Here is a 72,089-nt window from a genome sequence, read left to right on the forward strand (position 1 = left end):
ATCGTAGTTGGCTAGCCTAGCCACCCACCGCTGTTCCAACGCGCCCAGCTTGGAGGTGTCCAGGTGGGTCAGCGGGTTATTATCCGTGAAAGCGTTGAACTTAGCCGCTGCCAGGTAATGGCGGAACCGCTCGGTGATAGCCCACACCAGTGCTAGGAGTTCAAGCTTGAAAGAGCTGTAGTTCTTGGGGTTCCTCTCAGTCGGTCGAAGCCTTCAGCTAGCATAAGCAATCACTTTTTCCGTCTTGGACCTGGGATAGGACTGCCCCTAAGCCCACATTGCTGGCATCGGTGTAAAGGATGAAGGGGTGGTTGTAATCAGGGTATGCTAGGATTTCTTCTCCGGTCAGGGCCGCTCTCAGGTGACGGAAGGATTCCTCATGCCTTTCTTCCCACACCAATGGGGCTCCTAGGGATCTACCACCTTTGGTCTGTCCCACGAGGAGGTCTTGCATGGGGGCAGCCATCTTCATGTACCCCTTGATGAAGCGACGGTAATACCCCACCAGGCCCAGAAACTGCCTCACCTCCTTCACCGTGGTCGGCCTCGGCCAGTCCTGAATGGCGGTGATTTTGTCAGGGTCAGGGGCGACACCCTCTGCACCGACCACATGCCCTAGGTACTGCACTTTGGGTTTCAGCAGATGACACTTTGAGGGCTTCAACTTCATCCCATATTTGGCAAGGGACGCGAACACCTCGGCTAGGTGCTCCAGGTGGGCCTCATATGTCTGGGAGTACACAATCACATCATCCAGGTACAGCAGGACGGTCTCAAAGTTTAGATGCCCCAGACAGCATTCCATCAGCCGTTGGAAGGTTCCAGGGGCATTGCACAGCCCGAACGGCATGCTGTTAAACTCACAGAGTCCCATGGGGGTAGCAAATGCAGTCTTCTCTCGATCCTCAGGTGCCACAGCCACCTGCCAGTACCCACTGGTGAGGTCAAGGGTGGAAAAGTAATTAGCGGTTCACAGCGCAGCCAGAGACTCCTCAATGCGGGGCAGAGGGTAAGCGTCCTTATGTGTTATCTGGTTAATTGTTCGGTAATCCACACACATCCGCATGGTGCCATCCTTCTTCTTAACCAGTACCAACGGGGCGGCCCAGGGACTACAGCTGTCCCTAATAACCCCTGCCTCCTTCATGTTCCTCAACATGTCCTTGGCACATTGGTAGTGTGCAGGGGGAATAGGCCTGTACCTCTCTTTGATAGGGGGATGTTCACCGGTGGGGATATGGTGTTGGACCCCTTTAATCTGCCCAAAGTCTAGGGGATGTTTGCTAAAAACCCGCTCATACTCCCGTACCACCCGGTATACCCCTTCTTTGTGATGTGTAGGGGTATCGCCAGTGCCTACGTGTAGCTGTTGGCACCACTCGTCTAACTCCCCTTGGGATGGATGAGTGCTGGCAGTAGGTGGTGAGGTTGTGGGAATGGCCTCGTGGATAGTGTGGGGATCCAAGGTGAACAACTTGGCAAGGGTAGTGTACCGGGGAAGCCTGACTTCTTCCTCCCCGCAGTTCAGCACCCTCACGGGCACTCTCCCCTTCTTTACATCTACCACCCCTCGGGCAGCCAATTACTGTGGGCCAGTGTTCAGAGGGCATGGGCTCTATCATGGCGGGGTAGTCACGCCCCTGGGGCCCTACCGCTGCCCTACACCAAATCATCATCTCGCTTCTGGGAGGCACAATCAAAGGGGCAACATCCATCACTTTCACCTCACCAATCTCTCCTCCTGTCGAGTTCACATGTTGGCGGTACATCAAGGCTCGGATCTCACGCTGCACAGCTCTCTGTCAGATCCCCGCTGCCGTGGCGGCTAGCTGCTGCAGTAGGGTCAGCACTTCACTCATACAGTGCTCCATCACGTTGGTCCCTAGCACTACCTTCGGGTTATGATCACTGGGTTTATTCATTATCACAATCATACCCTGGTGTTGCACTTCAGCTCGCCCCACAGTCATGGCCACTTGTTTGTATCCCACTTGGGTCAATGGGAGTCCATCAGCAGCAATCAGTGTTATACTGGCATCTAGGGGAGCCAGCTCGTCTTTTCCCCAATACCGTTGATACAGTGTGTATGGTATGGTGGTTACCTGTGATCCAGTGTCCAGAAGAGCCATCACCGGTATGCCGTCCACAGCCACGGGGATGATGGGCCGGGCCCCGATGTACCGGTCCCACCAGTCTGGGGGGCGGGGCATGGGGTTCTACTCCTGAGGATTGGCCCAAGGCCCCAGGGGTTGCTCGTTTAACGGACACCGTCGGAAGTAGTTTCCGGGTTTGCTGCACCTGTAACAGATTGGGGGTCCATCCCGTGCGTCATTGGCCCTTCTCCGCTGCATCCAGGGGACGTTCTCAGGGCTGTCGGCGAGCTGCATCTTCACCGGGGCCTGGGATCTGGTCGGAGGCTGGAGTGCGGCGAGGATCTTAGCGAGGTCACCATCCATGCGGCGAACTTGAGCAGCGAGCTCTTCCATCGTTCCACTTGGGGCTGCAGACACTAGAGGTGCCGATGGGGTAGGGGCCACCACGACGGGAGCAGTCTCAACCGGCCACGGGGCTGGCTTAGGAGCTTCAAATGTGGGGGGTTGCAGAGCTTTGATGGCCCGTTCCTTTAATACGGCAAAGTCCACATCAGGGTGTTCTAGGGCCCACAGCCGAAGCTGTTTGCGGTCCTCCGAGGACCTCATCCCCTGCACAAACTGCTCACTTAACATTTTGTTACTGTCCACACTGTTGATGGTGTCCACCCGCTTCAGTGTGCGGAGTGCGGTTTGCAGGCGCAGGGCATAGTCCCGAATGCTGTCTGCGGGCCGTTGCAGGCATTGATAAAACTGCATCCACAACTCGGCCTCGGTACGGGTCTCAAATGCAGTCTGCAGCTTTTCAAATATGGTGGCTACAGAGGACTGGTCCCCCTCGGCCCAGGTCTCCGCCTCTTGCTCAGCCGCGCCGGTTAGCTGTCCCAGCACTAGCGCTGCACGCTGCTTATCAGTCAGGGGGTACAGTTCTAGTAGCGGACTAAGCTTCTTCCGGAAAACCTGCAAGGCATCAGGTTTCCCACCGAACTGCGGTAGCCAGGCAGCTCCGGGCACATAGGGCAAAGAGAACGGCATCACCTGAGCGAGAGCTGGGGCCGCGGCGCCCCCCGCCAGCGCGGCCGGGACCTGAGCAGGTCCATTCCCATCTACGGGTGCTCCCGCGGCTGCGTCCGCCGCTCTTCCAGCGGCTCAGTCGGGTGCAGACATCTTGTTTCTGTCCCCCTTAGTCTCTTTCCGGCTCCTCCTCTACAGGGGCGGGTTTTGGCCTTCGCGCCTCCACTACTCGAGGAGACGCTCGAGCGGGAATTCTTCGCGCCCAAGATGGCGGCTTCACAAATTTTCCGGCCGGACACCTCCGGCGGTCACACAAGGCGCACCTCCACCAGTTGGTAGAACGGTAGGATCCTGTTCGTAATGCCAAGTTGTCGCGGGCGGAGGAGGGGACGCTGCGCTCTCCCACTGCTCGGGTCCGGCCGCTGCTGCTGCGGCTTCTGCTGCTCGGTGGTGGCTCGAGCGTTGGGCCGGATCCCGGGGACTCGAGCGGCGCTCCTTGCCCGTGAGTGAAAAGGGTGGGTTTGATTGGATTGTGGGGATTTGGATATTGTCCGTTACGCCACCCACGGTTGTGGTGAAGTTAGTGACACCACCGCTGCTCTGGACGGGGATCCCGGGAGCGGTGACAGGGAGCAGCTTTGTTGTTAGTTCTCCCCTCCATGGGTAGGGGGTTAGTTGTCCCGGGGCCCGGTGATGGGGTAGGGATGGATGAGAGGCGGGTTACAGGGCCTGGTGAGGAGCAGGGTCCCGGGGGCAGCGCTGTGCCGCACGGCACGGTGGCACTCACTCAGCCAATGATGAGGACACAGTTCTCGGTAAAACACACGGCTGGATGGACGGGTCCTACAGACGGCTGCGGTGTTGTTTCTCCTGGCAGGTTGATGGTGACTGCCTTTCCCTGCACCTATGTACGGTAGATGGTTCCAATGGGTTCCCACCGGTAACACGCACCCCAGCTTGGATATGGGCTGGAGGAGCCCCTTTTGCCCGCAGGCTCTGGCCCTGAGAAACGGTTGCCTTGGCGGTGGTGGTGTCTCCCTCTCTTGGTTGGACTGTTGCCTTCTGTCGGGACTTGGCTGTTGGGAAACCCAGGAGGTTCCCTTCACTAACGAATTCGGCAAATTCTCGGCGACTCCTAGCCTTGCCGGGGTCCGTAAGCCCCTGCCAGATGGTGCTGGCCTCTCCTTGCGTACTGGTCCGGTACCGCCGGGCCACCGCCTGTCCACGGTCCTTACGGTAGACTCCGATAGGCCACTCCTGCAGACGGTCACCACCGTCTGCCAACCTTGCTGATCCGTCCGGGCCACACACCCGGACCAACTTCAGGCTGCTCTTCTACCACTTTCCTCCTTCTACTTCCACTTCCAAACCTAATCTCTTCCCTCCTCAACTCCTCTCCAAACTAATCTGTCTACTTTTCCCGCCTCTAGGACTGTGAACTCCTCGGTGGGCGGGACCAACCGCCTGGCCCACCTCCTGGTGTGGACATCAGCCCCTGGAGCAAGGCAACAAGGGTTTTGTGTCTGACTTCGGTGTGCCTGACCGGGAGTGTGGGGTGTGTGGGTGTTGTGCTCTGTGGCCCCTGGCTTGTCCAGGGCGCCACATTTACAACCACATAACTGACAGATTACAGCTAATCTGCCTGTGTGAGCAAAATGGCGATGGGAAGCTGGAGTTGGCTGGGGGAGGGGCCATGTGAGGGTGGGAAACAGGGCATCCACTGCCCACACTGTGATGCCTGGAGGCTGAGCAGTGGGCGGAGTCGGGGGAAGAACGGCCGGCCAGCCAATAGCGCTGCAGCAGGGGGCGTGGCTGGGACGCAGGGAGACTAGGCCGAGACTGGGGCCTAAATTTTCAGCCGCCCGAGGGGGAGAGGGTAGGGGAAGACTGTCCTACCTTACATCTGCGGCGCCGCTCCAGGAATGGCCCGGTGTGCAGGCAGAGGGCTCTGCACTTGCCTGTGTGCAGCGCACACCTGAAGGTAAGGCTGTGGGCTCCAGGGACGCGTCGAGAGGCGTCCGGAGATGCAGAGAGGTGGACGCTGGGTTGGGGTAGAAAAACTCCCCTGCGATTGTAGGCAGCAATGCAGGCCCCATCCGAGATGAAAACGCTGCGGGGGTCCAGCCTCTGTAGTTTGTCCCTGTGCGCCCTTTGGGGTGATACCGCAGGGCGGATCAGGGGTGCCCATGTAGGATCTGCCCCACATGCAAACCCGGGAGTGGTACCACGGGAATGGACGGGGGAGAGGGCCCGACATCTCAAACCTCTGCGACCCTGGGGAGTGGTACCCACAGGGCTGGAGGGAATGAGTGCGAAAATAGGCGACACCTGCAGAAACAGAAAAGCAGGAGAATGAGAGCGATGAGCGTTGCCGAGAAAAAATGAAAAAAATACGCAAGAAAAATGTGGCTGAGGGGGGCTGAGAGAGCCCACATCAGCCTCCTACGACACTAAGCCTCCGGCTCAGGGTGTACACTACTAGGGAGGAGCTAACCTTTTTTGTCTACTTAGTGTCAGCCTCCTAGTCACAGCATCCTGTGTCCCCCAATGAAACGAAAGAGAAAAACAGCTTACAAAAAAAATGGTGATCGCCATTATCCCAGCAGCACTGATCTAAATGTGCCGCCCCTGCACACTATACGGTGAAAAGCCACCTAGTAACTACCTAGGCTTTTTGCTGATCGAACCGTTCTCGAACGTAACTCAAGCTGTCGAGCTTTTAGCAAAAAGCTTGCGTTCAAGTTCGATCTCGAGCAGCCCCAAAATCACTCGAACATGAAATTGGCGAACCTCGAACATCGCTCAACTCTACTCTCCAAACCCAGCCCCAAATCACCCTGCTACTCACACATACCACCTATACTCTCCAAACCAACCCCCAAATAACCCTGCAACTCACCCATACCACCTACACTCTCCAAACCAAACCCAAAATAACCATGCAACCTTCTAGTACCACCTTGGCCCCGTAGCACAATAAGGCCTCCATGCCATGGTGCATCCCACGCATTCTATCCATTAACCCTCATACCTTTCAAGGGCCCCTGTACACTTTTGCAGCACCCGTAACTACCCTGAATGCATAAAGGCCCTAGAAAATAAATATGAATCAAATATTAAAGAAACAGCAGGTGGTAGTGGCTCCATCTGGGCCCCATTCACAGCAGGAAATTGTCTGGGCCCCATACTGGAGTTATGCCTTTACACCCCTGGATAAGCCCATACAATACTCAGCTAGATTTCCCCCCCAACTGCATTTTCAGGATCTTTTTGAGGTACATGTACAGTATTAGAAATATTTATATGCATGCAAAATTAAATTGAATCTCATTGTTTGATAGTGATCCATCCGCAGAAGATGGTGAGAAGAAGGAAGTTGAACAAGTCATCTTGGCACAAGTACCTCCACCCATCGAAGGAGAAATTATAGTGGAAACAAGAAGATGACCCAGAAGAAATTATGGAAACTAAAGAATTTCAATCTGAGCCAAAGTGTGATTGGAACAACCCCTCGAGGAAGAAAATGGCGAAAGCCGATCTGTATAAGAGGCATTTCATTCATTTAGAGCCAATTTCTGGATTCGTCAACTATCTTTCAAAGACCTTGAGACAAGAACTGCGTCAAGTGGGGTCTGGTAACCCGCAAGTGGCCCCAGGCAGGGTGCAAGAATTGCACCAGAAACAGCAAGATGAAAGACAGGTGTATTGATGGTGTTCCCAGACCCCTGGTACTACAGGCCCACCCCTCCGCCCCCACATCCTTAGTCTGTATATAATTATTTTTGCTCCCTCTTTTTGTGCCACACCCACAGTCCACCTGATTAGGCATCGGGCCTACTGGTGCAAGAATTGATCCATTTGAGGTCTGAGAAGCATGAGGGGGTGTCAGGCACCAAGTAGTTCCCATAAGCCTAGATAAAAGAATTGTCCCAAGTGGGGTCTGATCACCATGTGATTTTTTTTTCTCAGTAACTGTCACATTGTGGGTTAGATTTCAGGAGACATATTTTGGGGTGCAGACCTGAAAGTGTTAAACACTGCCTCCACAGCCCCTAAATAATGATTCCTGTTTTTATGTCCCCAAAGTGATTTTTTTCTTGCCTAAAAACACATACTTTATGACCGTCCGTACTAATGTACCGTCCTTTTGTATGGCCTTTTTGTACCATATGTGGTAGAAGAGGTTATTTGGCAGCCTTTGAACCTCTTGGAATCCTGTAATTCAGTGCCTTCTTAGTCTGAAAGGCCTGTAAAGGCCCAGTCACACTAAACAACTTACCAGCGATCCCAACAACGATACAACCAGATAGGGATCGCTGGTAAGTTGCTAGGAGGTCGCTGGTGAGATGTCACACTAAGCGACGCTCCAGCGATCCCACCAGCAACCTGACTTGGCAGGGATCGCTGGAGCGTCGCTGCACGTGGAAGCATGCTGCGCTTGGTAACTAAGGTAAATATCGGGTAACCAACGCGATATTTACCTTGGTTACCAGCGCACATCGCTTAGCGCTGGCTCCCTGCACACCTAGCCACAGTACACATCGGGTTAATTACCCGATGTGTACTCTGTTACGTGTGCAGGCAGCAGGGAGCCGGCTTCTGCGGACGCTGGTAACCACGGTAAACATCGGGTAACCAAGAAACCCTTCCCTTGGTTACCTGATATTTACCTTTCGTTACCAGCGTCCGCCGCTCTCACACTGCCAGTGCCGGCTCCCTGTTCCCTGCACTCCTAGCCACAGTACACATCTGGTTAATTACCCGATGTGTACTCCAGCTACGTGTGCAGGGAGCAGGCACTGACAGCTGAGAGCGGCGGATGCTGGTAACGAAGGTAAATATCGGGTAACCAAGGTAAGGGCTTCTTGGTTACCCGATGTTTACCGTGGTTACCAGCTTCCGCAGAAGCCGGCTCACTGCACATTTAGTTGTTGCTCTGTCGCTGTCACACACAGCGATGTGTGCTTCACAGCGGGAGAGCAACAACTAAAAAATGGTCCATGACATTCAGCAACAACCAACGACTTCACAGCAGGGGCCAGATTGTTGCTGGATGTCACACACAGCAACATCGCTAGCAAGTTGTGCCTCAGCAGCGATGTTGCTAGCGATGTTGCTTAGTGTGACGGTACCTTAAGCTGATCTATGAGAATTGCTCCACCAAGGCATATACCTATTGCGTATACCATGGACCCCATATGCGATAATAATTGCATATCGTGTTTTATAAAAATAGCATATACATTTCCTTATGTGTACTAACAATCATTCATTTTGTCTTTCCACGCTTAAAGAAGTTGTCCAGTTACCAAAACTGATTTTTTTTTTCTGATAAATCTTGCTAATATGTGCCCCTCAACACATCTATTATGTTTTTTCAGCAAAATTACCTTTTATTGTGCACCAGCAGCACATGCTCATTGCTGGCTCCAGCTCTGATGGGGTTAATCTCTCCTCTGACTTCCTGTGTTCAGTTCCTACAAGTCCCAGAATTCTTTGTGGCTCTAGGGCGGTGTCTAGCTTATCTAACACACCCATTGTGTCTAATACACCCACTCTGCTCTCCGACCAAACCCTCCTCCCTGCCTCTTCCCAGTGGATACACTGAGAGCAATCACACAGAGACAGCAGCAGCTCTACACAGCCAGGGGAAGAAAGTGTGTGTGCGCGTATATACAGTGTATGTGTATGTGTGCGCGTATATACAGTGTGTGTGTGTGTGTGTGTATATATACAGTGTGTGTGCGTATATACAGTGTGTGTGTGTGAGTGTGTATGTGTGTGTGTGTATGTCATACTCACCTGTCTGCAGGGTCCCGGTGCCATGCCTGCTTCCAGCCCCTGTCTCGGTACCGCCGCTTCGGCTGTGTGCAGTCTCCCCGGGGCACGTACGAAGCTTGCAAGACCTGGCGGTGGATCACCTGATGCAGTCACCTGACGCATCAGCTGATCAATTCTCACGGTGTCGCCGGCTTTTTCGCGCCCGGCCGGCAATCAGCTGATCCTGCCGTCAGGGGACTTCATCAGCTGATTACCGGCAGCTCCTGCAGTGATGGGCCAGGATCAGACTCCGCTGCAGGAGCTGCCGGTAATCAGCACATAAGTGAGTATGTATTCATTTATTTATTTTTTTTTCTACTGATGCATCAGCTGATTGTATAATCGGCTTTTATACAATCAGCTGCTGTGTCATGTGATTCACATCCTTTAACCTGACACATCATCTGATCGCTTTGCCTTCCAGCAAACCGATCAGATGATATTGGATCCTGATTGGACGGCGCAGGACCCTAACCCAGGATTACTGCGGAGGGGGGTTTATTTCAATAAAGATGGAGTCACTAATTGTGTTGTGTTTTATTTCTAATAAAAATATTTTTCTGTGTGTTGTGTTTTTTTTTATCATTACTAGAAATTCATGGTGGCCATGTCTAATATTGGCGTGACACCATGAATTTCGGGCTTAGGGCTAGCTGATAATATACAGCTAGCCCTAACTCCATTATTACCCAGCTAGCCACCCGGCATCAGGGCAGCTGGAAGAGTTGGATACAGCGCCAGAAGATGGCGCTTCTATGAAAGCGCCATTTTCTGGGGTGGCTGCGGACTGCAATTCACAGTGGGGGTGCCTAGAAAGCTTGGGCACCCTTCACTGTGGATTCCAATCCCCAGCTGCCTAGTTGTACCCGGCTGGACACCAAAATTAGGCAAAGCTCACGTCATTTTTTTTTTAATTATTTCATGAAATTCATGAAATAATTAAAAAAAAAAAAGGGCTTCTCTATATTTTTGGTTCCCAGCCGGGTACAAATAGGCAGCTGGGGGTTGGGGGCAGCCCATACCTGCCTGCTGTTCCCGGCTAGCATACAAAAATATGGCGAAGCCCATGTCATTTTTTTTTCTTTTTGGGTAAAAAACTGCATACAGTCCTGGATGGAGGATGCTGAGCATTGTAGTTCTGCAGCTTCTGTCTGCTCTCCTGCATACACTAGTGAATGGAGGATGCTGAGCCTTGTAGTCCTGCAGCTGCTGTCTGCTCTCCTGCATACACTAGTGAATGGAGGATGCTGAGCCTTGTAGTTCTGCAGCTGCTGTCTGCTCTCCTGCATACACTAGTGAATGGAGGATGCTGAGCCTTGTAGTTCTGCAGCTGCTGTCTGCTCTCCTGCATACACTAGTGAATGGAGGATGCTGAGCCTTGTAGTTCTGCAGCTGCTGTCTGCTCTCCTGCATACAATGAACATTTTGAATAAGGAAATGACATCAGACCTTTTTTTTTTTCATCAACAATCTTTAATGGCATTTTGCACTGATTAAAAATGCAGTGAGCAAAAACGCAGCAAAAAACGCACCAAATCGCGGCAAAAACGTGACATGTAGCTCTGCAGATGACAGAGCAGAGCAAGTTGGTGACATGCTCTGCTCTGACACATAGTGTGCTGCATGTCACTGTCTCCACTTTGGGACTTGTTGTGCAGGTGACCGGATGCTACATGTCACTAACTGTCTCCACTCTGGGACTTGTTGTGCAGGTGACCGGATGATACATGTCACTAACTGCCCCACTCTGTGATTTCTGCTGCATAGTACCAACTGTATACACTCTCAGCTGCACAACAAGTCCCATAGTGGAGACAGTTAGTGACATGTAGCATCCGGTCACCTGCACAACAAGTACCAGAGTGGAGAAAGATAGTGACATGGAGCACACTATGTGTCAGAGCAGAGCATGTCACTGTCTCCACTCTGGGACTTGTTGTGCAGGTGACCAGATGCTACATGTCACTAACTGTCTCCACTCTGGGACTTGTTGTGCAGGTGACAGAGTGGAGCAGATTGGTCCCATGCAGCGTCCGGTCACCTGTGCTGCTGGGGGGAGTATATGATCACACTGCCGACAGCGCCCGCTCTCCTGACAGCTGAGCACAGCGGGCGGGTGGACAGTGTGATCACATACTTGCGTGACAGGGGGGATTTCAGTGGAGGAAACCCCCCCTGTACTCCACACTGGAGCCCGTACCTCCCACAGCTGACGAAGGGTAAGAGCGCGCTCTGCCTTCACCGCTCCACACTGGCGTCCTCCGGCTCCTCCCCTCGATGCTGGGCTGTGACGTGCGGTAGTCACCGCCCACAGCCCAGTCAATCAGTGTGAGTGGCGCCGGCATCCTCTGACGTACCCGTCTAGTTTGAGAGCCCGGAAATGCCGGGACGTCAGAGGATGACGGTGGCCACAGCTCCAGGGGGTCATGTGACAGGCACTGAGCGGGCAGGATAGCGCCGCTCAGTGCCAGAACTGGAAACAGAAGCCAATGGAGAAGATGCATACAATGGTAAGTGACAATCATTGGGGAAAAAAAAAATGGGTGAACCACCCCTTTAAGGAATGATCAAACAAAAACTCTGAAAGTCCAATTTGAAAATAGAGATCCATTGCTTTGTTTTTAAAAAGCCAAGCAACCCAGTGTGTGAGGAGGGGGAATAAGAGTTTGTTTATTGACATTTGTGTGTAACAAAACATTGAATGGTAATGAGATAATGAGATGTTTCCTTCTGGGGAAATTGGCAGGACAGCACAGAGTGAAAAAAAAAAAACTATAGCCAGAAACTGCCCAAATAGGTAAAAGTCATAATGACATTTTCTGCACCTTCTGGCAGAAAAATGCACCAATAAATTCATGTGACTTTGGTGTGTTTTTTTCCCCATGTCTTTTTTTTTTTTTTTTTTTTTTTTTAGTGAAGTCAACGGCTGGGGGGGTCAAAAATGCACCAACAATTGACATGCTGCAGATTTTCTTCAGATTTTCAATAGATAGAGGGATAGATAGATAGATAGAGAGATAGATAGAGGGATAGATAGATAATAGATAGATAATATAGAGGGATAGATAGATGGATGGACAGATAGAGGGATAGATAGATAATAGATAGAGAGATAGATATATGATACATAGATAGATAGATAGATAGATAGAGGGATAGATAGATAGATGGATAGATGATAGATAGATAGTGGGATAGATAGAGGGATAGATAGATAGAGATGGATATATAGATAAATGGATAAATAGATAGATAGGATGAGAATGGGACCGTTTTTTATTACGTTAAGCCTGCTTTACACCAGGCAATCTATCGTGCGATAGATCGTCGGGGTCACGGTTTTTGTGACGCACATCCGGCATCGCTGGCGATGCCGGCCTGTGTGACACCTCCTAGCGACGCAGTATCGCTCACAAATCGTGAGTCGGGTACTGCTCGTTAGGTTCCATAATATTGGTTACTTTAGTTGACCATCGTTTCCGTGGTAGCACACGTCGCTCCGTGTGACACCACGGGAACGATGAGCAGCTCACCTGCCTCCCGCGGCCGCCGCCGTCTCTATGTGGAAGGAAGGAGGTGGGCGGGATGTTTACATCCTGCTCATCTCCGCCCCTCCGCTTCTATTGGCGTGTGACGTCGCTGTGACGCCGAACGTCCCTCCCACTCCAGGAAGTGGACGTTCGCCGCCCACAGCGAGGTCGCACGAGAGGTAAGTATGTGTGACGGGGGGTTACTACCTTTGTGCGACACGGGCAGCGATTTGCCCGTGACGCAAAAAGGACGGGGGCGGGTATGATCGATTGTGAAATCGCACAATCGGTCGTACCGTGTAAAGCAGGCTTTAGTGTGAGTCCAGCTTTAAGTACATAAGCTTGTTTACAACATCAGATTGTTGCTATTATTGTTTGAATTTACTACACCTAAGGCCTGAAACACACATCCGTGAAACACGTGCGTGTTTGGTCCGTTTCCGTGTATACTGGAGACACGGCCAAACGTGCACCAATGTTATTGTATGATAAAAGCTCCACGTGCGTTTTTGATGCATGTCCGTTTGTCTGTGTCCGTGATCCGTACCTGTGTGCGTTTTGCACGGAAGCATGTCCGTTTTCTGCACGCAACACGCAGCACGGACCCAATGAAAGTCAATGGGTCTGTGCGCACGTCCGAGTGACACGGACGCATCTGTTTGCTCCCTGTACGTTTTGTGCTTTTTTCATGTAATGTCGGTCTTTTTTCTTTTTCTGTTTCGCTCTCTCCCTCAGTCCGTCGGTCGGTCTCTATGTCTGTCGGTCGGTCTCTCTGTCTTATCTGTCCCTCTCGCTGTCTGTCGGTCAGTTCCCCCCCCTCTCTCATACTTACCGTTCCCCGATCTCCGGCGCGGCGCTGCACGGCTGTTATAAAAACTCCGGCGGCTTTTACTATTTTGAAAAAGCCGGCCGCCCATTAATCAATCTCGTATTCCCTGCTTTACCCGCCCACCGGCGCCTGTGATTGGTTGCAGTCACACACGCCCACCACGCTGAGTGACAGCTGTGTCACTACACCCAATCACAGCAGCCGGTGGGCGTGTCTATACTGTGCAGTAAAATAAATAAATAAATAAATAATTAAAAAAACCGGTGTGCGGTCCCCCCCATTTTAATACCAGCCAGATAAAGCCATACGGCTGAAGGCTGGTATTCTCAGGATGGGGAGCTCCACGTTATGGGGAGCCCCCCAGCCTAACAATATCAGTCAGCAGCCGCCCAGAATTGCCGCATATATTATATGCTTTTATAAAGAATGGTCTGGCTCACTGATGTGGTGCTCAGGAGAAAAATTAGTCCATATATAGAAAAAACTCCGGCACACAATGATGTATCAATTAATATTTTATTTCCATAAATTGATAATTCAGATATAGATGAATAACGTTTCGGCTGATGCCTTCTTCACAACTGAAATTCATATAACAAGATAAAGTATAACAAGAGAAAATCAGTACCAATATTCTTTCATATTTCATATTAGTAACTATCACGTGAATTATAACTGGTATAATAAATTATCCTTTATTACCTAATTGGTATAATGAGTGATATCTGAGAAGAACGTCAGACGCATGTAATCGTTTATATCTTGAAAAATAATAACAATGCTCACATTTCAGGAATCATAGAAATCATAAGGATACCCTAATGTATACTTAGGAATATATATCATATCCATTATTTGTGTTTATAAAGCGTATCACTACTGTCAGTCTATAGACTTCACCAGGGCATAATCCCAATCAAAAATAAATTAAAAGACATCTTTACCTTCATTTTTAAAAGACAATATATAACCATAATGCCCAAAGGGGAAGTGGTTATGGTGTTGGACCGCTATAAGACTAAAGAGATAAAGAAAAAGGATTGCTATCAGTATATCAGAAGAAACTCCGGTTGTAAACGTATAAACAATATTATTTTAGGTCCAAAGTGACAAAGTGCCGCTCAACAAGGGGTTAACAGAGGAGATAAACGTGACATACCTGTTTAGCCGAGGATCACTGGTGAAGTGAAGTGAAGTGACCGCGCTGGGGTTTAAATGTGCTGGAGGGGCGGGCATAATTAAATAATTTCCTGTGTGTGTGGAACGCATAAGGACGAGTGGCACGCAAGCCGCGCGTGCGCAGTGTACCCGGAAGTGCGCGCATGCGCAGAAGTGAAAATTCGGTGTAAGTGAGCTACGGCTCCCGGAATTTCATTATAAAGCGAGATGTATTAAGTGCGCATCTGAAAAAGAGAAGAAGAGATGAATAGGGCTTTAAAGACCAGAATTAATTCTATATGAACATGATCAATGAAGCGATTAGCATAATCATTAGAAACGAACAGTATTGGTTATATTCACATGGGTGCCTATATACATTAACAAGTACCCATGTGTATGTGATATATGTATATATATATATACCTAATGCAATGCATGACAACACACATCATACATGGTAATATAAAGCAACAATGACACGATTAACTCTATATACTAAAAGAGAGTCACAAGACACTTATCTATGTTGTCATACATTGCATTAGGTATATATATATGTGCATATATCACATACACATGGGTACTTGTTAATGTATATAGGCACCCATGTGAATATAACCAATACTGTTCGTTTCTAATAATTATGCTAATCGCTTCATTGATCATGTTCATATAGAATTAATTCTGGTCTTTAAAGCCCTATTCATCTCTTCTTCTCTTTTTCAGATGCGCACTTAATACATCTCGCTTTATAACGAAATTCCGGGAGCCGTAGCTCACTTACACCGTATTTTCACTTCTGCGCATGCGCGCACTTCCGGGTACACTGCGCACGCGCGGCTTGCGTGCCACTCGTCCTTATGCGTTCCACACACACAGGAAATTATTTAATTATGCCCGCCCCTCCAGCACATTTAAACCCCAGCGCGGTCACTTCACTTCACTTCACCGCTGATCCTCGGCTAAACAGGTATGTCACGTTTATCTCCTCTGTTAACCCCTTGTTGAGCGGCACTTTGTCACTTTGGACCTAAAATAATATTGTTTATACGTTTACAACCGGAGTTTCTTCTGATATACTGATAGCAATCCTTTTTCTTTATCTCTTTAGTCTTATAGCGGTCCAACACCATAACCACTTCCCCTTTGGGCATTATGGTTATATATTGTCTTTTCAAAATGAAGGTAAAGATGTCTTTTAATTTATTATTGATTGGGATTATGCCCTGGTGAAGTCTATAGACTGACAGTAGTGATACGCTTTATAAACACAAATAATGGATATTATATATATTCCTAAGTATACATTAGGGTATCCTTATGATTTCTATGATTCCTGAAATGTGGGCATTGTTATTATTTTTCCAGATATAAACGATTACATGCGTCTGACGTTCTTCTCAGATATCACTCATTATACCAATTAGGTAATAAAGGATAATTTATTATACCAGTTATAATTCACGTGATAGTTACTAATATGAAATATGAAAGAATATTGGTACTGATTTTCTCTTGTTATACTTTATCTTGTTATATGAATTTCAATTGTGAAGAAGGCATCAGCCGAAACGTTATTCATCTATATCTGAATTATCAATTTATGGAAATAAAATATTAATGGATACATCATTGTGTGCCGGAGTTTTTTCTATATATGGACTAATTTTTCACCTGAGCACCACATCAGTGAGCCAGACCATTCTTTATAAAATTATACTGATATTTTTGGGATCTGAGCTCCTACAGTACCAATTTTTCAAGTGAAGAATGTCTTCCATCACTTTCTCATATAATGATGAACAAACTTCATCTATACATTCACGGGTGACGACTACAGGTCAATTTCTTTTTACTCCGAGTGAAGAAACTAGGACCAAAGATTATGAACGCGAATTGAAACGGCAAACGGCCCTGGAACTACATCTTATTACTTTGGCAGAATACTATAAGGTGAAGCGTATCCCACGAGGTTTGCGTGTTTCATTACGTCCAACTCTTTTTTCAGATAATGTTGATTTTTGTACCACTTTCGAGCAAATATTGAACAAATGTTCTTATGATCTTATGACTTTAACCATCGATTATTTGCATAAAGAATTGGATACCATTTCAAAACAAATTTCTACCATTGAAGGACAACTTGCTAATACTTTTTCTCCCGCTGATCTGAATAATATGAAATCCAAAATGGATTCGACCATTTTGGAATACAAAAAAACCCTGCGAGAACGGAAACGGAACAAATTCACCAGAGACGAAGAGGACTATAAACGTGGTCAAGTCTACAGGTGGCGCTGTGGCGAAACAGCTCCACGAAGACGTTTTCCAATGAGGACGGATTATTCATCCTCAGCCAGCTCAGGCAGTGAGATGGAATCACAAAGTACGTCTTTTTTAGGACCACGACGTACCTTCCAAAAAAGACGAGGAGGGGGAAGAGGAGATACACATCCCGGAGAGAGGATGTCCACAAGATCCCAGGTAGGACGGACATCATTCTCAATATCTCCTCCTATACCTTATCCCCCCTCGAATCCTCTGTATTACAAAAAGGATTAAGTTTTTGTCCCACACCAAATTTTGACACTTTTCGGTTAGAACAAGAATTGAACAAATTCTATAGATCTGTTAGATTGAAAGTACACTTCAATCAACCATCCCATGATTGTAGTCCTACTATCTCAAGTACACAAGAATCACAGTTCTCTTTCCGAGATTTGAATATTACAATTCCCAGCAGTTTTATGCCACCACGGACTTACCATCCGGCTGAGACCTTTATTTCGTTGGTCAAATCTGATATTGATAGATTTACTGATAGAGTTAAAAATGGAGACTTTCACATTAAAAATAATTTAACTCCAGGTGAATCACAGGCTTTACAGTCTCTTAAAAATAACACCTCTATAGTTATCAAACCAGCCGATAAAGGCGGAGCCTTAGTTGTGATGAATAAAAGTTATTATACCTCCGAGATATTGACTCAGCTGGCCGATACGTCCACTTACTTACCTATACAGCGTGATCCTTCTAGTGACATTAAAAGAATAATACTGGATAAAATTCATCATTATTCTACTCATGGAGTTATTGATACGAAATTGGCTAGCTATTTAAATAAGGTTAATCCAGTCATACCGGTGTTTTACACCTTGCCTAAGGTGCATAAAAGAAGGGAATTTTGTTTACTTACCGTAAATTCCTTTTCTTCTAGCTCTAATTGGGAGACCCAGACAATTGGGTGTATAGGCTATGCCTCCGGAGGCCGCACAAAGTATTACACTCAAAAGTGTTAAGCCCCTCCCCTTCTGCCTATACACCCCCCGTGCTCCCACGGGCTCCTCAGTTTTGGTGCAAAAGCAAGAAGGAGGAAAAAGAATTATAAACTGGTTTAAAGTAACTTCAATCCGAAGGAATATCGGAGAACTGAAACCATTCAACATGAACAACATGTGTACACAAAAAAACAGGGGCGGGTGCTGGGTCTCCCAATTAGAGCTAGAAGAAAAGGAATTTACGGTAAGTAAACAAAATTCCCTTCTTCTTTGTCGCTCTATTGGGAGACCCAGACAATTGGGACGTCCAAAAGCAGTCCCTGGGTGGGTAAAATAATACCTCGTAAGAGAGCCGTAAAACGGCCCTTTCCTACAGGTGGGCAACCGCCGCCTGAAGGACTCGTCTACCTAGGCTGGCATCCGCCGAAGCATAGGTATGCACCTGATAGTGTTTCGTGAAAGTGTGCAGGCTCGACCAGGTAGCCGCCTGACACACCTGCTGAGCCGCAGCCTGGTGCCTCAAAGCCCAGGACGCGCCCACGGCTCTGGTAGAATGGGCCCTCAGCCCTGATGGAACCGGAAGCCCAGCCGAACGGTAAGCTTCGATAATTGGCTCCTTGATCCACCGAGCCAGGGTTGATTTGGAAACCTGTGACCCTTTACGCTGGCCAGCGACAAGGACAAAGAGTGCATCCGAGCGGCGCAGGGGCGCCGTACGAGAAATGTAGATTCTGAGTGCTCTCACCAAATCTAACAAGTGCAAATCCTTTTCACATTGGTGAAATGGATGAGGATAAAAAGAAGGTAAGGAGATATCCTGATTGAGATGAAAGGAGGACACCCCCTTAGGGAGAAAATCCGGAACCGGACGTAGAACCACCTTGTCCTGGTGAAACACCAGGAAAGGGGCTTTGCACGACAATGCTGCTAGCTCAGACACTCGCCGAAGAGAAGTGACTGCTACTAGAAAAAAACACTTTCTGCGAAAGTTGTGAGAGGGAAATATCTCTCATTGGCTTGAATGGTGGTTTCTGAAGAACTATCAGAACCCCGTTTAGATCCCAGGGTTCTAACGGCCGCTTGTAAGGTGGAACGATGTGACAAACCCCCTGCAGGAACGTGCGTACCTGTGGAAACCTGGCTAGGCGCTTCTGGAAAAACACAGAGAGCGCTGAGACTTGTCCCTTAAGGGAGCCGAGCGACAAACTCTTTTCCAGTCCAGATTGAAAGAAGGACAGAAAAGTGGGCAAGGCAAAAGGCCAGGGAGAAAAAACCCTGAGCAGAGCACCACGACAGGAAAATTTTCCACGTCCTGTGGTAGATCTTGGCGGACGTTGGTTTCCTAGCCTGTCTCATAGTGGCAATGACGTCTTGAGATAACCCTGAAGACGCTAGGGTCCAGGACTCAATGGCCACACAGTCAGGTTGAGGGCCGCAGAATTCAGATGGAAAAAACGGCCCTCGAGATAGCAAGTCTGTTTGGTCTGGTAGTGTCCACGGTCGGCCGACCGTGAGATGCCACAGATCCGGGTACCACGACCGCCTCGGCCAGTCTGGAACGACGAGGATGATGCGGCGGCAGTCGGCCCTGATCTTGCGTAACACTCTGGGCAACAGTGCCAGAGGTGGAAACACATAAGGGAGCTGAAACTGCGACCAATCCTGAACTAAGGCGTCTGCCGCCAGAGCTCTGGGATCTTGAGACCGTGCCATGAACATTGGTACCTTGTTGTTGTGCCGGGACGCCATGAGGTCGACGTCCGGCACCCCCCAGCAGCAACAGATCTCCTGAAACACGTCCGGGTGAAGGGACCATTCCCCTGCGTCCATGCCCTGGCAACTGAAATAATCTGCTTCCCAGTTTTCCACGCCTGGGATGTGAACTGCGGATATGGTGGATGCCGTGGCTTCCACCCACATCAAAATCCGCCGGACTTCCTGGAAGGCTTGCCGGCTGCGTGTGTCGCCTTGGTGGTTGAAGTATGCCACCGCTGTGGAATTGTCCGACTGAATTCGGATCTGCTTGCCCTCCAGCCACTGCTGGAACGCTTTCTGGGCAAGATACACTGCCCGTATGTCCAGAACGTTGATCTGAAGCGAGGACTCTTGCTGGGTCCACGTACCCTGAGCCCTGTGGTGGAGAAAAACCGCTCCCCACCCTGACAGACTCGCGTCTGTCGTGACTACTTCCCAGGATGGGGGTAGGAAGGATATCCCCTTCGATAATGAAGCGGGAAGAAGCCACCACCGAAGGGAAGCTTTGGTCGCCTGAGAGAGGGAGACGGTCCTGTCGAGGGACGTCGGCTTCCTGTCCCATTTGCGTAGGATGTCCCATTGAAGGGGACGCAGGTGAAACTGCGCGAAAGGGACTGCCTCCATTGCTGCCACCATCTTCCCCAGGAAGTGCATGAGGCGCCTCAAGGGGTGTGACTGGCCTTGAAGGAGAGATTGTACCCCTTTCTGTAGTGACTACTGCTTGATCAGCGGAAGCTTCACTATCGCTGAGAGGGTTTGAAACTCCATGCCAAGATATGTCAGCGATTGGGCCGGTGTCAGATTTGACTTTGTAAAATTGATGATCCACCCGACACCCTGGAGAGTCTCCAGGGTAGCGTCGAGGCTGTGTTGGCATGCCTCTTGAGAGGGTGCCTTGATCAGTATCCAAGTACGGAATCACCGAGTGACCCTGAGAGTGGAGGACCGCTACTACCGTAGCCATAACCTTGGTAAAAACCCGTGGGGCTGTTGCCAGGCCGAACGGCCGTGCCACGAATTGCAGGTGTTCATTTCCTATGGCGAAGCGCAAGAAGCGCTGGTGCTCTGGAGCAATCGGTACGTGGAGATAAGCATCTTTGATATCGATTGATGCAAGGAAATCTCCTTGGGACATTGAGGCGATGACGGAGCGGGGGGATTCCATCCTGAACCGTCTGGTTTTTTACATGTTTGTTGAGCAGTTTCAGGTCCAGGACCGGGCGGAAAGACCCGTCCTCTTTTGGGACCACAAACAAATTGGAGTAAAAACCGTGGCTCAGTTGCTGAAGAGGAACCGGGATCACCACTCCTTCTGCCTTCAGAGTGCGCAGCGCCTGCAGAAGAGCCTCGGCTCGCTAGTGAGGCGGGGATGACCTGAAGAATCGAGTCGGGGGACGAGAGGTGAACTCTATCTTGTAACCGTGAGACAGAATGTCTCTCACCCAGCGGTCTTTTATTTGTGGCAGCCAGGTGTCGCAAAAGCGGGAAGGCCTGCCACCGACCGAGGATGCTACTAGAGGAGGTCGAAAGTCATGAGGAAGCCGCTTTGTTAGTGGCGCCTCCGGTGGCCTTTTAAGGACGTGACTTAGACCGCCATGCATCAGACTTCCTTTGTTCTTTCTGAGACCTTTTGGACGAGGAGAATTGGGACCTGCCCGCGCCCTGAAAGGACCGAGACCTCGACTGCCCTCTCCTCCGTTGGGGTATGTCCTGTTTGGACTGGGGTAAGGATGTATCCTTTCCCTTGGATTGTTTGATGATTTCATCCAGACGCTCGCCAAACAGCCTGTCGCCAGAAATTGGCAAACTGGTTAAGCGCTTTTTGGAAGCAGAATCTGCCTTCCATTCCCGTAGCCACAAGGCCCTGCGGAGTACCACCGAATTGGCGGCCGCGACCGCCGTACGGCTCGCAGAGTCCAGGACAGCAATAATAGCGTAAGACGCAATTGCCGAGGTCTGGGTGGTAATGGATGCCACTTGTGGCGCGGCCGTGCATGTGGCTGCTTCAATTTGTGCTTGACCTGCTGAGATAGCTTGTAGCGCCCATACAGCTGCGAATGCTGGGGCAAAAGAAGCTCCGATAGGTTCATAGATGGATTTCAACCAGAGCTCCATCTGCCTGTCAGTGGCATCCTTGAACGAGGCCCCCTCGTCTACTGCAAGTATGGATCTAGCCGCCAGTCTGGAGATTGGAGGATCCACTTTGGGACACTGAGTCCAACCTTTAACCACGTCAGGGGGAAAAGGATAACGGGTATCCTTAAGGCGCTTAGAAAAAACGCTTATCTGGACAAGCATGATGATTCTGGACTGCCTCTCTGAAATCAGAGTGGTCTAGAAACATACTCGGTGTAAGAGAAGCTGACTCCTCCGCCGGAGGAGCTGAGGGAGAAATATCCAGCATTTGATCGATGGACGCAATAAGAACGTTCAGTATGGCGTCCCCGTCTGGAGTATTAAGATTGAGAGCGCCCTCAGGATCAGAATCCTGATCAGCTGTCTCCGCAGTATCAACCAGAGATTCCCCCCGCTGAGACCCTGAACAATATGATGTCGAGGGAAATTCTAAGCGAGCCCGCTTAGTCGGTCTGGGGCTGGGGTCTAAGTCAGAACCCTCAGCCTGGGATGTATGAGATACCCCGGGAGGACATTGTTGGTCCAACTGAGGGGGGGCCAGGGAACAATGATTCAACAGAGTCCCTTTGCTGAGATACCGGCCTGGACTGCAAGGCTTCTAGTATCTTAGCCATAGTATCAGAGAGTTTTGCAAACTCCGTCCCCGTCACTAGGACAGTGTCAACAGGTGGCTCCCCCTGGGCCCCTCTTAGCATAGGCCCTGGCTGAAGAAGTGTCACAGTGGCCGAACATTGCACACAATGAGGGTCAATGGAACCTGCCGGCAGCTGGGTCGTACAAGCGACGCAGGCAGCATAATAAGCCTGTGTTTTTGGCACCCCTGCCTTTTGTGGGCGCCATGCTATTGTTTTCCCTGAGTAACACACTAGGGTATATAGCCAGAATGAACTGTGCTCATACAGTGTAAAATATATACTAAAAACAAATAATGTATCAGTACACTACAGCACCATGAGGCTAGCACCACAGGTGCTGCTTACCATCCGCCTAAAGCGGTTATGAGGCCACCAGAGACCGTGTCTGGGTCTCTCAGGGTTTGTCCCTCTCTGCAGCGTCGTAGGAGCTGACAGGAAATGGCTGCGGCGTCCTGACGAGAGGAGGGAGCCGTGGGCGTAGCCGAGGTGCTCACACTGTGCACAGTGAGGGGAGTGGAGTATGGAAATCATACTCCAGCCCTCAGTGCTGCTCTTCCGTGCAGCGTCCCGCCCTTCCCCTGCCTGTCAGGGCTGAGGGCGGGAGAAAGGGAAACTAGGCCGCAAGCCAAGCCGGGGACTCGAGTATAAGCGTGGCCGCTGTAAAAGCGCGGCTAACGCCGAAGTCCCCGGCGAACTACAAGTCCCAGCCGCGCCGCAGTTTCCCATGGCAGCGGCGGTTAGCGCGGTAGCCCCTACATATAAACACACTCAGCGACGCTGAGTGTGTAATGGCACAGTTTAACCCGGTCCCCCGGTGCACTAGCACACCCAGCAAAGCTGAGGTGTTGCCGTGCGCGGTCCCCACAGGGATACAGAGTACCTTCACGTAGCAGGGCCATGTCCCTGAACGGTACCCGGCTCCTATCCAGCAGGCTCCACAGGAGTTGTGGATGAAGCACGGTCTCAGTGCCTGGAGACCGATAGGATCCCACTTCACCCAGAGCCCTGAGGGGGATGGGGAAGGAAAGCAGCATGTGGGCTCCAGCCTCCGTACCCGCAATGGATACCTCAACCTTAACAACACCGCCGACAAGAGTGGGGTGAGAAGGGAGCATGCTGGGGGCCCTATATGGGCCCACTTTTCTTCCAACCGACATAGTCAGCAGCTGCTGCTGACTAATCTGTGGAGCTGTGCTGTGCGTGTCTGACCTCCTTCGCACAAAGCAAAAAACTGAGGAGCCCGTGGGAGCACGGGGGTGTATAGGCAGAAGGGGAGGGGCTTAACACTTTTGAGTGTAATACTTTGTGCGGCCTCCGGAGGCATAGCCTATACACCCAATTGTCTGGGTCTCCCAATAGAGCGACAAAGAAATCTATGGCAACTGCCTGGACGCCCAATAGTGGCCTCAATAGATTCATTATTGTCACCGCTAGCTATCACACTTGACCGTATCCTGACTCCATTGGTATCCAAGACTCCTTCATATTTAAGGGATACAGATGATTTTTTACATCAATTGCAATCCTTGGGCTCACTTCCTTCTGATACACTCCTTGTCACTCTTGATGTCAATTCCTTGTATACTAGTATACAACATGATCTCGGTATACAGGCTGTGTCGTGGTTTTTGGAATGTTACAGTGATTTTTCTTCATTACAAAAACAGTTTTGTCTTGACTTACTGGATATTGTTTTACATAAAAAATTTTTCTTATTTCAAGATCAATTTTATTTTCAGACCAAAGGAACGGCTATGGGTTCAAATGTCGCACCACCTTATGCGAATATTTATATGACGCATTTTGAATCCCAATTTGTATATAATCTTCCTATATTTCAGAATCATATTTTAATGTACAAAAGGTACATTGACGATATATTTATCGTCTTCTCAGGTTCCCAATCACTTTTTGATGAATTTTTTTGTTACCTGAATACTAGAGTTGATGGCTTATCCTTTACCCAACATGTGGATCCATCTAGTATTAACTTTCTTGATACACGTATAAACATAAATCCAAGTGGTAACATCACATCGGATATTTATGTGAAACCGAGAGACCGTAATAGCCTTTTACATTATACCAGTAGTCACCCACGACATTTGAAAAACGCATTACCAATATCTCAACATAAAAGAGTGACAAGGATTGTTTCTTCCCAGGATCAATGTTCAATACGACATGAGGAAATGTCCAACAAATTCTTACAACGTGGTTATCCTCCATCTGTAGTGGATTCTGCTTATCATTCAAGTTATAGTTCAATCACTAGATCTAAAAGGGCAGGACCATTTATCACTTTTGTCAACACATTTCATCCTTTTCATCCCATTATAAAAGGTATTATTCTTCGACACTGGCAGATATTACATAATTCTTATCCACAAATAGTAGGATTTTTGTGTACTCACCGTAAAATCTCTTTCTCTGAGTCTTCATTGGGGGACACAGGACCATGGGTTATGCTGCTGTCACTAGGAGGCTGACACTAAGTAAACATAAAAAAGTTAGCTCCTCCCTAGCAGCATACACCCCGAGCCGGAGGCGGGCTCAGATCAGTTGGTGCACAAGCAGTAGGAGGAGTACCAGAATCACCATACATAAACACAAGTTGTAACTAAAACAATGCAGCCGTGCAAACAAGAGGTCTATGAACATAAGACCACTGAAAAAATAGCCAGCAAATGCAATTGAATCAACCAAAAAACCAAGCAGGGTGGGTGCTGTGTCCCCCAATGAAGACTCAGAGAAAGAGATTTTACGGTGAGTACACAAAAATCCTACTTTCTCTATCGTTTCATTGGGGGACACAGGACCATGGGACGTCCAAAAGCAGTCCCTGGGTGGGAATACCGAAAAACCCGCAGAGGAAGAAAAACAACAACCTCCCTCGGCGGGCTTGCACTATAATTGAATGCTGCCACCCTATTACAGGTGTGCAACTGCTGCCTGCAAGACCTTTCTCCCAAAAATAGCATCTGCCGATGCTTGGGTGTGAACCTGGTAGAACCTAGTAAAGGTGTGCAGGCTAGACCAGGTGGCGGCCTTGCAGACCTGGTCGGCCGACGCCTGATGCCTAATCGCCCAAGAGGCTCCCACTGCGCGGGTAGAGTGCGCCTTTACCCCCCGCGGCGGAGACTTGTCCCGAATCCGATAGGCCTCTGATATGGCGGAACGGATCCATCTGGCAATTGTGGCCTTGGATGCCGATTCACCCTTCTTGGGACCAGAAGGGAGAACAAACAGACCATCTGACTTACGGAACGGCGCGGTTCTGGAGACATAAATTCTAAGTGCACGCACTAGGTCCAGGGTGTGCAAGGACCTCTCCAAGCTGTGAGAGGGGCCAGGACAGAAGGACGGAAGGACGATTTCCTCGTTAAGATGGAACGGGGAGACCACCTTTGGGAGAAAAGCGGGATCTGGCCGGAGAACCGCTTTGTCCTGGTGAAAAATCAAAAAGGGGGAACGACAAGAGAGAGCTGCCAGCTCTGACGTCCTGCGAATAGAAGTGATGGCAACAAGAAACACCACCTTCCATGACAGGTGAGAAAGGGAAGATTCTCGCAAGGGCTCGAATGGGGAGCCCTGAAGTGACCCTAGGACTAGATTAAGGTCCCACGGTTCTAGAGGCCGCCGGTACGGCGGTGCCAGGTGGGCAACTCCCTGGATGAAGGTCTTAACCTGTGAACGAGCGGCCAGTGGCTTCTGAAACAGGATTGATAACGCCGATATCTGGCCCTTTAGTGTTGCGAGCGAGAGACCCACATCTAGGCCTGACTGCAAGAATGCCAATAGGGAAGGAAGGGAGAAGGCGAGAGGAGAAGAAATATTCTGCTCTTCACACCACCTGAAGAAAACCTTCCACGTGCGGTGGTAAATCTTTGATGAAGATGGCTTCCTGGCCCTAATCATAGTCTGAATCACTCTTGAGGAAAAACCAGCCTGAGCTAGAACCCAGGATTCAATGGCCAGGCCGTCAAATTTAGGACCTGTGAGTTCTGATGGAAGAGAGGCCCCTGCTGCAGGAGATCTGGACGGTCTGGAAGGCGCCACGGAGCGTCTGCGAGGAGCTGAGTTAGTTCCGCGAACCATGCTCGCCTGGGCCAGTCCGGAGCCACTAGGATGACCGGTATCCCTTCCGCCTTGATCTTCTTGAGGACCCTCGGAATTAGAGGGAGCGGAGGGAAGATGTACGGGAGACTGAACTGGCTCCATGACAGGGTGAGGGCGTCGACTCCTAAAGCCAAGCGGTCGCGGCACCGTGCTACAAAGTGCGGAACCTGACGGTTGAACCGGGAGGCCATTAGGTCCACGTCCGGAACTCCCCATCTGTCGCAGATCTGGTTGAAGACTTCCCGGTTGAGGGACCATTCTCCGGAGGCGAGGCCTTCCCTGCTGAGGAAGTCCGCCGCCCAATTGTCCACGCCTGGGATGTGTACCGCTGAGATCAGGGAGTGATGACACTCGGCCCAGTGCAAGATCTTCTTGACTTCTCGCATCGCCCCGACACTTCTTGTGCCGCCTTGGTGGTTGATGTACGCCTCCGCCGTCGCATTGTCCGACTGGATCCTGACCGGGCAACCCTGTACGAGGTGCCGAAACTGCTGCAAGGCTAGCCGGATGGCTCTTATCTCCAAAATGTTGATCTGGAGGCAACTCTCTCTCGGTGACCATCGGCCCTGCGCTGTGTGATGTCGAAACACTGCTCCCCAGCCCTGGAGACTGGCGTCGGTGGTCACTATCTTCCAGTGGAGCGGGAGGAAAGACCTCCCTGATTCGAGGTTGCGCTGATTGAGCCACCAACGGAGGGAGTGGCGGGTCTCCGGCGAAAGATGAAACCTGCGGTCCAGAGAAAAGGGAGATCTGTCCCACTTCTTCAGCAAGGCCAGCTGGAGGGGTCGGAGATGGAACTGTGCAAAGGGTACCGCTTCCATCGCCGCCACCATACGACCGAGGACTCGCATGCCGAACCTGATGGACACTTGGCGCTGACGCCGGAGAGCGCGGAGTCCTCGTTGTAGGGAGGACATCTTCTCCTGTGTGAGGAAAACTCGCCCTTGGATGGTATCGAATACCATGCCTAAAAAGGTGATCCGACGGGCCGGGATCAGAGAGGACTTCTTCCGATTTATCAGCCACCCTAACCGTGAAAGGGTGTCGATCGTGACCTGAACCCCAAGACGACAGTCCTCGAAGGAAGAGCCCTTTATCAACATATCGTCCAAGTACGGGATGACCATGACACCCCTGGCATGCAGGACGGACATGGCAGCAGCCATGATCTTCGTAAAGACCCTGGGTGCGGATGCGAGGCCGAAGGGAAGAGCCGTGAACTGGAAGTGATCTTCCGCTATCGCGAAGCGGAGGAACTGTTGGTGAGAGGTGGCTATCGGGACGTGAAGATAGGCGTCTTGAATATCCAGCGATGCCAGGAATTCGCCTACCTCCATGGACGCGATGACGGACCGGAGTGACTCCATTCGAAACGGCCGAGGTCTCACCGACCTGTTCAGAAGCTTTAGGTCGAGGACGGGACGGACAGAGCCGTCCTTTTTGGGGACCACGAAAAGGTTGGAATAGAACCCCTTGAAACGCTCTGCGGGAGGGACTGGTACCACGACTCCGGTTCGGAGGAGGGAGTCTATGGAGTGAAAGAACGCGCGAGCCCGCGCGGTAGACTCGTGAGGGCGAGATAGGAAAAAACGTCTCGGTGGCTTTGCCTCGAATTCTATTTTGTAGCCTGATGTGATGATCTCTCTGACCCAGGCATCGGCGGTCAGGGGGATCCACACATGCTGAAAACGAGACAGACGCCCTCCCACAAGTCTGGCGCTGTTGCGCGCCGACCGCGAGTCACTTGGATGAACGATGGCGGTAACCGGAAGAGGATCTCGTGGACTGGCGGGGGCGTGAACGCCAGGCGGGATTGGTCTTGAATGACGGGGTCTTCCTGTCTCTCGGAGGAGAGCGGCTTTTCCGCGGCTGGGGATTGGAGCTGAAGCTGCGAAAGGGCCGGAAACGAGCGGTGGAGCGCTGATTCTGGAAGCGCTTGGGACGCAATTGGGGGAGAGATGTACTCTTTCCTCCCGTTGCATCGGAGATCAGCTGGTCCAGCCTATCTCCGAAGAGACGCTCCCCTAGGAAGGGCAGGGAAGTTAGTGACTTCTTAGATGCCGCATCCGCGTTCCAGGACCGGAGCCAAAGGGCTCGACGGATGGCCACATTGTTGCTGGCGGCCTGGGTCGCGCAACTTGCAGACGCCAGGGCTGCATTGAGCAAGTACTCACCCGCGAGGGAAATCTGCGAGGCGATGGGAACCAGGTCCGGATTGGCAGGAATGGCGCGGAGACCGCAGCGTAGCGTGTCCGCCCAGGACATCAGGGCCTTCGCAACCCAAACCGAGGCGAAGGCCGGAGAGAGGGATGAGCCCGCTGCCTCGAAGGCGGAACGGGCCAACCTGTCAATAGTACGGTCCGTAGGGTCTTTGAGAGACGTACCGTTAGTGAGTGGAAGGACTGTGTGAGAAGACAGGCGGGAGATTGGGGGGTCGACCACAGGGGAACCTGCCCAATCCTTTCTAAGACCCTCAGGAAAGGGATAATGCAAATCGATGGACTTACCGCTGGTAAATACCCTGTCCGACTGTTGCCTGTGGCTGCGCAGTAACTCAGCGAATTCTGGATGTCCGCTGAATGTGTTCTGGGCCCGCTTCACCCGCTTAAAGGAGATCTGGGTGCTCTGGGAGGAGACTGGGTCCACCTGTACCTTCAAGGTCTGGTTTACTGCTTCTATCAGGCTATTTACCATGTGCCGGATATCGGCCGCCTGCTCTGAGTCCTGCAGGGGTACCGCATCGGAATCATCCTCGGAGCAGTCAGAAGCCTCCCTGGAGGACTGACGGTCTGGACCTGGGGATGAAGGTGAAACCTGGGAAGAGTCTGAGGACGAGACCTGGCGGGTCCGTTTCTGAGCAGCAGAGGAGGACCCTGCAACGGGGCTCACCTGCTCCGGAGGCAATTGCGCCGGGTCTGCGGGAATCTGGGCGAGCGTCGGCAGCAGGCGTAGAGCTTGCGCGATGGTCCGAGAAGCCTCAGAGAGGGAATCTACGGACTGGGACAGGGACGCTAGCCAGTCGGGGGGGGGCGGGACGCAGGGCCCTGCAGCATATGGCGCTGTGGCGTCTGCGGTATCAGAAACGTCGGCCGCGGAGTTCTGCGGAGGCTGCGCGTCTGTAGAACAGACGGAGCATAGTGGGGCGTCCTGACCCTGGGAAAATTTGGAGCTGCAGGAGGAGCATGCAAAAAATAGTGCAAAGGGGGCCTGCTTGGATTGGGTGGGCTTAGCCTTAGGCATGGTGCAAACAGGTACTCTCCCTGGTGGTTGCTAGGAAGGAGACAGGAGAGGGTTAACTCGTCCCTAAACTCAGAGAATGCTACCTAGTGAGGGCTACTCCTTAGGAGCAGAGCTTACCCAGGTCCTGCGTGCTGCCCACCAGTCCAGAAGTGGAGTCCAGGAATGAGCTGGCCAGAAAACTCAGAACGCCGGCGTGCTGCAGCCTCAGGGGACCAGAGGCAGGCTAAAATGGAGAGGGGACGCTGGAGGAGGCTGGGGGAGGAGCAGGATTCCGGCGCGAAAAAACCAGGAGGATTCACAGCCCCCACCATCAGCCAGGAGGCAGAGCAGTGGGAGGTACAGAGGGAGACGACCGGCGGCCAATAGCGCTGCAGGGGGGCGTGGCTAGGACGCAGGAGCGACTAGGCCGAGACCGGGGACTAAATTTATGGAGAGGGCCGGGGGAAAGAGCAGGGAAGTCGGTCCTACCTGCAATCGGCGGCGCCGGCTCAGCGATGGATGCGGTGCAGGCAGGGCTCCCTGCCCTGCCTGTGAACAGCGCTGCTCGTCCAGGAAGGCTCCGGGGGAGAGCGTGCTGAAGGCAGGGTAGTGGACATCATGATGGGGGAAGACAGCCCCCTATCACACACGCTGCGGAGGATCCATCCCTGCTGTACTCCCCTGTACGCCCTTTGGGGTGATACCTCAGGGCGAATCAGGGGTGCCCACAAAACAACCTGCCCTCACGCGCACCCCCGGGAGTGGTACCACGGGGACGGGCGGGGGAGAGGGCCCCGAAGTCTCAAGCCCCTGCGACCCTGGGGAGCGGTACCCACGGGGCTGCGGAGAATGAGTGAAGCGAATACCTGCAGAGAAGAAGACGACAGGTATGAGAGTGATGAGCGGCGCCGAAATAAAAGAAAAAAGCGCAAAAAAATACATGGCTGAGGGGGGCCGAGACGGCCCACATCAGCCTCCTACGACACTAAGCTAAAAACTGATCTGAGCCCGTGTGGCGCCCCTGACCTGGTCAGGCACCACTGAGTACTGCACCCATGCTGGGGACAGTACAAAACAGGTAATCCAGAAGGCTGACCGAGGTGTGACTACACAGGCGCATAGTGATCAGGTCTCACACATTTACCTTTGAGAGGACCCCTGGGGATCCCAGGAGGGGGCGAAGCCTCCATCTCCACTCGAGGGGTGTGGTAGAGAGCCTGGTTGCTAGGTGATGTAGGCAAGAACAGGAGAGGAGGGAAGAGTGAGCCGAAGACAGTTGAGTGGTGAAGTTCAGGGAGGGCAGAAGCAGACCCTGTAGCTCTACACAATTCTGACAACGTACGCGCAGTGACTACCGACGGGGGAGAACGGTCACCTGGTAGTGCTGCCCGAAATCCACACACGGCTAAAGAGAGAGCAACGGAGTGGAAAGTAAGGAGACTGCCAGGGAGATACCAGGCCCAAACGGGTAACAGGTCCCAGTGCAGGGGTAGATCCACCTGTCCTTTGCCAAACCTGCATGAGGGGGCACTTTACACCCCCAAGACAACACCACAGAGTCCGCAGCCACGTAGCAAAGTGAGGGCCCATAGCTCACAGGAGGCAAGCAGCCGGAGTGACCTGGTCCAGGCTACAAGCAAACGGGCCAAAAAGAAGGGGAGAGAGGCACCAGCAACTTCCCTGGGCGACCCCAGCAGGGCTTCAAGCAGGGGTTACCCAAAAACACAACGGGCTAAGGAAGGCGAGTTGGTAGCCACCCTCATAAGTCAGCCTGAAGGACACCTGGTTCCAGCCTGGTTCATCCCAGCTACGCCCGGGTTACTCACCCTGCCACCATCAGTGAGTAAAATCCCTGAAAGACATCCTGCTTGTGCGTGTGAGTCATTCTACGACTTGTAGTTCCACACACCTACACGGGACCCTGGGGCATGCCTCACTCTCAGGAGGCTATTACAACTGACTGCACCTACTATCAGCCCCAGGCACCCCTAACCTGCAGTGGCGGTCTCCACTGACCGCAATTCTGAGAGTGGCGTCACGACAATCAAAATAGAGGATTTCCTACCTGTGACAAGATCCAGCCGCGTGGAGTCCCTGAAGGTAATGCACCGCTGCACCGACACCGAACCTCGGGGCCCCACACATCTGGCGTCACGAACAGGATAAGGACTAGACCTGTTCAGACAGGTGACCATGTGCCTGGGCGGTCCGCTTGGAAAATTGGAAGCGCCGCCATATTGCCACCATGAAAAGCGCGCTGAAAAACAACAGCAGCCCGCGCTGGGAGAAGTTGCCGCCCACGAAGAGGTGTGGCTACCCAGAGATCCCCTGAAGGGTCCTGGTCTCGCAAGTGATGAGAGCGGAGGCGTTCAGAGACGTCGGGAAAGAAAGGGAGCCAGAAGCCTGCTACTAGAAGAAGGAGACGCAGAGGAAATGGCGTCTGAACGCAGAGACCCAGAACCAGGCTCCGCTGCCTGGTGGTATCGGGAACTTGCCCAGTTTTGCGACCAACTGGAGGCCAGGGTTGTATGGCAGATCAGCGAGGGACGTACGGAGCTTCTGGAGATGGCTGCAGCGGTTCAGGCCTATGAGAGGGGAACCGCACGACGAGTGCCAGACCGAGCGGCGACGACTCAGACCCCGATGATGTTACCAATGGGTGAGTCCTGTGTTGCCCCTGTCAGCGCGAGTGCCCCGACCCCTGCTGCCATGCCCGCGGTCCCTGGAGAGATGCCCGGCGCGGCGACGCTGAATCAGGCCGCAGCCACGCCAGGTGCGGCCCGCCGAGCCCAGGCCGCCGCAACGATGCCCAGCCCAGCCCGCAAAGATCCGGCTGCCACCGCGACCCTCCTCCACGCCGCAGGTGCGGCCCGCCAAGGACCGGCTGCAGCTGCGACGCCAATCCAGGCCGCAGAAGCTCCCAGCCCGGCCCGCACAGATCCCATCGCAGCTGCGACGCCAATCCAGGCCGCAGAAGCGCCCAGCCCGGCCCGCACAGATCCCATCGCAGCTGCGACGCCAATCCAGGCCGCCGCAGCGATGCCCTGCTCGGCCCGCCAAGACCAGGCCGCTGCCACGCCAGGCTCGGCCCGCCAAGACCAGGCCGCTGCCACGCCAGGCTCGGCCCGCCAAGACCAGGCCGCTGCCACGCCAGGCTCGGCCCGCCAAGACAAGACTGTACAAGTATTTACCCCGGCCCGCAAGGCCAGAGCAGACACCGCTCCCCAGCCCAAGGAAGTCCCTGCTAGGAAGTCCCTGCTGGGGGAAGACCCCGAATACTGGACGCTGAAGGCTGATCTAGAGGCCCACTTCCCAAAGGAGATGGTGGACCGGTATCTGCTCCCTCCGCATACTCACAGGAAGACTCCTGCAACATTCATGCCAAAGGGTCCCCCGCCCTGGCCTGCTGATGAAAATCCATCCCTAGCGCTGCCACAAGAGGAGTGCCCAGAAGAACTAAGGGGGAGGGGAGGCCAGGAAGCTGAGAAGCTGACCCCAGAGCCATCAGCAGTGGATGCAGCACCAGTCCAAGAGCAAGAGATGCTGCCGTACTCCCGCTGGGATGAAGAGGGCCCGACATCCTCCGCTGAGGAAGATTTGTCCAGATACCTCACCTGGGAGCCTGCAAGCGGTGAGGTGGCAGCCAGGCAGGACCCAGCCCGCAGGACACGGCGCCGCAGCAGGACAAGGGATCCACCTGCACAGCAGTCTCCCGAGGAGAAGGACGAGGTCACGGCCAGAGACTTAGAGGAAAAGCAGTCCTTGAGAAGGGCCAAATCGCAGGTCAGAGGCCCACTTTGTCGAGGAGTTGTAGAAGACTTCAATCTAAGGTCTGGATATGGCTTTATAGTAGCACCTGGTGTAAAAGAGGGCATCTTTGTGAACAGAAGGGATGTTAGAGCACATCTACCTAGAGGACATCCAGGAAGAAACCTACAGATAGGAGACTCAGTAGAATTTACAAAGCACCAAGGAGAACGCGGATGGTACGCACTAGATGTCAGACCATGTACCAGAAATCCCTACAGTAAACCTGCTATCTCAACAACAGAAGATGAGGATACAGAAAAAGAAACAGACGACAGAAACATAGAAAATGTCAGGTGCCAAAGCCCAATAGGCAAAAGCCCTGGTGGAATGGAGTAGAGAAAAGTAAAGAAAACTACAGCAGTTTGAAAAGTTTTGCAACGTTCAAGTTTAAGCACGTGCCCACATGAACTGATGTGAGAAAATCCTTTTGCACCTCGTGTATGGAACATAGGCTATGAACTGTCTATAGCCACAAACTCTCGCAGTGTTTATAGTTACCCCAGAGGTACAACCACTACCAGGGAGCACGCCTGTTTATGGGGCCTGGCTCTCCACCACAAAGAGGGTACCTGGTCAGCACCAACTGTGGAGGCCGCCTCTACATCCTGCCAGAAGAGGCTGAAGGCGCGGCTCCACCAGGCCAGGTATACCCTGAAACCACCAGACCATGAAAGCCGCCTCTACATCCTGCCAGAAGTGGCTGAAGGCGCGGCCAACGGGAGAGGCAGATGGGAAGAAAGGTCTGGGGAAGCTGATGGCCCAGACCTGGTTACCAAAAGAAACCGGTGACCTGCCGCCTGAGAGGGTTTAGGGTGGGTTAACGGACTTGTGGGTGGAGGGTGGTGATGTATGGTACCTGATGGTTTTAAAACGTTTTACCATGTTTTACTGTTTTACGCATTTTAAAATGTTGTCTTGCAGCCCGTGCTGGTGATAACTAAGGGGGAATGTGGCGCCCCTGACCTGGTCAGGCACCACTGAGTACTGCACCCATGCTGGGGACAGTACAAAACAGGTAATCCAGAAGGCTGACCGAGGTGTGACTACACAGGCGCATAGTGATCAGGTCTCACACATTTACCTTTGAGAGGACCCCTGGGGATCCCAGGAGGGGGCGAAGCCTCCATCTCCACTCGAGGGGTGTGGTAGAGAGCCTGGTTGCTGAGTGACGTAGGCAAGAACAGGAGAGGAGGGAAGAGTGAGCCGAAGACAGTTGAGTGGTGAAGTTCAGGGAGGGCAGAAGCAGACCCTGTAGCTCTACACAATTCTGACAACGTACGCGCAGTGACTACCGACGGGGGAGAACGGTCACCTGGTAGTGCTGCCCGAAATCCACACACGGCTAAAGAGAGAGCAACGGAGTGGAAAGTAAGGAGACTGCCAGGGAGATACCAGGCCCAATTGGGTAACAGGTCCCAGTGCAGGGGTAGATCCACCTGTCCTTTGCCAAACCTGCATGAGGGGGCACTTTACACCCCCAAGACAACACCACAGAGTCCGCAGCCACGTAGCAAAGTGAGGGCCCATAGCTCACAGGAGGCAAGCAGCCGGAGTGACCTGGTCCAGGCTACAAGCAAACGGGCCAAAAAGAAGGGGAGAGAGGCACCAGCAACTTCCCTGGGCGACCCCAGCAGGGCTTCAAGCAGGGGTTACCCCAAAACACAACGGGCTAAGGAAGGCGAGTTGGTAGCCACCCTCATAAGTCAGCCTGAAGGACACCTGGTTCCAGCCTGGTTCATCCCAGCTACGCCCGGGTTACTCACCCTGCCACCATCAGTGAGTAAAATCCCTGAAAGACATCCTGCTTGTGCGTGTGAGTCATTCTGCGACTTGTAGTTCCACACACCTACACGGGACCCTGGGGCATGCCTCACTCTCAGGAGGCTATTACAACTGACTGCACCTACTATCAGCCCCAGGCACCCCTAACCTGCAGTGGCGGTCTCCACTGACCGCAATTCTGAGAGTGGCGTCACGACAATCAAAATAGAGGATTTCCTACCTGTGACAAGATCCAGCCGCGTGGAGTCCCTGAAGGTAATGCACCGCTGCACCGACACCGAACCTCGGGGCCCCACACCCGCCTCCGGCTCGGGGTGTATGCTGCTAGGGAGGAGCTAACTTTTTTATGTTTACTTAGTGTCAGCCTCCTAGTGACAGCAGCATAACCCATGGTCCTGTGTCCCCCAATGAAACGATAGAGAAAACCGAATTTTCTTCCTTACCTCTTTTCAGTTATAAACGTTCTCCTAACCTCAGAGACATATTGGTAAGGGCGGACATAGGGTCAAAAACTGTTAAATTGAGACAAACTTTCTTATCTACACCCAAACAGGGTAATTATCCCTGTTTACATTGTCCTCATTGCTCTAATATTATCAAAGGAAATCAATGTACCCATCCTCGCACTGGAAAGGTCTTCTATCTTAAGGACTTTTTCACCTGTGATACGTCATATGTAGTATACTTGATAAAGTGCCCGTGTGGTCTCGGATATGTTGGGGAGACTACCCAACATGTCCGAGACCGCATTGGGAAACATAAGTCCACCATACGATGTAAATTAGTTATGTTGCCTATTCCACATCATTTCATCCAGTGCGGGCACACGATTTCTCAGATGAGGTTTCAGGTTTTGGAGCATATTTCACCTTTGAGACGTGGGGGTGATAGGATTAAGAAACTAAAAGAAAGGGAATCCTATTGGATCCACACCCTTAATACCCTCTCCCCTTTTGGACTTAATAGAGAATATGAGAACTATTGATGTGGGGTCCGTCCTGTCCTATTTTCAATATTGTGGTTTTTTATAAGATATTAGAGGTCTTTATATAGTTTATTGTGTAGATTCTGTGTGTATATATTCACTGATGTGTTAATGGGAATTATGGGTACACATGTGAGTGTGCGGACACATATGTCCTGCACACACATATGTATACATGTTACAGTTAGAATTCTATATAACTTAGATAAGTGTCTTGTGACATACTTTTAGTATATAGAGTTAATCGTGTCATAGTTGCTTTATATTACCATGTATGATGTGTGTTGTCATACATTGCATTAGGTATATATATATGCATATATCACATACACATGGGTACTCGTTAATGTATATAGGCACCCATGTGAATATAACCAATACTGTTCGTTTCTAATGATTATGCTAATCGCTTCATTGATCATGTTCATATAGAATTAATTCTGGTCTTTAAAGCCCTATTCATCTCTTCTTCTCTTTTTCAGATGCGCACTTAATACATCTCGCTTTATAATGAAATTCCGGGAGCCGTAGCTCACTTACACCGTATTTTCACTTCTGCGCATGCGCGCACTTCCGGGTACACTGCGCACGCGCGGCTTGCGTGCCACTCGTCCTTATGCGTTCCACACACACAGGAAATTATTTAATTATGCCCGCCCCTCCAGCACATTTAAACCCCAGCGCGGTCACTTCACTTCACCGCTGATCCTCGGCTAAACAGGTATGTCACGTTTATCTCCTCTGTTAACCCCTTGTTGAGCGGCACTTTGTCACTTTGGACCTAAAATAATATTGTTTATACGTTTACAACCGGAGTTTCTTCTGATATACTGATAGCAATCCTTTTTCTTTATCTCTTTAGTATTATAGCGGTCCAACACCATAACCACTTCCCCTTTGGGCATTATGGTTATATATTGTCTTTTCAAAATGAAGGTAAAGATGTCTTTTAATTTATTATTGATTGGGATTATGCCCTGGTGAAGTCTATAGACTGACAGTAGTGATACGCTTTATAAACACAAATAATGGATATGATATATATTCCTAAGTATACATTAGGGTATCCTTATGATTTCTATGATTCCTGAAATGTGGGCATTGTTATTATTTTTCCAGATATAAACGATTACATGCGTCTGACGTTCTTCTCAGATATCACTCATTATACCAATTAGGTAATAAAGGATAATTTATTATACCAGTTATAATTCACGTGATAGTTACTAATATGAAATATGAAAGAATATTGGTACTGATTTTCTCTTGTTATACTTTATCTTGTTATATGAATTTCAGTTGTGAAGAAGGCATCAGCCGAAACGTTATTCATCTATATCTGAATTATCAATTTATGGAAATAAAATATTAATTGATACATCATTGTGTGCCGGAGTTTTTTCTATATATGCATATATTATATGCGACAGTTCTGGGACTGTACCCGGCTCTTCCCGATTTGCTCTGGTGCGTTGGCAAATCGGGGTAATAAGGAGTTATTGGCAGCCCATAGCTGCCAATAAGTCCTAGATTAATCATGTCAGGCGTCTCCCTGAGATACCTTTCATGATTAATCTGTAAGTGACAGTTAAAAAACACACACACACACGAAAAAATAATTTATTAGAAATAAAAAACACTAACAAAGTCCCTCATCACCAATTTATTAACCCCGACAAAGCCCTCCATGTCCGGCGTAATCCACGGACCTCCAGCGTCGCATCCAGCTCTGCTGCATGCAGGTGACAGGAGCAGCAGAAGACACCGCCGCTCCTGTCACCTCCACGCAGCAACTGAGGTGAGTAGTGCGATCAGCTGAGCTGTCACTGAGATTGCCCGCAGCGGTGGCCGCGAGTTACCTGACTGATAGCAGCTGATCGCGATACTCACCTCATTTGCTGCGTGGAGCTGACAGGAGCGGCGGTGTCTTCTGCTGCTCCTGTCACCTGCATGCAGCAGAGCTGGATGCGACGCTGGAGGTCCGTGGATTACGCCGGACCTGGAGGGCTTTGTCGGGGTTAATAAATTGGTGATGAGGGACTTTGTTAGTGTTTTTTATTTCTAATAAAAAACACACACACACCCGAAAAAATAATTTAACTGTCACTTACAGATTAATCATGGAAGGTATCTCGGGGAGATGCCTGACATGATTAATCTAGGACTTATTGGCAGCTATGGGCTGCCAATAACTCCTTATTACCCCGATTTGCCAACGCACCAGGGCAAATCGGGAAGAGCCGGGTACAGTCCTAGAACTGTCGCATATAATGTATGCGGCAATTCTGGGCGGCTGCTGACTGATATTGTTAGGCTGGTATTCTCAGGATGGGGAGCTCCACGTTATGGGGAGCCCCCCAGCTCCCCATAACGTGGAGCTCCCCATCCTGAGAATACCAGCCTTCAGCCGTATGGCTTTATCTGGCTGGTATTAAAATGGAGGGGGGGACCGCACGCCGGGTTTTTTAATTATTTATTTATTTCTATACTCCATAGTGACACGCCCACCGGCTGCTGTGATTGGGTGCAGTGAGACACCTGTCACTCAGCGTGGGGGCGTGTCTCACTGCAACCAATCATAGGCGCCGGTGGGGGAGAAAGCAGGGAATACGAGATTGTTTAATGAGCGGCCGGCTTTTTCAAATTAGAAAAAGCCGCCGGAGCAGTGTGAACACCGTGCAGCGCCGGTGATCGGGGATTGGTGAGTATGGGAGAGGGGGGGACACTTCAGTCACTCGGGGGATTAGCGGTCACTGGTGAATCCTTCACAGGTGACCGCTAATCAGTACACGGGACACAGACAGAGCCGCGGCATGACAATGAAGTCGGGTGAAGTTCACCCGAGTTCATTCTCATCCCGCTACTCTGTCTTCCGACATGTAGTCACGACATTTTGCATCACACACGTACATTTCACATGGACAACACACACACATGTCAGTTATTTCACTCACGCACACACGGACATTCCACACGCACATACGGCTAGCATACGGGATACACACGCAGGCCACACATACCATAAAAACGGACCTAAAAAACGGAAAACGGACCCGAAAAACAGCCCGTTTTACACATGCGTGGTTTTCAAGGACGTGTATTTTAGGCCTAATATAGGTCTAAATAACATTCAGATCTATATGAAGGCCATATTGCGTGTAATATATCTTTAAATATAAAATGATATATTAAGTGCTGGTACATTGCAAAATGTACCAGTCTTATTTACTGCTCCATGCTATGTCCTGTTGTATATAAATATATGACTCTTCAGATTTTCTGTTGTACCTTGCCTGATGAAGACACCTGAGGAGACTCGAAAGCTTGCCATTACCATGTTTTCAGTTAGCCATTAAAAAGGTATCAACCACTGAGGACTCAGGTTCTTAAACAATTTAACCATCTCTTATAATTTGATATGAATTGTAAGCAGAAGACTTCATTAAAACAGGGACTTATAACTTCAGCTGCCTGCAGATGCATTGACACCTTAAGGCCCAGTCACACTAAACAACTTACCAGCGATCCCAACAACGATACAACCTGATAGGGATCGCTGGTAAGTTGCTAGGAGGTCGCTGGTGAGATGTGACACTAAGCGACGCTCTAGCGATCCCACCAGCAACCTGACCTGGCAGGGATCGCTGGAGCGTCGCTACACGGGTTGCTGGTGAGCTGTCACACAGGAAGATCTCACCAGCAATCAGTGACCAGCCCCCAGCGCCGCGTGGAAGCGATGCTGCGCTTGGTAACTAAGGTAAATATCGGGTATCCAACCCGATATTTACCTTGGTTACCAGCGCACACCACTTAGCGCTGGCTCCCTGCACACCTAGCCACAGTACACATTGGGTTAATTACCCGATGTGTACTCTGCTGCGTGTGCAGGCAGCAGGGAGCCGGCTTCTGCGGACGCTGGTAACCACGGTAAACATCGGGTAACCAAGAAGCCCTTACCTTGGTTACCCGATATTCACCTTCATTACCAGCGTCCCCCGCTCTCACACTGCCAGTGCCGGCTCCCTGTTCCCTGCACTCCTAGCCACAGTATACATCGGGTTAATTACCCAATGTGTAGTCTGGCTATGTGTGCAGGGAGCAGAGAGCCGGCACTGACAGCTGAGAGCGGCGGACGCTGGTAACGAAGGTAAATATCGGGTAACCAAGGTAAGGGCTTCTTGGTTACCCAATGTTTACCGTGGTTACCAGCGTCCGCAGAAGCCAGCTCCTGCCACCTGCACATTTAGTTGTTGCTCTGTCGCTGTCACACACAGCGATGTGTGCTTCACAGCGGGAGAGCAAAACTAAAAAATGGCCCAGGATATTCAGCAACAACCAGCGACCTCACAGCAGGGGCCAGGTTGTTGCTGGATGTCACACACAGCAACATCGCTAGCAACGTCACAAAAGTTGTTCGTTAGCAGCGATGTTGCTAGCGATGTTGCTTAGTGTGACGTGGCCTTTAGTGGCACCATTAGGCTATGTGCCCACGCTACAGGATTTATCGCGGATTTGACGCGGATTTTGACGCGGATTTAGCGCGGATTTGCCGAAAATCTGCAGCACAGCTACTCCCCAGCCATTTCAATGGCATTTTGGAAATGCTGTGCCCATGCTGCGGATTTTTCCGCTGCGGATTTTGCCGCGGATTTTGATGCGGAACAAACTGCAGCATGTCAATTGTTTGGTGCGGATTTGGTGCGGATTTTCTGTTTTGAATGGGGAAAAAAAAAAAAATAAAATCCGCATCAAAATCCGCGGCAAATCCGCGGTAAATCCGCGGTAAATCCGCGGCAAATCCGCGGGTGCGGATTTGCCGCGAAAGTTGCGGATTTTCAGGCAAAAAAATCCGCAGGGACCTTTTACTGTGGACACATAGCCTTATTCACACAATGTTTGACATAAACTTTACATATGAAAGGAGTCATTATCTAAGCCCCATCAGCATTGTCTCTGTTACATTCACCTTTAATCCGCAAAATAACAACAAAAAACCTGACATTAAGTTTATATTGCCATCTATATTTTGATATGCTACTTTTATATATTTTCTTATGTTACTATACTTTATTGAAATAAAAATCACGTTCTCCCCTCATTTTAGGTACTCCGCATTAAGAGATTCATTAAAAGTACCACAGGAAAGCTGAAGGCTCGTTATTATGGCTAAGCCATCATTTTTGAAATGCTTATGTGCTGCTCAAAAGAAAAGCATGAAAAAATATGCAGAAATAATAGAAATTTATTATCTTGAGACCCTTATTGAAATTTGGACTGCCTAGTGTTCTCCAATGAGTATCGCTGCATGGAAAAGAGTCTTCATCAGGGAGGGGTATCCTATGTACCTACAACTTTCATAAGGCAGCAGCCCTGACAAAGAAAATCTATGGGGAAGGTACCGAAACTCTTTATGGCTGTTTCCTCACAGTAGCCTGACTCCAGTTGGAGAGGCTTCTCCACATGGGACCAAAATTGTCAGTAGCAACTCTCTTCAGGAAAAAGAGACATGCTTTTTCTTTAACCCCTTCAGCCCCAAGCTTATTTTGACCCTAAAGACCAGGCCATTTTTTGCAATTTTGACCAGTGTCACTTTATGAGGTTATAACTCTGGAAGGCTTCAGCGGATCCCGGTGATTCTGAGACTGTTTTTTCGTGACATATTGGGCTTCATGTAAGTGGTAAATTTAGGCCGATATTTTTTGCGTTTCTTTGTGAAAAAAACGGAAATTTCGCGAAAAGTTTGAAAATTTTGTAATTTTCAAACTTTGAATTTTTATGCTCTAAAACCAACGAGACATATGACACAAAATAATTAATAAATAACATTTCCCACATGTCTACTTTACATCAGAACAATTTTTGGAAAAAAAAAAAAATTAAGGAAGTTATAGGGGTTCAAAGTTTATTATTTTTACAACAAAATTTACAAAGCCACTTTTTTTAGGGACCACATCACATTTGAAGCGATTTTGAAAGGTCTACATGACACAAAACACCCAAAAGTGACACCATTCCAAAAACGGCACCCCTCAGGCTACTCAAAACCACATTCAAGATGCTTATTAACCCTTCAGGTGCTTGACAGTGACTAAAGCAATGTGGAAGGAAAAAATTAACATTTTACTTTTTGCAACAAAAATGTTAATTTAGCCTCAAATATTGCATATTCACAAGGGTAGCAGGATTAAATGAACCCCCAAAATTTGTTGGGCAATTTCTACTGAACACGCAGATACCTCATATGTGGCGAAAAACCACTGTTTGGGCGCACGGCAGGACTCGGAAGGGAAGGAGCGCCATTTGACTTTTTTGAACAGAAAATTAGCTGGAATCGTTAGCCGCACCATGTTGCGTTTGGAGAGCCCCTGAGGTGCCGAAACAGTGGAGCTCCCCCACATGTGACCTCATTTTGGAAACTAGACCCCTCATGGAATTTATCTAGATGTATAATAAGCACTTTGAGCCTCTGGGGGCTTCACAAAAGTTAATAGAATTGAGTCGTGAAAATAAAAAAAAAAATGTTACCACAAAATTGTTACTTCAACCAGGTAGCTTTTTTTTCACAAGGGTATCAGGAAAAATTGCACCATAAAATGTATTGTGCAATTTCTCCTGAGTACACAGACACCTCATATGTGGTGGAAATCAAATGTTTGGGCGCGCAGCAGGGCTCGGAATGCAAGGAGCGTCATTTGACGTTTCAAACGCAAAATTGTCTGGGATAATTAGCGTATTCCATGCTGTGTTTGGAGACCCCCATAGGTGCCGAAACAGTGGAGCTCCCCCTCATGTGACCCCATTTTGGAAACTAGACCCCCATGGCATAGAAAAAAAAAACAGCGGCAGATGGAGGGGGGGGGGGCGGCAGATGGGGCGGCGGCAGATGGGGGGGCAGTGGCATATAAAGAGAGCATCTGTGATTGTGAGACGGCGGCTGGGATACTGGGATAGGGTGGGGGCGGATGGGGGGATGGGTGGGATGGGGGGGAAGGGGAGTGGGAGGTGAGATTGGGGATAGTTACCCTACAGGATGGATCTAGGCAGCTGGATCACAGGAGATGAAGGAGGCAGCAGATCGGGGAGGGTGAGAGGTGGGAGAGGGAGCGCAGCGCAGATCATGGAGGAGACAGGTGAGCAGAGCACAGATCACGGGGGTGAGGGAGAGGGGACAGCAGATCACGGGGGTGACAGGTGAGGGAGCACAGATCACGGGGGTGACAGGTGAGGGAGCACAGATCACGGGGGTGACAGGTGAGGGAGCACAGATCACGGGGTGACAGGGGAGGGAGTGCACATCACGGGGGTGACAGGGGAGGGAGCGCACATCACAGGGGTGACAGGGGAGGGAGCACAGATCACGGGGGTGACAGGTGAGGGAGCACAGATCACGGGGGTGACAGATGAGGGAGCACAGATCACAGGGTGACAGGTGAGGGAGCGCACATCACGGGGGTGACAGGTGAGGGAGTGATCGTCACGGGGGTGACAGGTGAGGGAGCGCACATCACGGGGGTGACAGGTGAGGGAGCGCACATCACGGGGGTGACAGGGGAGGGAGCGCACATCACGGGGGTGACAGGGGAGGGAGCGCACATAACAGGGGTGACAGGGGAGGGAGCGCACATCACGGGGGTGACAGGTGAGGGAGCACAGATCTCGGGGTGACAGGTGAGGGAGCGCACATCACGGGGGTGACAGGGGAGGGAGCGCACATCACGGGGGTGACAGGGGAGGGAGCGCACATCATGGGGGTGACAGGGGAGTGGGCGAGTAGCCGATCACGGAGGTGAGGGGGCGAGCAGCACATAACAAAGCAGAGGGAGCGCGCAGCACATAACGGAGGAGAGAGGGCGGTGCCGGGCAGCAAATAACGGAGGAGAGGGGGCGGGGCCGGGCAGCACATAATGGAGAGGGGGCGGGGCCGGGCAGCACATAACTGAGGAGGAAGCGGGCAGCCGATCTCGAGTGGAGGGGGCTGGCAGCACATCACGGAGGTGAGGGGACGAGAAGCCGATCACGAGGGAAAGGGGCCGGGCAGCAGATCGGGGGGAGTGGTGGCACTGTGGCAGATGGAGGGCGGCGGTGGCGGATCGGGAGGTGTGGGGGTGAGGGTGCGGGCAGCAGATACGAGGGGTGGTGGTGCGGGCAGCAGATCGGGTGGCAGATCGCGGAGGGCAGCGGCAGATCGGTAGCTGAGGGTGCGGGCAGCAGATACGAGGGGTGGGGGTGCGGGCAGCAGATCGGGTGGCAGATTGCGGAGGGCAGCGGTGGATCGGGAGGTGTGGGGGGTGAGGGTGCGGGCAGCAGATACGAGGGGTGGGGGTGCTAGTGGCAGATCGCGGAGGGCAGCAGTGACGGCGGATCGGGAGGCCGGTTTCATACAGTGCAATGGCAGCGCGGCAACTTCCGGGTCCCATGCTCTGGTCACATAACAGCATGGGACTGGATCTTGTCGCCCTGCCATTGCGCTGTATACACTCACTGTGCTGGCGTGCTGCAGGGCCGACAAGTGAAGCTGATGGGGCGATCACCGGCAACAGGTCAACTGTGATTGGAGAGAGCGGTCACAAGGCCGATCTCTCCAATCAGAGTTACTGGAGCTGGTGGAGGGTGATCCAGTGAGGTCACCCAGCTCCAGCCAATGGCCAGTGCTATAGCTGCACTGGCCAGGGCTGGATTTCAATGTTTCAGTCATTTTAAATGGCTGGAACATTACAGTGGCTGTGATTGGTTGAGCGGCGTTCGTCAGCCAATCACAGCCTCCGTAGGTCCGGGGAGGAGGCACCACCCCTCCTGAGGTCAGGTACAGGTCCCCTCCTCCCCGAATCTGCGGTTTATGCTAACTTTTCGCAGTCACCGGAGGCTCCGGTGCCGCGATTACGCCATGACGGAAAGATCTGTCCTTGGTCGTTAAGGCCCAGGGCACCATGACGGATCTTTCCGTCCATGGTCGTGAAGGGGTTAAATAGGTCACTGCCGCTCTACCATTTCCACATTAGACCTTCTCCTGAATTGAGCTTTTAAGTTGTGTTGAGGAAATAAAGTGGTTTGCAATGTAAATTAATAAATTAAACACAAACATATTGGAAGTGTAGAGTACTATTGTACTCCTCTCGCAGTTGTCAGCCAATGCCTTCTAGTGTGTACAAGGCCCAAACATAGAGCACATATCAATACTAATGTGCGACAGAGATACCACTGCTGAGATCTACAATAACAAATTAAGCACATTGATATAATGGAAGTGTAGAGTGCTATTGGATTACTCTCGCAGTTGTCAGCCAATGCCTTCTTGAGTTTACAAGGCCCAAACAGAGCACATATCAATACTAATGTGCGACAGAGATACCACTGCTGAGATCTACATTAACAAATTAAGAGATTTCAAATTTTGGAACATGTCCTCCTACCTGGAAAAAAGGGGCGACGGGCCTCACCTTTTAAGAAAACATGAGGTGTTCTCAGTGGTTAGCACTGCAGTCTTGCAGCGCTGGGGTCCTAGGTTCAAATCCCACCAGGAGTTTGTATGTTCTCCCCGTGTTTGCGTGGGTTTCCTCCGGGTACTCCGGTTTCCTCCCACACTCCAAAGACATACTGATAGGGACTCTAGATTGTGAGCCCCAATGGGGACAGTTTTGCCAATATATGTAAAGTGCTGTGGAATTAATAGCGCTATATAAATGAATAAAATTATTATTACTATTATTAAATGAATGCATCCTCTGGTAGAATTTGTCATTGTCAAATTTGGTTTTGACCACGTTTGATACGCATGCGTTTTTATAGCGTTTTTGATGCGTTTTGACCACGTTTTACATGCATTTTTAGTGCTTAAATTGAGATGCGTTTTCAATTCAAATACACAACTAAATAAAGTTGGAACATTCAAACAGTAGGAAAAAATTGAAAAAAAAAATAAAAATCAATAACCTTTAAATTATACACTTTAATGATAATTTACCGAAAATGAAATATACAATTGAATAATTATATTCAAAATAAAGTAAAAGTATTGTTTGTCTCATTTTTTAGTGCATGGGCCAGGTAGCCTCCAGCCGCTAGTGTTTTGCTTGTCTGTCTCCAGGGGCCAGTGGACAGCCTCCAGGGGTCAGTTCATGGGTCTGGTAGGCCCCAGGGGCCAGTGTGTGGGCCTTACAGGCTCGAGGTCTCAGTGCATGGGACTGGCATCCTCCAGGGGCCATTGGGTGTGCTGTGCAGCCACCAGGGGTTCTTTTGTGGGCCTGGCTGCCTCCCAGGGCCCTTGAGTGCGCCGGATAGCCCCCAGGGGCAGGATAGCCCCCAGAGGCAAGTTTGTGGGCCTTAAAGTCTCCAGGGCCCAGTGCGTGGGTCTGGCAGCCTCCAGGGGCAAGTGGAGGTGCCTGTGTGCTTCCAGGGGCCCATGTGTGTGTCCGGCAGTCTCTAGGGGCATGTATGTTGGCCTGGCAGCCTCTAAGTGCCAGTGCATGGGACTGGAAGCCTCCAAGGGCCAGTGCATGGGACTGACAGCCTCCAAGGTCCAGTGCGTTAGGTGGGCAGCCTCCGGTTTATAGTGTGAGGGCCTAGCAGATTCCAGGGGCCAGGCTGTGGGTCTGGAAGACTCCAGGAACCTGAATGTGGGCCTAGCAGTCTTCAGGGGCCATTGTATGAGTCTAGCAGCCTCAAGGGAATAGTCTGTCAGCCTGGTAGCCTCCAGAGGCCTGCGTGTGGGCAAGGTAGCCTCTGGGGGCGAGTTCATGTGTCTGGTAGGCTCCAGGGGTCTGTGGGTGGGCCTGGCAGCCTCCAAGGGCATGTTTGTTCGCCTTGTATTTTCCAAGGGCCAGTGCATGGATCGGACAGCCTCCAGGGGTCAGTGCATTGGCTGGACAGCCTCCAGGAACTAGTGTTTTGCTTGTCTGCCTCCAGGGGCCAGTGCATTGACTGGGCAGTCTCCTGGGCCAGTGTGTGGGCCTTACAGGCTCCAGGGCCCAGTGCATGGGACTGGCATCCTCCAGGGGCCAGTGGGTGTGGTGTTCAGCCTCCAGGTGTCCTTTATTGGGCCTGGCTGCCTCCTGGGGCCCTTGAGTGCACCGGAGAGCCCCCAGGGCCAAGTTTGTGGGCCTTACAGTCTCCAGGGCTCAGTGCGTGGGTCTGGAATCCTTCAGGGGCCATTGTATGAGTCTGGCAGCCTCAAGGGAACAGTCTGTCGGCCTGGTAGCCTCCAGAGGCCTGTGTGTGGGCATGGTAGCCTCTGGGGGTGAGTTCATATGTCTGGTAGGCTCCAGGGGCCAGTGGGTGGGCATGGCTGCCTCCAAGGGCATGTTTGCCTTCTATCCTCCAGGGGCCAGTGCATGGGTTGGACATCCTCCAGGGGTCAGTGTTTTGCTTGTCTGCCTTCAGGGGCCAGTTCATTTGCTGGCCTGCCTCCAGGAGCCAGTTTGTGGGCCGGTCAGCCTCCAGTGGCCAGTGTGTGGCCCTGTCAGCCTCCAGGTGCCTGTGCGTGGGCTTGACAGCCTCCAGGGGCCAGTGTGTGGGCCACACAGCCTCCAGGGGCCAGGGTATTTGCCTGGAACCTTTCAAGGTCATGGGTAAGGGCCTGGCAGCCTCCAGGGTCCAGCAAGTGGGCCCGGCAGCCTCCAGGAGCCACTGTGTGGCTTGAAAGCCTCTATGGGCCAGTATGAGGGCCCAGTATCTTACACAGTCCGTTGAGTGGCCCTGGAAGCCTCCAGGGCCATTGTGTGAGTCTTTTAACCTCCAGGGGCCAGTGTGAGGGCCTGACAGCCTTCAAGGTCCATTGAGTGGGTCTGGCAATCTCCAGGGGCCAGTGTGAGGGCCCAGCAGCCTCCCAGGTTCAGTGAATGGGCCTAGCAGCCTCCAGGGGCATGTACGTATGTTGTTATGGCCGCCTCAAAGTGACAGTGTATGGCAGCCTCCAGTTTATAGTAGAAGGACCTAGCAGAATCCAGGGGCCAGGGTGTGGGTCTGGCAGATTCCATGAACCTGAGTGTGGGCCTCGCAGCCTTCAGGGGCCATTGAATGAGCCTAGCAGCCACAAGGGAACAGTCTGTCGGCCTGGTAGGTTCCAGAAGCCTGTGTTTGGGCCCGGTAGCCTCTGGGGGAAGGTTCATGCATCTGGTAGGCTCCAGGGGCCAGTGGGTAGGCCTGGCAGCCTCCAAGGGCATGTTTGTTGGCCTTGTATCCTCCAGGGGCCAGTGCGTGGGTCAGAAAGCCTCCAGGGGCCAGTGTTTTGCTTGTCTTCTCCAGGGGCCAATGCATTGGCTGGACAGCCTCCAGGGGTGAGTTCATGGGTCTGGTAGGCTCCAGGGGCTAGTGCATGGGCTGGGCAGCCTCCAGGCGCTAGTGTTCTGCTTGTCAGCCACCAGGGGCCAGTGCATGGGACTGGCATCCACCAGGGGCCAGTGGGTGTGCTCTGCAGCCTCCAGGGGTCCTTTTGTGGACCTGGCTGCCTGCCGGGGCCCTTGAGTGTGCCGGATATCCTCCAGGGGCAAGTGGAGGTGCCTGTCTGCCTCCAGGGGCCCATGTGTATGGGCCACATAGCTTCCAGGGGCTAGGGTGTTGGCCTGGAACCTTCCAGGGGCATGGGTGAGGGCATGGCAGCCGCCAGGAACCAGTGTGTGGACCTGGCTGCCTTCAAGGATCCATGTGTGGGCCTGGCATCCTCTATGGGCCAAGGTGTGGGCCTGTTAGCCTCCTGGGGCCAGTGTGTTTGCTGGGAAGCCTCCAGGGACCCGTGCGATAGCTGGGCAATGCCTAAGGGCTAGTGTGTTGGCTGGGGAGCCTCCTGGGGTCAGTGCGTTGGCCTAGCAGCCTCAGTGGGCCAGTGGACGGGCCTGGCTGCCTCCGTAGGCCAGTGGACGGGCCTGGCTGCTTCCAGGGGCCTGTGCATTATCTAGGCAGCTTCCCGAGTCAGTGGCTGGGTCTGTCAGTCTCCCGGGGTCCCTGCGTTTGCTGGGAAACCTCCAAGGGCCAGTGGGTGGGCCTGGCAGCCTATAGGAGCCAGGTCATTTGCTGGAAATGCTGCAAGGGCAAGTGGAGGATGTGGAAACCTGCCAGCCTCCAGTGGCCAGTTCATAGGTCTGAAAGTTTCCAGAGGCCTGTGGGTAGGCTTGGCAGCGTCCCGAGGCCAGTGCATTGGCTGGGCAGCCTCCAGGGGCCAGTGAGTGAGCCTGATGGCTTCCAGGGGCAAGTTTGTGGTCTTTACAGCCTCCACGGCCCAGTGCATGGGCTTGGAAGCTTCCAGAAACCAGTGGGTGTGCTTTGCAGCCTCCAGAGGCCCTTGTGTGGGCCTGGCTGCCTCCTGAGGCCCTTGAGTGCGCCAGATAGCCTCAAGGGGCAAGTTTGTGGACATTACAGTCTCCAGGGCCCAGTGCGTTGGCCTGGCTGCCTCCAGGGGCAAGTGGAGATGCCTGTCTGCCTCCAGGGGCCCGTGTGTGTGCGTCTGGCAGCCTCCAGGGGCATGTATGTTGGTATGGCAGCCTCCAAGTGCCAGTGCATGAAACTGGCAGCCTCCAAGGTCCAGTGCATTAGGTGAGCAATCTCCAGGAGCCAGTGGGAGGGCCTGGCAGCTGGCAGGGGCCAGGGTGTGGGCCTGACAGCCTCCAAGGACAATTGAGTGGTCTGGCAGCCTCTAGGTGCATGTATGTTGGTATGGCAGCCACCAAGTGCCAGTACTTGGGACTGGCAGCCTCTACGGTCCAGTGCGTTGGGTGAGCAGCCTTCAGTTTATAGTGGAAGGGCCTAGCAGATTCCAGGGCCAGGGTGTGGGCCTGGTAGACTCCAGGAGCCTTAGTGTGGGCCTGGCAGCCTTCAGGGGCCATTGTATGAGCGAAGCAGCCTCAAGGGAACAGTCTGTCGGCCTGGTAGCCTCCAGAGGACTGTGTGTGGGCACAGTAGCCTCTGGGGCAGAGTTCATGAGTCTGGTAGGCTCCAGGGGCCTGTGGGTGGGCCTTGTAGCCTCCAAAGGCATGTTTCTTCACCTTGTATCCTCCAGGGGCCAGTGCATGGGTTGGACAGCCTCCAAGGGCCAGTGTTTTGCTTGTCTTCTTCCAAGGGCCAGTGCATTGGCTGGACAGCCTCCAGGGGTGAGTTAATGGGTCTGGTAGGCTCCAGGGGCTAGTGCATGGGCCAGGCAGCCTTCAGCCGCTAGCATTTTGCTTGTCTGCCTCCAGGGGCCAGTGCGTCTGCTGTGCAGCCTCCAAGAGCCAGTGTGTGGGCCTTACAGACTCCAGGGCCCAGTGCATGGGACTGGCATCCTCCAGAGGCCAGTGGGTGTTCTGTACAGCCTCCAGGGGTTCTTTTGTGGGCCTGGCTGCCTCCCGGGGCCCTTGAGTTTGCCGGATAGCCCCCAGGGGCAGGATAGCCCCCAGGGACAAGTTTGTGGGCCTTAAAGTCTCCAGGGCCCAGTGCGTGGGACTGGCAGCCTCCAGGGGCAAATGGAAGTGCCTGTGTGCTCCCAGGGGCCCATGTGTGTGTCCGGTAGTCTCCAGGGGCATTTATGTTGGCCTGGCAGCCTCTAAGGGGCACTTTGCACACTACGACATAGCAAGTGCGATGTCGGTGGGGTCAAATTGAAAGTGACGCACATCCGGTGTCGCAGGCGATATCGTAGTGTGTAAAGCCTTTTTCATACGATTAATGAGCGCAAAATCATCGTAATCGTATCATCGGAGTAGCATAGGTCATTTTCATAATTTGGAAATGACCGATGTTACAATGTTGTTTCTCGTCCCTGCGGCATCACACATCGCTGTGTGTGAAGCCGCAGGAGCGAGGAATATCTCCTACCTGTGTCCAGGCCGGCTATGCGGAAGGAAGGAGGTGGGCGGAATGTTTACGTCCCGCTCATCTCCGCCCCTCCGCTTCTATTGGCCGCCTGCCGTGTGACGTCGCTATGACGCCGCACAACCCGCCCCCTTAATAAGGGGGCGGGTCGCCGGCCAGCGCGACGTCGCAGGGCAGGTGAGTCCATGTGAAGCTGGTGTAGCGATAATGTTTGCTATCACCATGATATCGCAGCTGCGACGGGGGCGGGGACTATCGCGCTCGGCATCGCAAGCATCGGCTTGCGATGTCGTAGTGTGCAAAGTGCCCCTAAGTGCCAGTGCATGGGACTGGAAACCTCCAAGGGCCAGTGCATGGGACTGACAGCCTTCAAGGTCCAGTGCGTTGGTTGGGCAGCCTCCAGTTTATAGTGTGAGGGCCTAGCAGATTCCAGGGGCCAGGCTGTGGGTCTGCCAGACTCCAGGAGCCTGAGTGTGGGCCTAGCAGCCTTCAGCGGTCATTGTATGAGCCTAGCAGCCTCAAGGGAACAGTCTGTCAGCCTGATAGCCTCCAGAGGCACGGTAGCCTCTGGGGGTAAGTTCATGCGTCTGGTAGGCTCCAGGGTCCTGTGGGTGGGCCTGGCAGCCTCCAAGGGCATGTTTGTTTGTCTTGTATCCTCCAGGGGCCAGTGCATTGGTCGGACAGCCTCCATGGGCCAGTGTGTGGGCCTTACAGGCTCCAGGGCCCAATGCATGGGACTGGCATCCTCCAAGTTCCAGTGGGTGTGCTGTGCAGCCTCCATGGGTCCTTTGTGGGCCTGGCTGCCTCACGGGGCCCTTGAGTGTGCTGGATAGCCCCCAGGGCCAAGTTTGGTGGCCTTACAGTCTCCAGGGCCCAATGCGTAGGTCTGGCAACCTCCAGGGGCAAGTGGAGCTTCATGAGTGCTTCAGGGGCCCATGTGTATGTCCGGCAGTCTCCAGGGGTATGTATGTTGGTCTGGCAGCCTCTAAATGCCAGTGCATGGGACTGGAAGCCTCCAAGGGCCAATGCATGAGACTGGCAGCCTCCAAGGTCCAGTGCGTTAGGTGGGCAGCCTCCAGTTTATAGTGTGAGGGCCTAGCAGATTCTAGGGGCCAGGCTGTGGGACTGGCAGACTCCAGGAACTTGAGTGTGGGCCTAGCAGCCTTCAGGGGCCATTGTATAAGCGTGGCAGACTCAAGGGAACAGTCTGTCAGCCTGGTAGCCTCCAGAGGCCTGTGTGTGGGCACTGTAGCCTCTGGGGGTGGGTTCATGCATCTGGTAGGCTCCAGGGGCCAGTAGGTGGGCCTGGCAGCCTCCAAGGCCATGTTTGTTCGCCTTGTATCCTCCAGGGCCAGTGCATGGGTCGGACAGCCTTCAGGGGCCAGTGTTTTGCTTGTCTGCCTCCAGGGGCCAGTGCATTGGCTTGACAGCCTCCAGGGGTGAGTTAATGGGTCTGGTAGGCTCCAGGGGCTAGTGCATGGGCCAGGCAGCCTCCAGCCACTAGTGTTTTGCTTGTCTGTCTCCAGGAGCAAGTGCATTGGCTGGGCAAGCTCCAAGGGCACATGTGTTCGTCTGGCAGCCTCCAGGGGTCAGTGGGAGGGCCTGACAGATTCCAGGGGCCATTGGGTGGGCCTCGCAGACGCCATGAACCCAAATGTGGGCCTGGCAGCCTCCAGGAGCCCTTGTGTGGACCTGGCTGCATCCATGGGCCAGATCATTTGCTCACCTGCCTCCATGGGCCAGTTGATTTGCTAGGCTGCCTCCAGGAGCCAGTTCGTAGGCCAGGCAGCCTCCAGAGGCCAGTGGGTTGGCTGGGCAGCCTCCCTGGGTCATTGGGTGTGCCTGCCAGCCTCAAGGGGGCCAGTGGGTGTGCCTGGCTGCCTCCAGGGGCCTGTGTGTGTCTGGTAGCATCCAGGGGCACATGTGTTGGTGTTGCAGCCTCCAGGGTCCAGAGTCAGGGCCCAGCAGATTGCAGTTGCCATTGGGTGGGCCTAGCAGCTTTCAGGAACCCGAGTGTGGGCCTGGCAGCCTCCAGGAGCTCTTGTGTGGGCCTGGCTGCCTCCCAGGAACCTTGAGTGTGCCTGACAGCCTCCAGGGGCAGGTTTGTGTGTCTTACAGACTCCAAAGGCCAGGGTGTGGGCCTGACAGACTCCAGGAACCCGAGTGTTGGCCTGGCAGCATCCATGGGCCAGATAATTTTCTCGCCCACCTCCAGGGGCCAGTTCATTTGCTGGGCTGCCTCCATGAGCGAGTTTGTCGGCCGGGCAGCCTCCAGTGGCCAGTGTGTGGCCCTGTCAGCCTCCAGGTGCCTGTGCGTGGGCTTGACAGCCTCCATGGGACAGTGTGTGGGCCACACAGCCTCCAGGGGCCAGTGTGTTTGCCTGGAACCTTTAAGGGGCATTGGTGAGGGCCTGGCAGCCTCCAGTGAGTGGGCCCGGCAGCCTCCAGGGGCCACTGTGTGGCTTGGAAGCCTCCAGGGGCCAGTATAAGGGCCCAAAATCTTACACAGTCCATTGAGTGGGCCTGGAAGCCTCCAGGTCCATTGAGTGGGTCTGGCAACCTCCAATGGCCAGTGTGAGGGCCCAGCAGACTCCCAGGTTCAGTGAGTGGGCCTAGCACCCTCCAGGGGCATGTACGTATGTTGGTATGGCAGCCTCCATGTGCCAGTGCATGGCAGCTTCCAGTTTATAGTGGAAGGGCCTAGCAGATAGGTGTGGGTCTGGCAGACTCCATGAACCTGAGTGTGAGCCTGGCAGCCTTCAGGGGCCATTGTATGAGCCTAGCAGCCTCAAGGGAACAGTCTGTCGGCCTGGTAGGTTCCAGAGGCCTGTGTTTGGGCCCGGTAGCCTCTGGGGGCAAGTTCATGCGTCTGGTAAGCTCCAGGGGCCAGTGGGCAGGCCTGGCAGCCTCCAAAGGCATGTTTGTTGGCCTTGTATCCTCCAGTGGCCAGTGCATGGGTCGGAAAGCCTCCATTGGCTAGTGTTTTGCTTGTCTTCTCCAGAGGCCAATGCATTGGCTGGACAGCCTCCAGGGGTGAGTTCATGGGTCTGGTAGGTTCCAGGGACTAGTGCATGGGCCGGGCAGCCTCCAGGCGCTAGTGTTTTGTTTGTCAGCCTCAAGGAGCCAGTGCATTGGCTGGGAAGCCTCCATGGGCCATTGTGTGGGCCTTACAGGCTCCAGGGGCCAGTGGGTGTGCTGTGCAACCTCCAGGGGTCCTTTTGTGGCTCTGACTTCCTGCCGGGGCCCTTGAGTGTGCAGGATATCCTCCAGGGGCAAGTGGAGGTGCCTTTCTGCATCAAGGGGCCCATGTGTATGGGCCACATAGCATCCAGGGGCTAGGGTGTTGGCCTGGAACCTTCCAGGGGCATGGGTGAGGGCATGGCAGCTTCCAGGATCCAGTGAGTGGGCCTGGCAGCCTTCAGGGTCCACTGTATGCTCCTGGAAGCCTCCAGAGGCCAGTGTGTGGCCCTAAGAGCCTTCAGGAGTCAGTGCATTGGCTAGGAAGCCTCCATGGGCCAGTGTGTGGGCCTTAAAGGCTACAGGGGCCTGTGGGTGTGCTGTTCCCGCAGGGGTCCCGCCGGATGACACCATTACCCGCAGGGGTCTCGCCGGAAGACACCATTACCCGCAGGAGTCTCGCCGGAGGACTCCATTACTCGCAGGGGTCCCGCCGGAGCTCTCCATTACCCGCTGGGGTCTCGCCGGAGGACACCATTTCCCGCAGTGGTCCCGCCGGAGGACACCATTACCTGCTGGGGTCCCGCCGGAGGACACCATTACCCGCTGGGGTCCCGCCGGAGGACACCATTACCCGCTGAGGTCACGTCGGAGGACACCATTTCCCGCAGGAGTCCCGCCGGGGGACACCATTTCCCGCAGGAGTCCCGCCGGAGGACTCCATTTCCTGCAGGGGTCCCGCCGGAGGACTCCATTTCCCGCAGGGGTTCCACCGGAGGACACCATTTCCCATTGGGGTCCCGCCGGAGGACTCCATTTCGCGCTGGGGTCCCGCCGGAGGACACCATTTTCTGCTGGGGTCCCGCCGGATGACACCATTTCGTGCAAGGGGTCCTGCCGGAGGACTCCATTTCCCGCAGGGGTCCCCCCAGGAGGACTCCAATTCCCGCAGGGGTCCCCCAGGAGGACTCCAATTCCTGCAGGGGTCCCGCCGGAGGACTCCATTTCCTGCAGAGGTCCCGCCGGAGGACTCCAATTCCCGCAGGGGTCCCCCAGGAGGGCTCCAATTCCCACAGGGGTCCCACCAGAGGACACCATTTCCCGATGGGGTCCCGCCGGAGGACACCATTTCCCACAGGGGTCCTGCCGGAGGACACCATTTCCCGCTGGGGTCCCACCGGAGGACACCATTTCCCGCTGGGGTGCTACCAGAGTGCACCCTGTGTCGTTGGCATACCTCTGGAGCACACCCTTTACTAGTAGCTTGCCACTGGAGCATACTTTTTTCCATTAGCATGCCACCATCGCACACCCTTTCTTGTTTGCATGTCACTTCAGCAAAACCGGAACACAACCTTTTGCCGCTTACATGCCACTGGATAAAATTTTGTTTTTTCTTGATACTAAAATTTACCTTAACACTTGTCAGGTACCATGGTGTCATTTAACCCCATGCAGATTGGTAAAATGTGTGATTTTTTTTTTATGGTACCAGACAAGGTTTAATGGAAATCCTTTATACAGGGGATACTGTAGGCCATGATAAAGCTTGGTGGGATAGTGGGCAACATTTTACAGTGTGTGTGTGTGGGGGGGGGGATACTGGGGGCTGTATTATGTTGTAGGGGATATTGGAGCCATGTTACAGAGTGGTGGAAAAACTGGGTCCATATTACAGTGTGGGGTAATAATGGGGTCCATGTTAAAGTTTGGGAGGAATACTACAGTGCCTTGCAATAGTATTCGGCTCCCTTGAATTTTTCAACCATTTCAGGCTTCAAATAGGAAGATAAAAATGTTAAAGGGGTGGTTCACCCATTTTTTTTTATTTTCCCAATGAGTGTCACTTACCATTGTATGCATCTTCTCCATTGGCTTGTATTTCCAGTTCTGGCACTGAGCGGCGCTATCCTGTACGCTCAGTGCCTGTCACATGACCCCCTGGAGCTGTGGCCGCCAGCATCCTCTGACGTCCCAGCATTTCCGTGCTCTCAAACTAGACGGGTACGTCAGAGGATGCCGGCGCCGACTCACACTGATTGACTGGGCTGTGGGCGGTGACTACCGCACGTCACAGCTCAGCATCGAGGGGAGGATCCGGAGAGCTTTAGTGTGGAGCGGTGAAGGCAGAGTGTGCGCTTACCATCCGTCAGCTGTGGGAGGTACGGGCGCCAGTGTGGAGTACAGGGGGGGTTTCCTCCACTGAAATCCCCCCTGTCACGCAAGTATGTGATCACACTGTCCACCCGCCCGCTATGCTCAGCTGTCAGGAGAGCGGGCGGTGTCGGCAGTGTGATCATATACTCCCACCAGCAGCACAGGTGACCGGACGCTGCATGGGACCAATCTGCTCCACTCTGTCACCTGCACAACAAGTCCCAGAGTGGAGACAGTGACATGCTCTGCTCTGACACATAGTGTGCTGCATGTCACTATCTGTCTCCACTCTGGGACTTGTTGTGCAGGTGACCGGATGCTACATGTCACTAACTGCCCCACTCTGTGACTTCTGCTGCATAGTACCAACTGTATACACTCTCACCTGCACAACAAGTCCCAGAGTGGAGACAGTTAGTGACATGTAGCATCTGGTCACCTGCACAAAAAGTCCCAGAGTGGAGACAGTGACATGCTCTGCTCTGACACATAGTGTGCTATATGTCACTATCTGGCTCCACTCTGGGACTTGTTGTGCAGGTGACCGGATGATACATGTCAATAACTACCCCACTCTGAGACTTGTTCAGGTGAGAGTGTATACAGTTGGAACAATGCAGCAGAAGTCACAGAGTGGAGCAAGTTAGTGACATGTATCATCCGGTCACCTGCACAAGTCCCAGAGTGGATACAGTGACATGCAGCACAGTATGTGTCAGAGCAGAGCATGTCACCAACTTGCTCTGCTCTGTCACCTGCGGTGCTGCATGTCACCAACTAAGGGTAAGTTCACACAGTGCGTTTTTCGCGGCGTTTTTGCGCGTTTTTCGGGTGCGTTTTTGCTCAGAAAACTGCATGACTTTGCTTCCCCAGCAAAGTCTATGAGTTTTCATTTTTGCTGTCTGCACACAGCATTTTTTTCAGCTGCGTTTTTGTGGTGCCCACAAAAACGCAGCATGTCAATTATTTTTGTGTTTTTTCACTGCGTTTTACACCCATTGAGTTGAATGAGATGTTCAAAAACGCAATGAAAAACACAATTTGCAAATATAGCTGCGTTTTAGTGCGTTTCTATGACTAAAAACACAGCTATAAACGTAAGGGGTGGGTAGTAAAGTTACGTGTACAGGAAGAGGATTCCTTCTGTCATTAAACACAGAAGCGTGAATCCTCCCGGTACCGTCACCGCCGCTTCCATCTCCCGTCCGGTGCCATGTCAGCTCCCGTGCGGCGCAATGTACGGGCAGGAGATGGAGGCAGCTGCTAAATCAAAAGTAAACAATAGAAAAAAAAATGTCATACTCACCTGTCTGCAGACTCCCGGTACCATATCCGCTCCCAGCTCCTCTCCCAGGACCGCCGCTCCAGCTGTGTGCAGACTCTCCGGGCATGTCTGATGCCTGCAGGACCTGGCGCTGATCACCTGATGCGGTCACCTGACGCATCAGCTGATCGTAGTCTCGCGGTGACGCCATCTTTTTAGCGCCCGGCTGGCTATCAGCTGATGCCGTCAGAAGACTTCATCAGCTGATTACCGCCAGCGATCTGACGGGATCAGACTCCCGTCCGATCGCTCCAGGAGCTGTCGGTAATCAGCACATAAGTGAGTATTTTTTTTTTTTCACTGATGCATCAGCTGATTGTATAACCGGCTTTTATACAATCAGCTGCTGTGTCGTGTGATTCATGTCCTTTAACCTGACATCATCTGATCGCTTTGCCTTCCAGCAAACCGATCAGATGATATTGGATCCGGATTGGACAGCGCGGGACCCTTGACCCAGGATTACTGCGGAGGGGGGTTCTTTATTTCAATAAAGATGGAGTCACTAATTGTGTTGTGTTTTATTTCTAATAAAAATATTTTTCTGTGTTTTCTGTTTTTTTAATCTTTACTAGAAATTCATAGTGGCCATGTCTAATATTGGCGTGACCCCATGAATTTTGGGCTTAGGGCCAGCTTATAATTTACAGCTAGCCCTAACCCCATTATTACCCAGCGAGCCACCAGTCACCAGGGCAGCTGGAAGAGTTGGATACAGCGCCAGAAGATGGCGCTTCTATGAAAGCGCCATTTTCTGGGGTGGCTGCGGACTGCAATTCGCAGAGGGGGTGCCCAGAAAGCTTGGGCACCCTGCACTGCGGATTCCAATCCCCAGCTGCCTAGTTGTACCTGGCTGGACTCAAAAATTTGGCGAAGCCCACGTCTTTTTTTTTTTTAATTATTTCATGAAATTCATGAAATAAAAAAAAAGGGCTTCTCTATATTTTTAGTTCCCAGCTGGGTACAATTAGGCAGCTGGGGGTTGGGGGCAGGCCGTAGCTGCCTGCTGTACCTGGCTAGCATACAAAAGAAGGGAATTTTGTTTACTTACCGTAAATTCCTTTTCTTCTAGCTCCTATTGGGAGACCCAGACAATTGGGTGTATAGCTTCTGCCTCCGGAGGCCACACAAAGTATTACACTTTAAAAAGTGTAACCCCTCCCCTCTGCCTATACACCCTCCCGTGCATCACGGGCCCATCAGTTTTGGTGCCAAAGCAGGAAGGAGGAAACTTATAAATTGGTCTAAGGTAAATTCAATCCGAAGGATGTTCGGAGAACTGAAACCATGAACCAAAAGAACAATTCAACATGAACAACATGTGTACACAAAAGAACAAACAGCCCGAAGGGAACAGGGGCGGGTGCTGGGTCTCCCAATAGGAGCTAGAAGAAAAGGAATTTACGGTAAGTAAACAAAATTCCCTTCTTCTTTGTCGCTCCATTGGGAGACCCAGACAATTGGGACGTCCAAAAGCAGTCCCTGGGTGGGTAAAAGAATACCTCGATAAAAAAAGCCGAAACAACGGCCCCCTCTTACAGGTGGGCAACCGCCGCCTGAAGGACTCGCCTACCTAGGCTGGCATCTGCCGAAGCATAGGCATGCACTTGATAGTGTTTTGTGAAAGTGTGCAGACTCGACCAGGTAGCCGCCTGACACACCTGCTGAGCCGTAGCCTGGTGCCGCAATGCCCAGGACGCACCCACGGCTCTGGTAGAATGGGCTTTCAGCCCTGAAGGAATCGGAAGCCCAGAAGAACGGTAGGCTTCAAAAATCGGTTCCTTGATCCACCGAGCCAAGGTTGACTTGGAAGCCTGCGACCCCTTACGCTGGCCAGCGATAAGGACAAAGAGCGCATCAGAGCGGCGCAGTGGCGCCGTGCGAGACACGTAGATCCGGAGTGCTCTCACTAGATCTAACAAATGCAAATCCTTTTCACATTGGTGAATTGGATGAGGGCAAAATGAAGGTAAGGAGATATCCTGATTGAGATGAAAAGTGGACACCACCTTAGAAAGAAAGTCCAGGACCGGACGCAGAACCACCTTATCCTGGTGAAATACCAGGAAAGGGCCTTTGCATGACAGCGCTGCAAGCTCTGACACTCTACGGAGTGAAGTAACCGCCACTAGAAATGCCACCTTCTGCGAAAGACGTGATAGAGAGACATCCCGCAGCGGCTCAAAAGGTGGTTTTTGAAGAGCCCGTAGAACCATGTTGAGATCCCAGGGTTCCAGCGGACGCTTGTAAGGTGGGACTATGTGGCAAACTCCCTGCAGGAACGTGCGGACCTGCGGAAGCCTGGCTAGATGCTTTTGAAAAAACACGGAAAGCGCCGAGACTTGACCTTTGAGAGAGCCGAGAGACAAACCCTTGTCCAATCCCGATTGAAGGAAGGAAAGAAACCTGGGTAAGGCAAACGGCCAGGGGATAAAACCCCTCTCAGAGCACCAGGTTAAGAAGATCCTCCAAGTTCTGTGATAGATCCTGGCTGACGTTGGTTTCCTGGCCTGTCTCATAGTGGCAATGACATCTTGAGACAACCCTGAGGACGCTAAGAGCCAGGACTCAATGGCCACACAGTCAGGTTGAGGGCCGCAGAATTCAGATGGAAAAATGGCCCTTGAGATAGCAAGTCTGGTCGGTCTGGGAGCGCCCACGGTTGCCCCACCGTGAGATGCCACAGATCCGGGTACCACGACCGCCTCGGACAATCTGGAGCGACGAGGATGGCGCGGCGGCAGTCGGACCTGATCTTGCGCAACACTCTGGGCAGCATTGCCAGAGGAGGGAATACATAAGGCAGTTGAAACTGCGACCAATCCTGAACTAAGGCGTCCGCCGCCAGAGCTCTGTGGTCCTGAGACCGTGCCATGAATGCCGGGACCTTGTTGTTGTGCCGAGACGCCATAAGATCGACGTCCGGCGTTCCCCAGGGGCAACAGATCTCTTGAAACACGTCCGGGTGGAGAGACCATTCCCCCGCGTCCATGCCCTGGCGACTGAGGAAGTCTGCTTCCCAGTTTTCTACGCCCGGAATGTGAACCGCGGAGATGGTGGAGGCTGTGGCCTCTGCCCACAGCAGAATCCGCCGGACTTCTTGGAAGGCTTGACGACTGCGAGTGCCGCCCTGGTGGTTGATGTACGCAACCGCCGTGGCGTTGTCCGACTGTATGCGGATCTGCCTGCCCTCGAGCCACCGATGGAACGCCTTGAGGGCTAGATACACTGCCCTTATCTCCAGAATATTGATCTGAAGGGAAGACTCTGTCGGAGTCCAGGTTCCCTGAGCCTTGTGGTGGAGAAAAACCGCTCCCCATCCTGACAGGCTCGCGTCTGTCGTGACCACAGCCCAGGATGGGGGCAGAAAGGATTTTCCTTTCGACAGAGAAGTGGGGAGAAGCCACCACTGAAGAGAGGTCTTGGCTTCCAGAGACAGAGAGACGTTCCTGTCTAAGGACGTCGGCCTCTTGTCCCATTTGCGGAGAATGTCCCATTGGAGTGGACGCAGATGAAATTGTGCAAATGGAACTGCCTCCATTGCTGCCACCATCTTCCCCAGGAAGTGCATGAGGCGCCTCAAGGGGTGCGACTGGGCCCGAAGAAGGGATTGCACCCCTGTCTGCAGCGACCGCTGTTTGTCCAGCGGCAGCTTGACCATCGCTGAGAGAGTATGAAACTCCATCCCGAGGTACGTCAGTGACTGGGTCGGAGACAATTTTGAATTTGGAAAATTGATGATCCACCCGAACCTCTGGAGAGTCTCCAGAGCAACGGTCAGACTGTGTTGACAAGCCACCCGTCGTAGAGTATCGCTATAGGATCGCTACGACGGATGCCATGACCTTGGTGAAGACCCGTGGGGCTGTCGCCAGGCCGAAAGGCAGTGCCACAAACTGAAGGTGTTCGTCCCCGATGGCGAAACGCAGGAAGCGTTGATGCTCTTGAGCGATCGGCACATGGAGATAGGCATCTTTGATGTCGATTGATGCTAGGAAGTCTCCTTGGGACATCGAAGCGATGACAGATCGGAGGGATTCCATGCGAAACCGCCTGGTTGTCACATGTCTGTTGAGCAATTTGAGGTCCAAAACGGGACGGAATGAGCCGTCATTTGGCACCACGAACAGATTGGAGTAAAAACCGCGACCGCGTTCCTGAAGGGGAACGGGGATCACCACTCCTTCTGTTTTCAGAGTGTCCACCGCCTGAAAAAGCGCAACGGTCCGCTCGGGGAGCAGAGATGTTCTGAAAAAACGAATCGGAGGACGAGAGCTGAACTCTATCCTGTAACCGTGAGACAGAATGTCCCTCACCCATCGGTCTTGGACATGTGGCCACCAGGCGTCGCAAAAGCGGGAGAGCCTGCCACCGACCGAGGATGCGGTTTGGGGCGGCCGAAAGTCATGAGGAGGCCGCCTTGGAGACGGTGCCTCCGGTGGTCTTTGGAGGACGTGACTTAGACCGCCATGCGGAAGAGTTCCTCTGGCTCTTCTGTGGCCTGTTGGACGAGGAGGGTTGGGATCTGGCTGAGGGCCGAAAGGACCGAAACCTCGCTTGAACTTTCCGTTGCTGAGGTCTGTTTGGTTTGGGTTGGGGTAAGGACGAGTCCTTTCCCTTGGATTGCTTAATAATTTCATCCAATCGCTCGCCAAACAGTCGGTCGCCAGAAAAAGGCAAACCGGTCAAGAACTTTTTGGAAGCAGAGTCTGCCTTCCATTCGCGTAGCCACATGGCCCTGCGGACTGCCACAGAATTGGCGGATGCTACCCCTGTACGGCTAGCCGAGTCCAGGACAGCATTCATGGCGTAGGATGCAAATACTGACGCCTGAGAAGTCAAAGATGTTACTTGTGGCGCAGCGGTACGGGTGACCGCATTAATCTCAGACAGACAAGCTGAGATAGCCTGGAGTGCCCACACAGCTGCAAAGGCTGGGGCAAAAGACGCGCCTATGGCTTCATAGATGGATTTCAGTAGGAGCTCTATCTGCCTGTCCGTGGCATCCTTGAGCGATGCACCGTCAGCCACTGCTACTACGGATCTAGCCGCCAGTCTAGAGACTGGAGGATCCACCTTGGGACACTGAGCCCAACCCTTAACCACGTCAGCGGGGAAGGGGTAACGTGTGTCATTAAGGCGTTTAGTAAAGCGCTTGTCCGGGAAAGCCCTGTGCTTCTGGACAGCATCTCTAAAGTTAGAGTGATCGAAGAAAGCACTCCGGGTACGTTTAGGAAACCTAAACTGGTGTTTCTCCTGTTGTGAAGCCGAATCCTCTGTAGGCGGAGTTGGGGGAGACAGATTTAGCACCTGGTTGATGGACGCTATAAGGTCATTTACTATGGCGTCCCCTTCAGGTGTATCCAGATTGAGAGCAACGTCAGGGTCAGAGTCCTGAGCTACGACCTCCGCCTCATCCTCTAGAGAGTCCTCAAGCTGAGACCCCGAACAGCGTGATGAAGTCGGGGAAGATTCTAAGCGAGCCCGCTTAGCTGGTCTGGGACTGCGGTCCGTGCCGGAGCCCTGCACGTAATAACTAGAGGCCACACCAGGAACACGCTTAGTCGCAGACCAAGAGGGGCCTGGGGGTGATCCCGCAGTGCCCGGGGCCTCGAGGGACCCCCTAGTGCCTCAGGCTCCGGCTGAGCGAGTGCCACAGGGGCCGAGCATTGCTCACAGTGAGGGTAGGTGGAACCTGCATGTAACATAGCCGCACAAGAGGTACAGGTAGCAAAATAACCCTGTGCCTTGGCCCCCTTGCTCCTTGTGAATGACATGCTGTTGTCTCCCAGGAGCGTGATCACTGAGGGTATATAGCCACAAGTTAACAGTACAGCTGAACCGGAAAAAGTATACAAATATAATGTATCTATATACAGTTCAGCACCCTAGGGGGACCAGCACCGGTAACCGGTGTGGCTTATCAACCGCTCCAGCGGTGTGTGGCCACCAGATTCCCTGCCTCGGGTCTCCCAGAGCTGCAGCCAGAAGTCCTCCACCGGCAGGATGTGTTACAACATGGCTGTCGGCGTTCACAGGGGAGGAGGGAGCCGTGGGCGTAACTTACAAAAGTGCGGGAATCTGGTGCCCCATAGGGATTAGTGAGGGGGGAGGAGGACAGCTATGTGTGCTCCAGCCCTCACTGTCGGCGTCAGACCGACCGTCCCGCCCTTGCCCCTGACTGGCAGGCCCGGGGGCGGGAGTTTAATGTACTAGGCCGCAAAAGCCGGGGACTAAAGTAAAAACCGCGGCCGGCAAGCAGGCACGGTCGGCGCGGTAGTCCCGGACAAAAAACAACACTGCAGGCGCTGCAGCGTCTGAGGCCCAGGTGCTCCATGCACCGTCCCAAAGGGGACACAGAGTACCTGTAGTTGCAGGGCCTTGTCCCTGACGATACTCAGTCTCCTGTCCGGCAGATACCACCAGGGGCTGCGGAGGGAGCCCGGTCCCAGTGCCTGGATGACCGGTTAGGATCCCACTTCACCCAGAGCCCCTAAGGGATGGGGAAGGAAAACGGCATGTGGCTCCTGCCTTTGTACCCGCAATGGGTACCTCAACCTTAACAACACCGCCGACTCAGTGGGGTGAGAAGGGAGCATGCCGGGGGCCCTTAGGGGCCCTCTTTTCTTCCATCCGAAATAGTCAGCAGCTGCTGCTGACTAAAATGTGGAGCATTGTGTGCATGTGTGCCTCCTTCAACACAAAGCAAAAAACTGATGGGCCCGAGATGCACGGGAAGGTGTATAGGCAGAGGGGAGGGGTTACACTTTTTAAAGTGTAATACTTTGTGTGGCCTCCGGAGGCAGAAGCTATACACCCAATTGTCTGGGTCTCCCAATGGAGCGACAAAGAAATATGGCAAAGCCCACGTCATTTTTTTAAAAAAGGTTTCAAGCAAAAACCTTTATAATAAAAAAAAAAAAATGCTTCCCTGGATTTCTATTGCCAGTGAAAGTAACACCAAGCAGCGGGGGTTAGCAGCCAGTAGCTGCTTGGGTTACCCTTAGCAATAGAAAATGCAGCGGGAGCCCACAAACAATGTGATTTTTTGTTTTTTTCTATTTTTAATGAATTTTTTAAAAAAAAATCGACATGGGCTTCGCCCATCGAGCACCAGAGCATTTTACTGCTCAATTCATCCCAAGTAATCAGATGACTCCAGTGCCGGCCGATTACTTGTTCTGTGTCCCCCTGCATCCATTGCAGCGTGTACGGGCTGTGAGGTCAGCGGAGTTCAGTCCAGTACTGGAGTCAGCTGATCTGAACGCAGCTGAACTCCAGCCTGCACACGCTGCGATGGATGCAGGGGGACATAGAACAAGTAAGGTCTAAGCCACATGGCGAGAAAAACAGTGCGAGTGGAGTGCGATAAAACATCGCATTCCACTCGGACCAATATTAGCCTGTGTGTCAGCGCACATGAGTGATTATTTTCTCCGCCCTAATTGGACCGAGAAAACAATCGCAGCATGCTACAACTGTAATGCAAGACTCTCTCTTTTACCCATTCAAGTGTATGTGGTGAGAGAAAAATCGCACTGCACTTGCGGTACATCGGTGGACTACGGAGGAGAGAGGGAGAGAAATCCCTCCCACCACTCTTCAGTGCTGGCCCACCCCTCGAGTGGCGGACCGCCCCCCGCAGCTGAGGTCTGCTCGCACAGTCGGACCTCAGTCGCAGGGACACACGCATGACACTCAGCTCTGCTGTACTGAGTGTGAGCCGAGTGTAATGCGAGGGGATCGCAGTAATCCCCGTGTGGCCCCAGCCTGATCGGCCGACACTTGAATCAGCTGATCTGAACTCAGCTGAACTCCTGTACACACAGCCCGCACACACAGCCCGCACACGGTCACATGTGATCGGCAGCAGGTAGCGACTGCTGTAAAGGCTACATTCACATGACCGTTCCGTTTTTGCGGGCCACAAAAAACGGTCCTTTTGTTTCACGGATGCATCCTAGTGGCATCCGTGTTACATCAGCGTGCCTTCCGGGTTTTTTTGCGGACCGCAAAAAACGGAAGCAGCAAGAGAGATAAATAGATGAGTAGATATAGAGATGGATAGATAGATATAGAGACAGAGGGATAGAGGGATGAATGAATGAATGAATGAATGAATAGAGGGCTGGATAGATAGATAGAAAGATAGATAGATAGATAGATAGATAGATAAGAAAGACATATATGATGTCCTACCCCCCTGCATATTCTAAGCTGGCCCCCTTTTGTGACTGTCATGTGGCACTAAGGTGCTTAGTCTTGTATTTAGCCAAAAAATAAATAAATAAAAAAAAATGACATGCCGTCCCCCTATCTTTTGTAGCCAGCTAGGGTAAAGCAAACGGCTGCAGCCTGCAAACCACAGCTGGCAGCTTCACCTTGGCTGGTAATCCAAAACAGAGGCCCCCCACACTGTTATTTTAAATTAACTAAATAATTTAAAACAAAAAACACGGGGTCCCCTGAAACTGGATCACCAGCCAAGGTAAAGCGGACAGCTGTGGTCTGGTACTCTCAGGCTAGGGAGGTTCACCATTATTGGACACTCCCCAGCCTAAAAATAACAGGCTGCAGCCGCCCCAGAAGTAGCGCATCCATTAGATGTGCCAGTCCTGGTGCTTCGCGCCAGCTCATCCCGTTGCCCTGGTGCGGTGGCAAACGGGGTAATATATGGGGTTAATACCAGATGTGTAATGTCACCTGGCATCAAGCCCAGGAGTTAGTGATGTCAGGCGTGTATCAGATACCCGACATCACCAACCCAGGCAGTAATAAAAAAAAAAAAAAATAGACAACAAACACATTTTTATTTGAAAAAACACTCCCCAACACATTCCCTCTTTCACCAATTTATTAGAAAGAAAAACAAATCCAGGTCTGGTGTAATACAAGGGGGTCCCACGATGATCCATACCATAGTCAATGTCCCAGTCAATGAAGAACAGAATGTTCCCTGTTTGCTGGGAGAGCCGTGCAGTGACCTGAGCTAACATCAATAGGTCAGCCCAGGTCACTGCAGGGCATGACGAGTGCTGCTATCAGGAGGTTAGCGAGGTATATTACCTACGATGATCGCTGAACTCCTGACAGCAGCGATGTCACAGAGTTCAATGACCGCCGCCTTCACAAACAAAGTATCGCGAGCGGCCCATGACGTTACCACTAGTCACAGTCTCGGGTCGACAGCGAGAGGTGATGTGACAAGCGGCGGGCATAGAAGGCAGTGACGACCGCTGATGTCAGGAGGGCAGGACTTCATCATCGTATGTAATGAACTTACTAACCTCCTGACGGTAGTGCTTGTCATCCCCGCGGCTGCTGACACTGCAGTGCGGGCCGCTGCTGACACTGCTGAGTGGGCAGCCGCGGGGCTGGGGCTGGAGCGGGACACTGACTGCACGGGCACCCAACGGAAGTCACATGGAAGTGCTTCCGTGTTCCGGGAATTTTGCGGACCCATTGACTTGTATTGAGTCACGGTTCGTTATTATGGAACAGAATAGGACATGTTCCATAATAACGGAGCGGACATACGGCATCCGATGTGTTTTTTTTTGTAGGATCGGATGCACATGGAAGTGCTACCGTGTACCATCCGGTCCTACACAAAAGACATTGAAAAGATGGTCCGGTCTGTGGGGCCGCAAAAAAACAGGAACTGACCAGGACAAACGGAACAGTCATGTGAAGGAACCCACCTGCAGCCATTGCAGCGTGTGCGGGCTGTGAGATCAGGAGTCAGCTGACTCCAGCGCCGGCCGATAAATTCTGTGTCCCGCTGCAGAAGGATCCGGTAAAATAACGGTTGCATGCGCTGCACATTTAATCCACAGGATCCGGTCATATGCGGTTTGCGGATGATACGGACGACACACAGACTAGGCAAGAGGGAAAAAAGCAATCTCATCACCCCGTCACTTTTTTTTCCCCAATTATTTTTTTCACATGTTGCGCCAGCTAATAATCATAATTTCTGTACACACACTCACACACACACACTCACAAAAACACACACTCACACACAAACACTCACAAACACACACACACACACACACACACACACACTTTCTTCCCCTGGTTGTGTGCAGAGCTGGCAGCTTCGGATGTCTCTGTGTGATTTCTCTCATCCACACAGGGAAGAGGCAAGGAGGAAGCTTTGGGTGGAGAGCTGAGGGGGGTGTATTAGATAAGCTAGACACCGCCCTAGAGCCACAAAGAATTCTGGAACTTGTAGGAACTGAACACAGGAAGTCAGAGGAGAGATTAACCCCATCAGAGCTGGAGCCAGCAATGAGCATGTGCTGCTAGTGCACAATAAAACCTAATTTTGCTGAAACAACATAATAGATGTGTTGAGGGGCACATATTAGCAAGATTTATCAGAAAAAAAAAAATCAGTTTTGGTAACTGGACAACTTCTTTAATGTTATGGTGAAGAATCAACAACAAGTGGGACACAATTGTCAAGTTTAACGAAATGTATTGCTTCTTTTAAACTTTAAAAAATAACTAAAAAGTGGGGCGTGCATTTTTATTCGTCCCCTTGAGGGTATGTGCGCACGTTGCTTTTTACCTGCTTTTTACCTGCTTTTTTGCTGCTTTTTCTTCTGCGCTGTTTAATGCCAAAATGGATGTGTTCTTCTATTCAAGCAAAGTCTATGGGAATTTGGGTTTCTTGTTCACACTATGTTGTTCAAAATGCTGCCTTTTTGTGGCAGAACTTTGGTCAAAAACTCAGCTTTGCAGTGCAAAACTCAAATGGCAAAAACAATTGACATGTTGCTTCTTTGAAAAGCTGAGTTTTTGACCAAAGTTCTGCCACAAAAAGGCAGCATTTTGAACAACATAGTGTGAACAAGAAACCCAAATTCCCATAGACTTTGCTTGAATAGAAGAACACATCCATTTTGGCATTAAACAGCGCAGAAGAAAAAGCAGCAAAAAAGCAGGTAAAAAGCAGGTAAAAAGCAGTGCAGCAAACTCACTCCAAAAGTTCATTGAGGAGCTCTGAGTGATTCAAAGTTGTCCTAAATGACTGATGATGATAAATATAAGCCACCTCTGTGTAATCAAGTCTCTGTATAAATTCACCTGCTCTGTGATAGTCTCAGTGTTCTGTTTAGAGTCAGATAGCATCATGAAGACCAAGGAACACAACAGGCAGGTCCGTGATACTGTTGTGGAGAAGTATAAAGCCGGATTTGATTAGAAAAAAATTCCAAAATTTTAAACATCCCAAGGAGCACTGTGCAAGCGATCATATTGAAATGGAAGGAGTATCATACCACTGCAAATCTACCAAGTCCCGGCCGTCCATCCAAACTTTCATCTCAAACAAGGAGAAGACTGATCAGAGATGCAGCCAAGAGGCCCATGATCACTCTGGATGAACTGCAGAGATCTACAGCTGAGGTGGGAGAGTCTGTCCATAGGACACAATTAGTCGTACACTGCACAAATCTGGCCTTTATGGAAGAGTGGCAAGGAGAAAGCCATTTCTGAAAGATATTCATAAAAAGTGTTGTTTAAAGTTTGCCACAAGACACGTAGGAGACACACACCATACATCTGGAAGAAGGTGCTCTGGTCAGATGAAACCAAAATCGAACTATTTGGACACAATGCCAAACGATATGTTTGGCGTAAGAGCAACACAGCTCATCACCCTGAACACACCATCCCCACTGTCAAAGATGGTGGTGGCAGCATCATAGTTTGGGCCTGCTTTTCTTCAGCAGGGACAGGGAAGATAGTTAAAATTGATGGGAAAATGGATGGAGCCAAATACAGGACCATTCTTGAAGAAAACCTGTTGGAGTCTGCAAAAGACCTGAGACTGGGACAGAGATTTTCCTTTCAAAAAGACAATGATCTCAAACAAAGCAAAATCTACAATGGAATGGTTCACAAAAATATATCCAGGTGTTAAGGGTACTTTACATGCTGCGACATCGCTAGCGATCTCATTAGCGATGTGAAATTCTAGAGCGCAAGTGCGATCTTTCGAGAACGCACATGCGCTCTAGAATTTCACATCGCTAACGAGATCGCTAGTGATGTCGCAGCATGTAAAGTACCCTTTAGAATGGCCAAGTCAAAGTCCAGACCTGAATCCAATCGAGCATCTGTGTTAAGAGCGGAAAACTGCTGTTCACAAATGCTCACCATCCGACCTTACTAAGCTCGAGCTTTTTACAGAGGAAGAATGGGCAAGAATTTCAGTCTATCAATGTGCAAAACTGATAGAAAGTGAAAATCCACTGGTGAGACTTAAAACCAAAGACATCAATGGTCCAAAACAACCGGGCCAAATGGTTAAGGGGGGCACATAGTCCCAATAATGCAAAAACCACCTTGGCTAGCTAGAGGTAAGATATTCACTTAATCAGATCCTCTATAGTCGTGCCAGCAGGGATGAAGCACTGATATGCACGCATATGGAAGATATACCTTTTCCATATTCAACCCCGTTCAGGGAAAGGTATTCACATATGTGTCAGAAGCAGATATTCTGGTACCATATAGAAAACCGTAGAAAAATAGATCCCTCAATGAAGGGAACGGTCTTACCAGGTCCAGAAGTCAATAACGGGCATTGCAGCAGGGCACCGACTCTAAGGCGGGCTTTGCACACTACGACATCGCAGGCCGATGCTGCGATGTCGAGTGCGATAGTGCCCGCCCCCGTCGCAGCAGCGATATGTGGTGATAGCTGGCGTAGCGAAAGTTATCGCTACGCCAGCTTCACACACACACTCACCTGCCGTGCGACGTCCCTGTGGCCGGCGACCTGCCTCCTTGTTAAGGGGGCGGGTCGTGCGGCGTCACTGCGACGTCACACGGTAGGCGGCCAATCACAGCGGAGGGGCGGAGATGAGCAGGATGTAAACATCCTGCCCACCTCCTTCCTTCCGCATATCCTACGGAAGCCGCAGTGAGGCCGGTAGATGTTCCTCGCTCCTGCGACTTCACACACAGCGATGTGTGCTGCCGCAGGAGCGAGGAACAACATCGGACCAGTGCGTCAGCGTAATTATGAATTACGCCGACGCTGTACCGATGATACGATTACGACGCTTTTGCGCTCGTTAATCGTATCATCCAGGCTTTACACACTGCGATGTCGCATGCGATGCCGGATGTGCGTCACTTTCAATTTGACCCCACCGACATCGCACCTGCAATGTCGCAGTGTGCAAAGTGCCCCTTAGGGGAAACTGTCAATCAGCACCTCAGATCCCATAGAAGCCAGAGACCATAATCAGGCAATTAGAGGGGTGTTCCCACTCCCAACGTTTCACATAAAGATCATCAGGGGAGTCCAACTGGGATAACAAGGGGCTGTCGCTGGGCAGACACCACAGCAGATCAGTCCACAATTGCCCGGGTCACTAAAAAGTAAAGAGCAAAAAGCAAGGGTAAGCCCTGGAGACTGCCAAACAGGCCAGTATTCATGCCCCGTGGTTAAAGAGACTCACCGCACTCCAGCGTGTAACCAGACTCAATTCAAAATAGCCGTGCTCAGCATCCGGGAGCGCGCTCCATTTATCACCCGGCGCATGCGCAGAATAGTCCGATTGCCGTGCCGTGCGCTCCCAGAATACCTCTGAGCCGGAACTAGCGTGTCAGCGGTGGCTGCGTCGCTCGGGCGACACAGCCATTACCTGATGTCGTCACATCCAGGTAAGTGGAAAGCAAGCTATCCATGCCATGGAGAGACACATGGCGTAGCCATAGCAATATGAACGCCATGTGTAATAGCCGCGATATAAACACAGGGTACAGCATACAGGTACAGGCGCCTCAGCATGCCAGGTATATAATAACGTTATCAGTGGTCAGGCTAATACATCAAATTTAGAACGAGACTAGGTATGTGTGGCCCATAGATCCATACTTAGAGATACAAGGGGCGACGGCCCAAAACAGGGGAGACCCCTTATGTGCGCTTTCTTGATCACCTCCTCAGATACAGTGTTTTGACTTTGATATAGTCACCCCCAATCTCTCATGATGCCCCCGTTTCGTGCACAGCCTCCTCTGGGCTCTCCACACCCCTGTTTTTAGGCTTCTCCCCTGTTTTGGGCCGTCACCCCTTGTATCTCTTAAGTATGGATCTATAGTCCGTGGGTCGCACATACCTAGGCTCGTTCTAAATTTGATGTATTAGCCTGACCACTGATAACGCTATTATATATAACCTATAAATGGAAGGATATACCATGTATTCTTAAATTCCATCTAGAATATCAAAATAACTACTAGAAAACCAAACAAAAATATTCCAGAAAAATATCACAATTGATTCATAAATAGAAATTTTTTTGGTTAAAAACAGGCACACAATTAAAAACATGATAAGAACATGAACAAAGGAGGGGAAGGTAGGGAAAAATACACAAATATATTATCTGGGTGGCCAAATAATGGATGTATTTATATTTATTTTATTTAAAGGTCCGTAGCCAATGAAAGCTTTGTGCTATT

General features: G+C 51.9%; 1 protein-coding gene across 1 annotated transcript; it reads right to left on the reverse strand.

The window, feature by feature from the left end:
* Positions 1-13,820: 13,820 nt before the first annotated feature.
* Positions 13,821-30,588, reverse strand: LOC142297191 (uncharacterized). The gene is made up of 3 exons (XM_075341457.1): positions 30,076-30,588; positions 28,275-29,810; positions 13,821-13,864 (listed from the first exon to the last, which is right to left on the reverse strand). Exons 2-3 carry the CDS (start codon positions 29,605-29,607, stop codon positions 13,821-13,823), a joined length of 1,377 nt encoding a protein of 458 aa, XP_075197572.1. The 5' UTR covers positions 29,608-29,810; positions 30,076-30,588.
* Positions 30,589-72,089: the final 41,501 nt, after the last annotated feature.

This window comes from Anomaloglossus baeobatrachus, chromosome 3, assembly GCF_048569485.1.
Source record: "Anomaloglossus baeobatrachus isolate aAnoBae1 chromosome 3, aAnoBae1.hap1, whole genome shotgun sequence".
In the NCBI taxonomy this organism is placed as follows: domain Eukaryota; kingdom Metazoa; phylum Chordata; class Amphibia; order Anura; family Aromobatidae; genus Anomaloglossus; species Anomaloglossus baeobatrachus.

What these genes read in the sequence shown, in the direction of transcription:
- LOC142297191 (XM_075341457.1), bottom strand. Translation starts at nt 29,607, where the DNA reads ATGCCTAAGGCTAAGCCCACCCAATCCAAGCAGGCCCCCTTTGCACTA. An exon ending in GAATCAGCGCTCCACCGCTC is followed by an intron (nt 13,865 to 28,274) that starts GTTTCCGGCCCT and finishes TATGAATTTCAG; the next exon opens with TTGTGAAGAAGGCATCAGCC.